The sequence below is a fragment of the Marmota marmota genome, unplaced genomic scaffold (assembly GCF_001458135.2).
Source record: "Marmota marmota marmota unplaced genomic scaffold, marMar, whole genome shotgun sequence".
Lineage (NCBI taxonomy): Eukaryota > Metazoa > Chordata > Mammalia > Rodentia > Sciuridae > Marmota > Marmota marmota.
Window position 1 is genome coordinate 7,767,452 of NW_025999977.1, and position 72,089 is coordinate 7,839,540.

A 72,089-nucleotide genomic window follows, 5' to 3' on the forward strand; every position below is an offset into this window, starting at 1 on the left:
ACCCTTTTTTTTTTTTTTTTGTACTGAGGATTAAACCCAGAGGTGCTGTACCACTGAGCCATATCCCTAGCCCCCTTCAAATCTTTATTTTGAGACAGGGTCTTGCTAAATTGCTTAGGACCTTGCTAAATTGCTGAGGACCTTGTAAATTGCTGAGGCTAGTCTGCAACTTAAGATCCTCCTGCCTCAGCCTCTCAAGTTGCTGATCTTGACACTTTTGAAGAGTGCTAATAAGCACTGGATTTTATAGAATGTCCATCATTTTGTGTTTGTTTTCGCATGATTAGATGGGGTTTATAGATTTTTTTGGAAAATAACACAGGAACCACAGAAGTCTGTTCATATTACATCAGAAGACATGTGATATCAATATGATATAATTGCTGGTCATACTGATGATATTCTCATTACTGGAAAATTATTTCTGGTCTTATTACTGGAACATTACTGGTGATTACCTTCGCCACATACTTTTTTTTAAAAAGAGAGAGAGAATTTTAATATTTATGTTTTAGTTTTCGGCGGACACAACATTTGTTTATATGTGGTGCTGAGGATCGAACCCGGGCCTCACGCATGCCAGGCGAGCACACTACCGCTTGAGCCACATCCCCAGCCCCACCTTCACCACATACTTAAAGCAATGTCAGGTTTCTCCACAGTGAAGTTACTATTTTCTTCTTTTAATATTTTTTAGTTGAGATGAACACAATATCTTCTTCTTTTTTTTTTAAGAGAGAGAATTTTTTAATATTTATTTTTTAGTTTTCGGCGGACACAAGATCTTTGTTTTTGTATGTGGTGCTGAGGATCGAACCTGGGCCGCATGCATGCCATGCTAGCTCGCTACTGCTTGAGCCACATCCCCAGCCCACAATATCTTTATTTTTATTATTATGTGGTGCTGAGGATTGAACCCAGTGCCTCACATGTGCCAGGCAAGCGCTCTAGCTCTACCACTGAGCTATGGCCCCAGCCCCAATTTTCTCCTTTTGATAACACTTTATTAGAAATCAATCAAGTATTGTACAGTTCACTCCTCCTTGTGGGAGGAATAGTCAAATAACTTGTGGGATATGTTAAAGCCACCAGAAATAAACACTTTGGGGGACATTCTTTGCTATGCAAATATCCTGTTTCTCCTTTAAGGTTTATTTTTGTGGTACTGGGGATTGATTGACCCCAGGGCCTTAAGTGTGCTAGGCTAGTGCTGTGCCACTGAGTCACATCCCCAACCCTTTTAAAAATTTTTGAAATAGGGTTTCACTATGTTGCCCAAACTGGTCTTGAATGTGCAGTCCTCCTGCCTCAGCTTCCTGAGTAGCTGGGATTACACACATGCACCACTGTATCTTGCTTCTCCTTCTAAATTTTATCCACTAATTAAAGCGCTTGGCAGTAGATCGCCCACACAGCAGTTAATAATGTGGAGATCTGTTGATCTATTTCTCTTATTTCTTCTACATGTATTATGGGAATTTTCCTATTAGGGAAGATTTGTCTCCTCCCATTTAAAAAAATTTTATTTAAAAAGTATCTTTATTTTTATGTGGTGCTGAGGATTGATCCCAGTGCCTTACACATGCGAGGCAAGTGCTCTACCACTGAGTTACAGCCACAGCCCCCTCTTCTCCCATTTATTTAATTTATACTAGTGTAGATTCAAGGATATTTGTTCTTTGAGTTGCAATCCAGCAATACATGGTTGTTTACTTTGTGGTTCAAATTATCATTGTTGATGTTATTATTTTGGTACCAGGGATTGAACCCATGGGTGCTTAACTACTGAGACACATCCCCAACCCTTTTTATGTTTNTTTTTTTTTTTTTTTTGTGGGGGGTACCGACAGTTGAATTCAGGGGCACTCAACCACTGAGCCACATCCCCAGCCCTTTTTTGTATTTTATTTAGAGATAGGGTCTCACAGAGTTGCTTAGCACCTTGCTTTTGCTTAGGCTGGCTTTGAACTCTCCTGTCTCAGCCTCCATAGCCACCCTTTTTAGTTTTTATTTTGAGACAAGGTCTCACTAAGTACTAAGTTGCTGAGGTTGGCCTTGAACTTGGTGATCCTCATGCCTCAGGCTCCCAGGTCTCTGCTGCTGTTACAGGCATGTGTCACTGGACCTAGCTTACTAGGTTTATATATTTTCTATGACAGTTTTACTGTTGTTTTGTAGATTATAGTTACAGAAATGTCTAAAACTCAAATATCTCGAATAAAATTACTGTTTTTAAAACTTTAATATTAACTGAAAAAAGTGACTTAAAGATTTTTACTCTTTTTCTTTCTTTCCTCCTTCCTTTCGCTTTCCCTTTTTGTATTACTGGGGATCATACCTGGGGCTTCCTGCATACTAGGCAAGCACTCTACCACTGCAGTACATTCCTAGCCCTTTTAAAAAATTTTATTTTGCGATACTGTCTAAGTTGCCCAGGCAGGCCTTGAATTTACAATCCTCTTGCTTTATAGCCTCCTAGGTCGCTGGGGTTGTAGGCATGCACCATTGCTTAAGACTAAAATCTAAGTTTTAGAAGCTTTGTTACTTGTAACAATTAGGAAGTATTCATGTTTTTTCCAGCCTTATGGTTGCTCTGAAAGTAGAGAATTTGATCTTTAAGGTACCATACCTTAGACATCATCTGTGGCCTAATGCAGTCCTTTTATTGCCTTGGGGTTCAGTACAGATGACTCAGGTTGTTTATTCAAATAATCTAAAATTGAAAGGATTTTAATTATTTAGTTCATACTATGATTCATTCTGTTCTTGTTTTAATTTTTGTAGCATTAGGGATTGAATGCAGGGCCCTCATAAGTACTAGGCAAGCACTGTAACATTGAGCTACAATGCTTCTGATTTACTAAGCTTTTTTTTTTTTTCTGATTTACTAAGCTTTTTTTTTTTTAAATTTATTTTTTAGTTTTAGGTGGGCACAATATCTTTATTACTAAGCTTTTAATATCCTTTTGTATGTCTATTTTGCTACTGCTAGAACTTTTTTTTTAATTCTTCAATTATAGTTAGGAACAATAAGTATATCATAATTTGGTAAAACCAAATTGATATTTAAAATAATGCATTATTACTCTAAACCTAGGTAACATTCTGTGAATATTCACAGATAATCAGTTCTAAAAGTTTTACATTTTATGTAAATAATGCTAATATAACCTAATTTAAATTTTGTGACTTTTGTTTTTCACCTTTAAGTAGATACTAGCTTTTAAAACTAAAATGAGAAAATTTGAAAAAAAAATGAGAAAACTAAAATTTTCTCATTTTTGACACAAATGAGAAAATTGAAAACCATATACACTTTGTAAATAAAAAAGAATTTGTAAATTCTTGATCTGTTGTCCTTTTGAATGTTTCTTAAACTTTTTTTTAATTGTTGATGGACCTTTATTTATATGTGGCCTTGAGAATTGACCTCAGTGCTTCACACATGTAGGCAAGTGCTCTACCACTGAGCTAAGACCCCTGCTCTTTTTTAATTTGCTGAGAACATATGGAAGTTGTCTGAGTTGGTAATGATTTATGAAAGATTTCTTGGGAGTCCTAATCTATTGTTGTGTTCAGGTCCCAGGAGGAATTCTTGGGGGCTGGTTTTTGAGTTAGATCTGGCAATAATAGAGGACATAGGCAGAGTCTAGCTTTCAGTGTTTTTGAAGGATAGTTGAATACAAGCTTAGAATGTTGGTAAAGTTCTGAGCTTGAATAAATCACCTTTGGTTTTATCACATTTCTAACATAAAATGTTTATAATATTGTCTTTCAGAAATGATCTGTTTTTTGAGGGATAATTCCAGGTGGGATGCTGGGAAAGGATCATAAAATCCCTTTCATTGGAGGAATGTCATGAAATAATGATTTGGTTTTGGAATTTGAAGGAAACCCTAATACATTCATTGGTTGGAACAATAGACATTTAACTTTCTCTTCTAATTCTGTAGAGGAGTTGGAATTTGTTTGGGCTCTTCAGGAATGTGTATCACATATTTCCTTTCATTCTTTCCTTGGAAGAGGAAGTTCAGGGGTCTCAGTGACATGGGTTTTATTGACTATCTTCCTTTTATGTAATTCTGTCATGTTTAGTAAGAGTTGCTTTTGGTTCTAGTTTTGGCTTCTTTTAAGCCACCCATGGGTTTTTCAGGAGCTATAGTCCTCACAGTGAGCTGTTAATATTATCCATGTGTTGTTGTTTTTAAAATTTTTAAAAACCATGTTCTTGTCATTATGGAAATTACAATGCAATATACTTTTTATTAATGCGATTTTTTTTTTCTTTTTGCAGTGATTATTTATTCAAGTTACTTCTGATTGGCGACTCCGGGGTTGGAAAGTCTTGCCTCCTTCTTAGGTTTGCAGTAAGTTGAATTTAAAATGCTTTATAATAATACAGTTAATGCTGTATTTTCTATGTAGACAAAAAGGTTTTTATTCTGAGTAAATTTATTTCTTCCAGAATTAATATACATTTAAAACTGCAGTTGTACATCCCTAGTGGTATACTGGGATTGTTAAATAAATGTTGCCCTTTAAAGAAATATACCAAAATGTGGTTATAAAATCAGGGTGTCTGATATTTTGGTAGAAGTCACACAGTCGTTCATTCTAATAGGTGTTAAGGGGAAATAGTTGGCTTGTGTTGAAATTGACATGAAAAGAAACCTTCAAGTTAAATTTTAATAGAACAAAGAGAAAAAGTAGGGCCTAGTAGAAACTTTGTTGGACAGTGAATGGCATGGCGTTCTGTATGCAGAAACTCACAGAAATATGACTTTTGGCATAATACAATCCACAGTCTCCTTAATTTTTAATGATTAAAAACTACTTTTAATTTAGCATGTTTCCCTTCTCACTGTATAGATCTTTGGTTCTTAAAATATGGACTAAAGACTGCTAGGGGTTATCAAGATCCTCTCAGGGTCTTTGTAGTAGTATTCTAATGTTAGATTTGTTTTTTATGGTGCTGGGAATCAAACTCAGGGCCTCATGCATGCTAGGCAATCTCTTTTATCACTGAGCTACACCCCTAAATCGTAAGTAAATATTTAATTAGGACTATACCAACAAAAAACATTTACCTTTTTCACTGTGCTGATATTTGCTGTGATGGTGCAAAAGTATTGGTGGCTAAAACTGCTGCTGGCATCTTGGGTACACATTAAGGTAGTGTTAAAAACCAAACTGTACTCACAGTCATGATATTCTTCACCTTTGTGCATTGATATGCACCCCCACCCTGAAAAGCCATTTTCACCTAAGAATGTCCTTAACAAAAATAGTAAAAATAATTAATTTTTTAAAAAAATTTGATTCTTAAAGACCCGTGTGAAGAAATAGGAAGTACACATAAAGCACTTCACTGCATACTAGGGTGTGTTGGTTGTCTCAGAAAAGTATGAGTAGTTGATTTGAGTTGAATTAGATTTTTTTTGTTGTTGTTGGGTTTTTCCCTCTATACATTAAAGAACCAGTTGACAGATAAACTGTAGTTACGCAGAATTGGGTAGCTGGCAGACATTTTTTCAAATGGAGTGAGATTGTCTTTTCTTCATTTGGGAGTATTGGGCATTGAATCCAGGGGTGCTTGACTACTGAGCTATATCCTCAGACCTTTTTTATTTTTTATTTTGAGACAGGGTTTCACTGAGATGCTCAGACTGACCTCAAACTTGAGATATTCCTGCCTGAGCCTCCTGAGTCTCTGGGATTACAGGTGTACACCACTGTACTCAGTTTTAGACGTTTTCTTATATACTCTACTACTGAGCTACATTCCCAACCCTTTTAATTTTTATTTTAAGACAGGGTCTTGCTGGGTTGTCCAAGCTGACCTCAAGCTTACGATCCTCCTTCCTCAGCCTCCTGAGTTGCTGGAATATAAGCATGATGTACCACCTTACCTGGCTTCACAAAATACTTTTTTTTCCTTCCCCCACTTAAAAGTGTTTTCATTCTGAGTAAAATGTTGTGACTTTAGAGAAACAGGTGCAAATTTAAAAGTTTAACATTGGGTTAAAAAATTGACAAATAATGTGTTCACACGAAAACTGGTATACATAAATTCATAGTAGCATTATTCACAATAAGCAGAAAGTGGAAACAACCCAGATATCTAAGAGTGGTTAAACAAAATGTGTTGTATTCATACAATGGAATGTTATTCATCCATAAAAATGAAGTACTGATATATATTACGATATGGACTAAGCTTGAAAACATGCTAAGTAAAAGAAACTAGACACAAAACACCATATATTATGTGATTCCATTTATGTGAAATGTCCATAATGTTCAAGTCTACAGAGACAAAGTAGAAATAGGGAGGAGCTGTGTGTTAATGAGTATAGGGTTCCTTTTGGGGTCATAAAATATTATGAAATTAAATACTGGTGACAATTATGCAAACTTGTTTATATACTAAAGTCCAGTTGTATACTTTAGAAGGGTGAGTCTTTTGCGCCTTACATATCAATTTAAAGAATCATAGTAATTCAGTGGTAGAGAGCTTGCCCAGTACAATGTGTTCAATCTCTAGTGCAGCCAAAAGAAACCCCACCATAACTATGGTGCACACTAGTAATTCAGCTGCTTAGCAGACTAAGGCAGGAGGATCTGAATTTCTTGGCCAACCTGGGCAACTTGGCAAGACCTTGTCTTAAAAAATGAAAAGGTTGAGGATGTGGCTCAGTAGTAGACCACCTCTGGGTACAGTCCCCAGTACTGGGGGAAAAATCATAACTAGCAAATACAGTTGATTTGTTTAAAACAAAAAAATCCAGGAGGGAGTGAAGTGTAATCATACTTTGTGATGAATAAATTGGGTGGGTGGGGAGCAAGAGTTTTGCTGGATAGCAATTAGAGAAGGTATTTATATTGGGCATGCATCTGTGGTCCCAGCATTTGGGAGGCTGAGGTTGGGGGGATCATTTGAGCTCAAGAGACTAGTGTGAGCAATGTTGCAAGATCCTATCTCAGAAATGTAGGTAGGTGGATGGATGGATGGAATAAATAGAAAAATCATTTATAATCACACTTATAAAATATTTTTATTTATGATATGTGTAAGGAATTGGTAAAAAGGTATTTGGGAACAAAATGATTTGCTATTGAAAAAAATCTTAAGGACAAAAGAAACTACTCTTAACTAGTCAACACTTTGTATTCAGAACATGAAGTGAGTACTAGAGCAGGGTAGAGGGTTCTTGTCAACATTTTATAAACTTTATTAACTTCAGAGTTAGGAATGAAGCTCCATGGTAGAGTGCTTGCTTAGCATGTGTGAGGTTTATCTCTAGCACCACAAAAAACAAAAACAGAATAAACTTTGACTATAGGTAAAAGTAAACATTTAAAAATTTACTGAACAATGTTCATTATTAACTTTTTTCCCACTGCAGGATGACACATATACAGAAAGCTACATCAGCACAATTGGTGTGGATTTCAAAATAAGAACTATAGAGTTAGATGGGAAAACAATCAAGCTTCAAATAGTAAGTGGCTTTCAGCTGGAAATTCCTTTGGAAAAATTTTTGGTAAATTTAGAATGTACTATTTTATACATGTATATTTAATATGCTAACAAAATTGAACAGAAAAGTATTGTAAATCATGCATTTATGATAAGTGTGGTACAATAATTGTTTATACTTATAATTTCCTAGGATTAGTTTTCTCATTGACATTTTTCTCTCTCTTCTTATCCTTTCTTCCTCCCTCCTTGTTTGTTCAGACCTTTGTGCTGGGGACTGAACTCGGGGCCTCTCAATACTGACAAAATTGGATTCAAAATATCGTAAGAATCATGCACCTGTGATAGGATGGTAGAATAATTGTTTAGACTAAAAATAATTTCCAAGAATTAGGATTTTTATAAGGCAGAGAATTTCACATTTTAGAGTCAAACTTGGTCTTAGTCTCACTTTCTTTTCATTGGTGGAGAGCTAAGTTACTTTGTCTATGGTGAAAGTGTTACTGAGCATTTTCTGTATGACTTTGTAAGAGTGCTGTGGAACATTAAAAGAAACCTAGGAGAGGCACTTCATAGGTAGTTTAGTTGAAAAGAAGTATTTATTTAGGGGCTGGGGATATGGCTCAAGTAGTAGCGCGCTCGCCTGGCAAGCGGGAGGCACTGGGTTCGATCCTCAGCACCACATAAAAATAAAATAAAGATATATAAATAAATAAATAAAATTATTTTTTAAAAAAAGAAGTATCTATTTAGTTCTGTTGTACTTTTTTAGATAGTATGCACCAATTTTATATAAACATAAAATTTGGTTGGAAGGAAACTGAGACTAAAATGACCGTGAAATTAACATGGTCATTTTATTCTAAGAAAATGGATGCTGAGAGATTTAATGATTGGCTAAAGTTACTGGCAGAACCAAGTGACCTATATCTCTGTCTTCAGTATGTTGTGTTCCCAGGTTATCCTAACCCCCATATCAATCCCCAACCTCCAATTAAATGCAGGCAGTTGTAAGTTTACTTGTATTTCTTTAATATGGATCTTGGTGCTGCCATTGTGGACATATATGTGAACTTAAAAAAATAAATGCCAGTATCTTTTAGAGTTGACTATTAGTATGAGATAAACTAGAAAACCAGTAACTTCTTTTCTTGGAGCTGATGCCACAGTGAACTGGAAGCAGTCTTGAATTTTGAATAAGAGTTTATATTTATTGTCTCGGTTCTGGTAGTTATGTTAGTTGTGGGTTTAACTTATTTCCCTTGATAATTCAGTTTCCTCTCTAAAATGAGTCTGATGAGTTGGGCACTGTGGCACATACTTTTAATCCCGGAGATGACTCCTGAGAGAGAAGGATCACAAATTCAAGATTCAAGACTTTAGTAACTTAGTGAGACCCTGTCTTAAAAAGCCGGGAGGTGGAGGCTGGGAATGTAGCTCATTAGTAGAGCAGCCCTGAGTTCAATATGCAGTACCTCTAAAAAAAAAAAAAAATTAGGTATCATCAGACTTTTTTATCAATTTATAAGATAGCTGTGAGAATCAAATGTAGTAGCTCTGTAGGTGCATATGAGAGATGTGAATGCCTGTTTTGAACTTTTGTGTACTATTTAGATGTTACTGATGCATGTTCAGATAAATGGATGTTTGATAGGTTTTTATTATTTTATTTATTTTTATTATTATTTTTGTATTGAGGAAAGGAAGGTACATGGGAAAAGATCTGTTGATTTTGGTACAAGTGAATACAAAGTGGCACATGTCTGTAGTCCCAGATACTGATATTGATACTCTAAGGATATAGTTATCAGAAATAGCTTTTGAAATGTTTTGAACCAATGAATAGGTTACCTTCCATATTGATTTTTCACATTATAGCTAGAGTATGTGCCATTGTAGAGAATACTGCAAAAAGACCTGCCTAAGCCTATAAGCTAAGGATTATTATGAGTGTGATGATATCATCATAAGATTTGAGTGTATGTTTGTGAAACATTCACATTTTGTTTACTTGACAGTGGCTAGAAAGGATTTTTTTTTTTTTTTTTTTTTTGTGGTGCTGGGGATTGAACCAGGGCCTTGTGTATACGAGGCAAGTACTATACCAACTGAGCTATATATCCCCAGCCTGGAAAGGATCTTATAGGTCACTCATTCTGCCTTTCATTTTCATTAGGAATTTCCTTCCCATATCTGGTACTACGTTTTTTTGTTTTGTTTTTAAATTTTTGGGAAATTCATCATTTTTCAAAGCATCTACTCCTATTTATAACCTAATTTTTAATTCTATTGAGCTAAAGCCAGTTTCCTTTATCTTATTTCTCTGCCTTTTGAAGCTATCTGAATCAGACTGATTCCTGTCTGCTGGTGCAGGCTGCCATGTAGATTGAGCTTATCACACAACCTTTCTGTCTCTAAAGCTGGTCAGCCATTCCTTGTTGGAACATATGTTTTTAAAACCTGTAACTCAAGATTACAGTTTTCTTTCTGGCCTTTAGGGGCTCATGTCCCTCCTCATCATTAATCCCCTGGAGGAGATAAAAAGAAAGTTAGTTTACTTTTGCTGTCCAATAGCCATACTACCCTAGTAATGCAGATCTTAAAATTTTGGTTTGCTTGTTTTTAGTTAAAAAAAAAAAAAAAAAATAGAGCTGGGTGTGGTGGCACATGTCTGTAGTCCCAGCAGCTGGGGAGGCTGAGGCAGGAGATTTCGAGTTCAAAGCCAGCCTCAGCAACAGTGAGGTGCTAAGCAGCTCAGTGGGACCGTATCTCTAACTAAAATACAAAATAGAGTTAGGGATGTCGCTTAGTGGTTGAGTACCCTTAAGTTCAGTCCCCAGTACCAACAAAGAAAAAGGTTTTATCTTATATTTCTGTGACTAGTGCTTTTAAAATCTGCATGCAGAATTTTACTTTTAACTCTGTTACATTTCATCTTGTTTGGCTTCATTTATCTTTCCAGGTATTCTTCTAGGTCTTTCACACTCTTGATTCTGTTGACTTATATTTTAATTATGTTTTCATTTCAGCTTTTCTTATTCAATTGTGACATCTAGGTCTTTAATGAAATTAGTGATTTTTTTTTTTTTTTTTTTTTTTTTTTTTTAGCTGGGCATGGGTAGTACACACCTGTAATCCCAGAGACTCCTAAGGCAGGAAGATAACAAGTTCAAGGACAGTCTCAGTAATTAGGTGAGGCTGTAAACAACTTATTGAGACCCTGACTCAAAATAAAATTAAGGTTTGGGGATGTGGCTTAGTGATATAAAGTGCCTCTGGGTTCAACACCCCCCTCCCCAAACCTCCCTAAAGAAACATTTTACAAAACATTGGGTAGGATAGGATAGGTGTGGAGTCTAGTCATAGAAAGGCCTCATTCTGTAATTTTTCATTCATTCATGGAACATAACATGGAAACGCCTACATTTATACCAGGCATTGGATAGTTGAAGTTACAGAGAAAAACAGCCATAAGATCATGTTTCAGTTGAAGAGAAAAAAACAGTTACCCTGTGATAAGAGAGGGTACTATTAGTGCTGTTGGTATACTGAGTCAGGAAGATCTTCAGGGTAGCAAAGAGTCATCAGAAATAGTACTCTTTAGATGCCATTTCTTATTTTAGTTAGCTATGATTCCTTGTTAACTTTTAGTCAGAAAACTTTCTTTTCTTATACTGTCTTGTGAAAGGAGTCTTTGGGCATGGAAGGGAAAGAAATATTAATATTTTACTGAATAGCTTCTATAGTCAGGCAAACCTTGCCATGCATTTTAAAAACATTAGTTAAACTTCAGCAGTTGCATGAGATGAGTGGCATCTTTGATTTACAGCTGAAGAAACTGGTAAATGATTCTTTGGTGTTAACAGGAACCATGAAATTGGATTTGATTTTTTTGTAGTCAGGTTGGCTTGACTTCAGAGGTCATGCTTCTCCAGTGATATTCTTAAAAACTTTGAGGCTCCTTATTGATAACAATAGCTCAAATTAGTCTTCTGAGCTCTCAGACTTAGTAATTTGGATAGAAAAAGAAATGAAGCCTCATGTTTTTGGTTTTAGATAATGACTGTTAATCTTTTTGATTATTTGCTTCATTATATGCATTTTTTTTTTCTTCTGAGAATTGAGTATATTAAAATAAATTACAAGCCAGGTGTGGTCACCACCTTGTATGCCTGTGATCCCAGTGACTTGGGAGGAGGAGGCAGGAAAATTTCAGGTTCAAGACTGGTCTTAGAGAGGCTGGGGATGTGGCTCACGTGGTAGCGCGCTCGCCTGGCATGCGTGCGGCCCGGGTTCGATCCTCAGCACCACATACAAACAAAGATGTTGTGTCTACCGAAACTAAAAAACAAATATTAAAAAATTCTCTCTCTCAAAAAAAAAAAAAAAAAAAACTGTAAAAGGAACTATAGTGTAGTGGGGATATAGCTATAGCTCAGTGGTAAATCATACCTGGGTTCAATACCCAGCACCAAAGAGAGAGAGAAAGAGAGAGAGAGAGAGAGAGAGAGAGANAAAAAAAAAAAAAAAAAAAAAAGACTGGTCTCAGCAACTTAGTGAGGCCCTATTTTCAAATTAAAAAAAAAAATCATAAAAATGGCTTGGGGTAACCGGGCACGGTGGCATAAAAGTGGCTTGAGATAACTGGGCATGGTGGCACATGCCTGTAATCCCAATGGCTTGGGAGGCTGAGACAGGAGGATTGCACGTTCAAAGCCAGCCTCAGCAAAAGTGAGGCACTAAGCAACTCAGTGAGACCCTTTCTCTAAATAAAATACAAAATAGGGCTGGGGATGTGGCTGAGTAGTTGAGTGCCCCCGAGTTCAATCCCTGGTATTTAAAAAAAAAAAACTCTTGGGATACAGCTTAGTGGTAGGTGCCCCTGGGCTCTATACCCATACCATGCCCTGGCCCCCAAATTTAAAGACATTGTGATTTTTTTCTTTGCTCCAGAATGCAGCTGTCTTTTACTTTATTACTATTTTTTAAAATCACATTTAACAAAGTTAACACTTATGTGTTAATATCCAGCTGGTCTTCAAATTTTACCAGAATTACAGGGGTCTTTTTATGTGCTCAAGATCAAACCCTGGGGGGTTTTGTGGCATGTTAGAATACAGAGGTACTTCCCCAGCCCTATCAGTAACTTATGGTAGAGTAACTATTCTAATTATATACTCTTGGGTACTGGCGATTGAACCCACGGGCACTATACCACTGAGCTACATTGCTAGCCCTTATTTTTTATTTTGAGACAGGGTTTCACTAAAATTGCTGAGGCTGACTTTGAACTTGTGATTCTCCTGCCTTAGTATCCTAAACTGCTGGGATTACAGGCATGGGCCACGGTGCCTGGTTAATTATACACTTTTTAAAGAGGAGGCCATTGTTTAGGAGCAAACAAAATGCCCATCATCCTGTTACAAACAGGGCCTTTTTTTCCCCTCCTTTTTTCTAGACATGCACACATTTTTATTTTGGAAAGCACCAACACATTCAAAGGAGAATGTAGGCTATCTCTAGAAGGAGAAACAGCAACCCCTTGTTCATGGATGTTGATGTTTATAGAGAGACAGTAATGGGGGCTGAATTAGAACCAGGGTATAATTTACACAATTTTGTGCTTGTTTCCCTGAGCTTGCATAAAAACCAAGGCTTTGTAAATTTAAAAATTGAGTTTTCTTCTTGGTATTTTTCAAAATAGTTTTTTTAAATTCACAGTATTAATGTTGTAATGTAAGTGCCTTTGATACATTACTTTTTCTAGGATTAAGATAGTACCTGGCTGCAGTGGTTAAAATGCTATTTTGATGAGTAGTTACCTGAAGTAGATCCTTTTCTTTCTTTCTATGATGATAAAACATGCTAGCCATTAACTCTGCCTCATGAGGGTGTATTTCTGTTCATGGGGCTTTGGGCCCCTTTCCTAACCAAGTCAACCTGTGTGCCTAGCATAGTGTTAAGCGCTATACAGAATATGAATAGCGTAACATGGTTTGTGCTCACGAAGAGCTTATAATTTTGATAGCATTACCACAGGATAAATTGCAGGCATTACTTTCTTTTCTGGACTTCCATGTATTAGGCAGTGCAGTTTAATATGAATATTAAGGACTGTTGTTTCCATATCACATCCTGATAATCTGTACAACTAGATTGTTTTCCCTTCTGAACCTTCCCCAACTCTGTTTTAATGGAACTGTTTGGTTTCTTGATTGTTTTGTAATAGTGGGACACAGCAGGCCAAGAAAGATTTCGAACAATCACCTCCAGTTATTACAGAGGAGCCCATGGCATCATAGTTGTGTATGATGTGACAGATCAGGTAAGTTCCAAGAGAAGATGGTGTTACAGTGACAAAGCATGAAGTTACTATTTGACTAATGTCAGATTCTTTTACTTTAATATAAGACATCAATATTATTTTTATGGCAGAAGATTTTCCTCACTTTGGCACAGTAGTGCATGTTTGTTAATCCCAGTTGCCTAAGCAACTTTGTGAGTCCTGTCTCAAAAAATAAAAGGCTGGAGATGTGGCTCAGTGGCTAAGTACTTCTGGGTTCAGTCCCTGATATTTAAAAAGGCCACAACTCTCTTCAAATAAAACTGTGAATCATGGACTGGGATGTAGCTCTGTGGTAGAGCTCTTGTCTAGCATGCTCAAGGTCCTGGTTTGATTCCTAGTACTGCCCTGTCTCCCCCAATGAATCATTTAGATATTTATTTACCTTTAGTAAATAGACAATTTAGTAATTATTTTTACATTTACTTTCAAGAGACTCTGGCAGTCATTATCAACTATAAATAAATGATCTAAGGTGAGAATTTTAGGGAATTATGGCTTGTATGGTTTCTTGTATTGCAATCTTCATTTTATATATTAACCAGAATACCTGGGGCTGGGGTTGGGACTCAGTGGCAAGTGCTTGCCTCGCACATGTGAGGCACTGGTTTGATCCTCAGCACCACATAAAAATAAATAAAATAAAGGTATCATGTCTGTCTACAACTAAAAGAATATTTAAAAAACAAAGAAACAATAATATACCTGGTGATTAGACTCTTCCTATCAGAATTGCCAAAAGTGAGATGTGTTGGTTATGGTTCAGAATTTGAATGGAATATGCTATAGGAGGATTTTAGTAGAGTGAATGTCTGAAAGAAATCAGGAAGATGTGGGGAGAATGTGGTCCACGGGCCATTAAGTTTTCTTTTGATCAGAAACTTAGCAGATTTCAGGATCACTTTTTTTTTCCCCTATGAGAAAGAATAAAAACCTAATAAAATTGGAGTTCATTTTCCTTTATTTGTGGCAGGCCCTTGTGCATGCTAGGCAAGCATTCCACTACTGAGCTAGTTACATTCCCAGCCCTGGAATTCATTTTTCTTGTAGCAAATGCTAAATCTTAAAATCTCATCTCAGCTATGAATTAAGGAGATATTTTACACTTAGATTCAGATTCAGTGCCATTAGAAGCATAGAGAAAAATGTTATGTGGCACAGCACCCACCTGCAGTCACAGATACTAGGAGGGGTTAAAGTGGGAGGTCAATAATTTGGGGACAGCCTGAGCAACATAGCAAGATTCTATCTCCAGAAAACCTGGGGAAGAGTGCTAAGTTCGAAAGTCTCTTCAAATTACTGAGATGTTCCAAAAAAAAAAAAAAAAAAAGAATATTTTTTGCTGGAGATCAAACCCAGGACCTCATATGTTAGGCAAGCCCTCTATCACTGAACTACAGTCCCAGCCCAAATAATTATTTTGGGGGTACTGGGAATTGAACTCAGGGGCACCACACCACTGAGCTTCATACCCAGCCCTTTTTATTTGGGTATTGAACTCAGGGCCCTCTTTTGTATTTTATTTAGAGACAGGATCTGAGTTGCATAGCCTCTCACAGTTGAGGCTGGCTTTGAACTTGTGATCTTCTTGTCTCAGCCTCCCAAGCTGAGATTATAGGTGTGCGCCACTGCACTGGCCCAAATAGCATCTTTTGATGCATCTGGGAGTAATACTTAACACTTATTCATAAATCAAAACTTTATATTGAATTTCAAAAACTATGCTTTATAGTACATTCGATTTGCACATCTCAAAAACAATTTCGGTTTGCTAGTTTAAATGTTAAGCTGTATTTTCCTCTATTAATATTTTTATATTTAAGCCTGTCCAGAATTGTATGTATGATCATTCTTAAAAATATCTGTCTTTTTAGGAGTCCTTCAATAATGTTAAACAGTGGCTGCAGGAAATAGATCGTTACGCTAGTGAAAATGTCAACAAGTTGTTGGTAGGGAACAAATGTGATCTGACCACAAAGAAAGTAGTAGACTACACAACAGCAAAGGTATGTTTAAAGTTTGATTTTCAAATTGAATTTGAAGTTGTTGAATTTTAATTATGAATGGATATGAAGTCACATGATGGCCATACAGCCAACCACCTTAATGCTTAAAAATGTGTACTAGGATACTGACAACAATTGTACATGTAGTGTCTTTGGATCCAGTGAAATTTTAGACTCTCCTCACTCCCATTTTATATGGCAGAAATGGACTGAGTGAAAAAGGTTTTTCAGTGTTCATTGTGTCTTATTTCTCTTAGGAATTTGCTGATTCCCTTGGAATCCCATTTTTGGAAACCAGTGCTAAGAACGCAACGAATGTAGAACAGTCTTTCATGACGATGGCAGCTGAGATTAAAAAGCGAATGGGCCCTGGAGCAACAGCTGGTGGCGCAGAGAAGTCCAATGTTAAAATTCAGAGCACTCCAGTCAAGCAGTCAGGTGGAGGTTGCTGCTAAAATTTGCCTCCGTCTTTTTCTCACAGCAATGAATTTGCAATCTGAACCCAAGTGAAAAAACAAAATTGCCTGAATTGTACTGTATGTAGCTGCACTACAACAGATTCTTACCGTCTCCACAAAGGTCAGAGATTGTAAATGGTCAATACTGACTTTTTTTTTATTCCCTTGACTCAAGACAGCTAACTTCATTTTCAGAACTGTTTTAAACCTTTGTGTGCTGGTTTATAAAATAATGTGTGTAATCCTTGTTGCTTTCCTGATACCAGACTGTTTCCCGTGGTTGGTTAGAATATATTTTGTTTTGATGTTTATATTGGCATGTTTAGATGTCGGGTTTAGTCTTCTGAAGATGAAGTTCAGCCATTTTGTATCAAACAGCACAACCAGTGTCTGTCACTTTCCATGCATAAAGTTTAGTGAGATGTTCTATGTAAGATCTGATTTGCTAGTTCTTCCTTGTAGAGTTATAAATGGAAAGATTACACTATCTGATTAATAGTTTCTTCATACTCTGCATATAATTTGTGGCTGCAGAATATTGTAATTTGTTGCACACTATGTAACAAAACAACTGAAGATATGTTTAATAAATATTGTACTTATTGGAAGTAATATCAAACTGTATGGTGATAAGTATTGTTTTAATTCTTATGGTTAAAGGGAAATAGAGCCTTGCATTATACTGAAAACAGCCATTTGTGTGTGCAACCAGGGCATTGTAGACCTACCTGTAGCGCAGCATCCAGTTGTTTGCTTTCTAGATTATAGACCTGATAAATGACCTAGGGCAGCTTCTGTGCTGTGTAGGGATTTAATCAATTTAGTGGTTCAAGAAGCTCAAATTGTATGGAAAACAAGTTTAGAATGTATGCTGTCTAGCCCCACCATCTCTGATGCTTCTCTAAATAATCATTTGAAATGGCTCCACTGATCAAGAGTTTGTTAATTTATCTGTGGTAGCAGTGAAGAGCGGCACACCCTTCGTAATTGGCAAATGATCAGATAATGTGTGCTGAAGTTTCTTCCATGCTCTGAGTCAGATGTCAACTATTTTGTCCTTCACAATTGTATAACTCATGTTGGAGAGTTTAAGCATTAAAGGAGAAAGCAGGAAACTTGAGTGCCCTAATTTTAGAAATTATATCCCTAAAAATTAACTGAAAACATAAATGCTGGGTGGGAATTATAAATGAGAAAAATATATTTATTTCAGTGAAATTTTGCATGTGTGAAAATTTTGTTAAATAGGACCTTCAAGATTCTAGGGTTTGTTTTTATTTTTATTGTGGAAACCAAGTCTTTTGCTGACACTACCATTTTAAGGTGACAGAAGTCAAGGACTATTTCTTTAGGTTGAAGCAACAGCCAAAACATTCTTCACATACGGGCTTGGGATGTGGCTGTTGGCAACACATTTTATTGTGGGGTCTTTAATGAGAAAACTTAAGTTAAAAACAAGCCAAAAATTATAGTTTTTTTTTTTTTAATTTTTATTTTTCACTTAAACAGGCAATTGAAATACATGGTACAAAAATAAGTGGTAAGATTATTGTAAAAATGAAATGGACAGAATAAATATTCAATTTAATTTTCCATCTATGAGAATTTCACAATAAAATCATAGTTTACTTTGTATTATAGACGTGCTTGTTGGATCTATTCATCCTTACATAAGGCAACTGACAAAATTCCTGAAGTCACCAATAGTTATTTGGGTGAATATCTTGTTTTTAATGCTTAAAAAAAAAAAAAGTTTCTTTTGCCTTATCAATACAGTATAAAGTTCAGAAAATATTTTCTAAAATAGCTAAATGATACAAAACTGATACTAGACAATGTGATGCCATGCACTTTAGTTTCATACAGCAAAAGATGTTTAAATGGTCAGCTTATTCTTGGTGAGTTAGCAGAAAAACATTACATGAATTTACTTTAATATGTAAGCATATCTACAGACTTAGTTTGGGAGAACTGTAGTGTTCTTCCCCCCATGGCAGTCAAAAATTGGGACTACAACATATTTCAGCATGCTGCACTCTTTGCTTTTATGTATATACCAATAATTATGGTTTTGAGGAAAACAAATTCCCATTTCTAACCCTATTTCAAGTACAAACATTTCAAGGTTACTATGGGCCTGTTCACAAATAAGGGGAATTATCACTTGCTATGTTTTAAATATAACTGGCTGCCATAAATTAGCTTAGGTAATGAAGAGTGTTCCGAGCTGTGGCACACTCTGGGAAGTCATTACAGAGTAATAGTGATTATGGTCTGAGCAGTTAACTCGCTGTCTGCCCTTTGAATAGGAAGAAATCTTCTTCAGCATGTACATTACCTTTGCACTGTATCTCACATAAACCCTTCATGCTCATGTTTAAGTTTTAGAACAGCCCTGTATTGTAACAGTCTCTCATTTATTAGCACTTCACCCTGGGTGCACAACAAAAACCCATTCCACCCTTTAGTTTTGCAACTCGACTGTGGATTCAAATTCCATTCATCATTAAGGGATGGCTACTTGAATCTAATCTATCACTTAAAACTAAGGCACCATTTTCTTGGGAAGTAGGAATTTTCAGATTCTGTTATTTTGGAATATCCTGTCAGCTGAAGCTGATGTTATTACACTGAGAATGCCACAATATGAATTCAATTGATATACTGGCCAGTTTGTTTTTATAAGGTTATCCCAACTTTTTAATGCTAATACAGACTGATTTAAGTGGGTGGGTTTAATTCATTAACAGCAACATACTCAGTGAAAGGCATGTTCCACTTTATAGCTACATTAACTAAAAGGTAAAATATGTCAGTGTATTTAAAAGTGGAGTCCACTGGGCATACCTACCTTTTTAAGAACTTATTTTTTGTGAAGCTACTATTGATTAGTTAGTGTTTTTAAAAATAGTTTTTTAGTTGTAGATGGACACAGTACCTTTGTTTAATTTTATGTGGTGCTGAGGATTGAACCCAGTGCTTCACAGGTGCAAGGTGAGTGCTCTACCACTGAGCCACAACCCCAGCCCTGAATAGTTAGTTAATTTTGAATGGTTCACTTTTCATTATTAGAACTTACAGCTATTTTCCAGTGACTGTAAAGTCTGAGAAATGTAGAAGCAGAAGCAGAAAAGTCACATTGAATAGGATCCTATTAATGTTGTTTCTTTGATATTCATTCAATGTCAAAATAGAAACTTTTTAAGTGCCTTTTTTTTTTTTTTAAAGAATCTGCAGTCACTAGCAAAACACTGCTTTGCTTCAAAAAGCTAAAGATAATGCTTCAAATATATTTATATCCATGCATATTTTTCCCTTTTCTGACAAGGTACTTAACAGGCCAACTCCCAAGCAACAAAGAATTCCCTTTTTTCCTTTATTGACAGTTTTAGTTTCTGTAGTGAAACAGGCTGTGTGATCCTATCCATTCACTTCCCTGACCTTGCACTAGTCTTCCAAGGGAGTAGGAGTGGAGGGACAGGATCCTCCTCCCAGAGATACCCTAAGTTTGATCCTTAGCTCCTTAGCCATGCTGAAGCATAATGGCAGTTCTCTAATTCCCAGACACATTTTCTTTTACGATACTAGGCCAGGAAGGTGGAGACCCAAGCCCTGAAGATGGCAAAAGATGTCACAATTGCCCGAAGTAATCTGTAGAAGTTCTATTCATTTACCCCTTTTCTTCTGCAGACTGAGGGCTAAAATTTTCAAAAAGGAACTTACTAAGCCTCACTAGATCCCTTTTTGTGTCTGAGAATACCAAGTATTTGGAACCTTCTTTCTCAAAGCAGCCTTCTGTGAATAATCTCAGCAGGAAGAAGAGTTTAGGAGCTTTGTCTTTTTTTTTTTTTTTTAAACTGGACATAGGGGAGGCAAGGCCTGTAACTGTAAATCTTATTTTAACAAAAGTTACAAAGCCACATGTTTTCTGTGGAAAAGCACCGAAAAGAATATAGTTTGGAAGGATTCTTTGTAAATAAAACCAGTAATTTAATAGCCCTTACTTCAGAGAAGAGAGGCATTTAAAGCTAAAAATATATTAACATTTTTCCCTTGACTTAACTGTTAAATGGCTCTTGCAAGTACTTCTTGACAGTTTCCTTCCCAAGAGTCAACTTTTGGCTGACAATTTCATCTCTGCCTGAGAAGATGCCTGAAAGAGAAAGCAGCATTTGTTACAGGCATAATGTTGCAGGAAGAAATAACAGCAATCACATGTATCCATTTCAGAACTAAGATAATTACTAAAATTGCTTTGATGTAAAAATGCAGGGACTCCCTGCTCTTGACATAGCTACAGTGAATTCACATCTAGAAAATCATTTTGTAGGAGAGGAAATTTCAGAAAAAAAGTTGTGAAATTACGATGTTCTGGGCAGTGCAAACCCACGGTTGGTACCAGTTAGCCCCTCTTTTGTTTTATCTCCTTTCCTCTTTCCCTATTTGAGTTTTCAAGGGATAAAAAGAAAGTTGTACTATGTAAGTCTCCAAGATGTGTTTTATTCTGTCCCCCAGCCCTTTTTGGAAGGAGTAGTGTGGGAAATTTGCAGAAACCCTTTGAGGCAAGGGGGTTGGGGCATTGGGAGAGGTAGCAGTAACTCTAGGTTTCCATGGGCACTTAGTGCTGTCAGCGATGCTTAAAGATGCAGCATCAAATAAGATGGTGAGAAGAACCTGAGGGCAGAGGCAACCTGACCACAGCCTCATAACAGAGAGGCGTTCATGTGCAGAAACAAAGTTAAGTATGGACAATTTTGCTGCTGGGGGCTAGGACTGGGGAAGGTAATGTAATAAAGATGGGTGCACAGAGCACTTTTGTTCTCAGCCAGCAGCAGGAGTGAAACCAGGTAAGGAGGACACCAAAATGGGCTTTCGTTGCTACAGGAAAACTCACACCCTCCTTCCGGGCTGTGTTAGTGACCCCTATATTTCAGCACCACAGGCAGCCTTCCTCCAGTACTATTTCAGCAGCTCTCATCCCTAATCAGCACCGGGGCTGCAGGGCAGACTTTCTCCTTGGGCTCCTCTACTTACCGGGTTAAACTCCTTCACATGGACGCTCCTTTGCTGTCACTGGCTTACTGTCGGGGATAAGGGTGCAGCCAGCCAGCATGTCCACAGAGGCCAAGATAGAGTCATAAAGGCGATCTGCATGGCTCTCCAGCTCCCCAGATTGCTTCGCGATCCTCCCAAGGACATCCTTTAAAACTAACAATGAAGTTATACAAAGATACAGCATTCTGCTTGAAATAGGGCTGTAGCAGCAGTTTCAGAATGCCCACCCATTTTATTTTTTAAAACAGTGATGTTCCAAGGACTTCTGCGGCACTGTTAATTTTTAATGAGGGTCTGTTAATGTTTGTTGTGTTGTTTTGTCGTTGCAGTATTGGATAATTAACTACCTCTGAGTACTTCCTCAACCCTTTTTATTATTTTGAGATAGGGTCTTGCTAAGTTGCCTAGACTGACCTGGAATTTGGAATCCTCCTGCCTCAGCCTACCATGTAGCTAAGATTACAAGTGTGTACCACAACACCTGGCTATATTATTAACTTTCAGTTAAAGCTAGTAGTTTACCAGCTGTACTTTGGAATTACATAATTGACAATAGGGCACACAGATATGGCTTTCTGTTAGATAGTATAATTTAACTTTAGAGATGAGATCAGGCACATAAAGCTTAAATATAAAAACATGCCAAGATAAAAATGCTGATGCTACCAGCTCCTATCAACTTCTGTTGGCTTGAAGACTGACATTTCATATATGAGTGATTTGGTAATGTATTAGGGGATGCTTATGAGCCCTTCTGTGGGTCCTAAGTGAACAGACTTAAAAAGAAAATGATCTGAGAGTAGGCTAGGACAAAATCATTAGGCTGGGCTTCACTCCTACAGCGGTGCTGTGGATGGGCTTTATATATAGCCAGAGTATTTAATGCACAGCAGAATTTTTCCTTCAAAAGATAAAAAAAAAATTTAAGCACAAAGGCTGCCTTAGCTTCCGGTGCCTTTATCAGCTGTGTTAACATGCTTTCTGGTTTCCTGCCACAGCTACAACATCTGCCAACAGAGGAAGGGAAAGGGGAAGCTGCATGCCTTCAGACATTGCTGACTGGATGGGCAGAAGGAGGAATATAGATTGGCTGTGTTGAGATCTTTCCCTGGGGAAGCCGCAGAGTGCCATGTCATCAGGGCAATGAGCTGTTCTGACAACTCTAGAGAGCTGGCGTGGCGGAGATGTGCAGTAAAGCTTGGTCATAAAGGTGGCTGAGCTGGGTGTTTCCCCTCCACCTTCAGACTTTGCTCAGCCTTCCTGCGTGCTGTCAGTGGAATTCAGGGGAACTTTTTGATTATTATTTAATCTTTGACTATAGGGGCCAAGGAAAAGAGAAGCTAGAAAGGGAAATGAAGTACAGAATAATTTCCCAGTAGGATGTTTTTTTTTTTTTTTTCAGTATTGGGGATAGAATCCCGGGGTATTCTACTATTGAGCTGCATCCCCACCCTTTTATTTTGTATTTTGAGATAGAGTCATGCTGGTCTTGAACTTGTGATCCTCCTTCCTCAGCCTCCTGGGACATTGGGATCACAAGGCATGTGCCAACACACTCACCTCTAACTTTTGTGTTTTAACTGAATACAAACAGGGGCCTTGTACAGCTTAACATTAACAGGTTCCAGTCATTTGACCAGTTATAAGGGTTGAGATGCAAGACAGAACTGTCAATCTGTACAAGTAACTGGGTAAAAATGTGGAGGCCTTTGGCAGGAGGCTTAGATGGGCAACTCTTTAAGGGAAAATCTCTTGGGTTATACTTGGAGTCAAGTAAGAAAGTGGGCTGTGAAGCTGGGTGGGAGTGGGCATGTGCTGGCCTCTGCTCACTCTGATAAGGTGCTCCTGGAGGAAGAAAAGTGTGAAGTGTCAAGAGGAACTTGTGATTTTCACAAAACAGCCAAGTGTTCTGATTATTCCAGGCAGAGGACAGGGAGGGGCATTGTACCAATCTGAAAGAGCCTGGATACATATCCAAGAACCATAGATTCTAACTGAAAGCCTCCTCTTCTGGCCAATACTACCCCAGGATCCCTTCTGAGAGCAGGGTCAAGTTCTTATTAGAGGGGTGTTCTTATTAGAGGCTAGCTACTGAAAACTACTGGAAAACTCTTTAAAGCGAAGGTCATTCACTTTACAGAGGCCTACTTTCACATGTGGCCTCTGAAAAGAGGCTCCTGCATTTGAGCTCTCCCTGCTTAGGCCTCACACCTCCAGACACTGACAGCAGTATAGAGTCAGCACATCGGGGCTGCCTGAGGCAAATTCACAATTCTGTAAGGTAATAATAGCATCTATCTCACAGAGCTGTGATTAAATGAGGGGAAAAAAAAGATATGACAACTGTTTCAGCCCATGCTAAGTGTTCAGTAAAATGCTGGTGTAGTTACAGCAGCAAAGGAGCTTGGCATGCTTTTGTGCTCCAATATAAAACCTAAAGATCCTAGTTTAAGGGAACCAGGGAAGAGCCAAAGGCCTTAAAGGGGCAGAGAATTGCAAAGGGTTCACATAACTCACAAGAGATAATCATTTTCCTATGTAAACCCTTTAGGGGTCACGGTCCATCAGAACCCCTCTGCTGATTCACAGGTACTTCCCAGGGTACCACTGAATATCTGCAAGTGCTGCCAGTTGTCACACTGTGGGAGTAGAAGGGCTTACTGGTATTTAGTGGGGTCAGGGATGCTGCGAAACATCCTGCAATTGCATAGGGAAAACCCTCTATAACATACAGCAACTGTGCTGGGGTTGAGAACCTAGGTCTACACTACCTCCCTAGTCTACACCCACTACTCTGTTAAAAGTGCCTTAAAAAAAAAGTGCCTTCTCAAGCTCCTGGGGTCTTGCTCAGCTTTGCGTACTCTTGGATTCCAGTATAAATCTCATCTCACTCCAAAGCTCAAGCAAAAAATAGATGAGATCTTAAAGCAATTGTTTGTACATAGTTTTACAGGAAATTAGGGACTACTTTGTGGAGTTCCCTCAGTTCAAGGTTTTAACCTCCATATCACACCTCTTCCCCTATAAGGACAAAGATGTGTGTAAAACTGTAGGCACCTGGTACACTCAGACCTTCTCTTCTTTTTTGGCACTGGGGATTGAACCCAGGAGTGCTTTACCACTGAACTACATCCTCATCCCTTTTTGAGACAGGGTCTTGCTAAGTTGCTGAGGCTGGCTCTGGACTTGTGATCCTCCTGAATCGAAGGAGTGCACCATCATGCCCAGCTAGGAGTCCTCTTAGTCTCTGATTCTCACAACACCAGTTGGGAACTCATCCTGCAAAATGGGTTTGAGCTTGGTTTGCATGCCACTGCCACCCCATTCCCTTTCATCAGTTTAATTCTTCATTCAGTCTAATCCATGAGAATAGATTATTCTCAAGTCCTTTTGGTCAAGGATTTCTGGAACAATTCCTTCCCTAAAGTAGAAAATAAGGCAGAAAAACCAGAATTCAACCTGAGCTGAGTAAAGTGGGGAACCCCTGAGTGTTACCCACTGAATACTCCAGCCACAAATTAAGGATTGTTAGAATACAACCACGATTCCCATCCAGAACACTACCAAGAAACTATATAAGCAAATGAGCGCCATTCTTGCAAACTTAAGCTGGTTTTCTGACAGATTTACTTTTAATGACAACTGCCTCAACCTGGGTTTGCATGGCAATGATGACATAAAGAGCTGGCAGAAGTCCCCATGTGACTCTTAAGGCAGGCAGGTGGGGGTGGTTCCTGCAACATTGTATTCTCACCAGGCTGCTGCTGAGAGGGATTAAGCTCTAGCTAAATTAAAAGCTCAAGCACATAAACTGGGCACAGATGCACATGCCTACAATCCCAGCTATTCTGGATGCTGAGGCAGGTGGATTTCAAATTTGAAGCCAGCCTGGCCAACTTTGAGCCCTGCCAAATTAAAATGAAAGGACCGAGGATATAGATCAGTGGTAGAATGTTTGCCTAGCATGTGTGAGACCCTGGGTTTAATCCTTAAGACTGTAAACAAAATAGAAAAAAAAAAATTATTAAAAAAAAAAAAAAACCTCAAGCACAAAAACATACTCATAGACCCAATGGAACAGAATTGGGAACTCAGAAATCTACACATAGATCTACAGTCAATTTTTGACAAAGGCAGCAAGAATACTGGTGAAAGTCTCCTCAATTGGTACTGGGAAAACTGCAGATCCACATGCAGAATACTAAAACACAACCCTTGTTACAAAAATCAACCCCAGATAGATCAAAGACTTAAACATAGACCTAACACTATGAAACTACTAGAATAAAACATGAGAAAAGGCTTCAGGACATTGGTCTGGGCAAACAATTTTTGGATATGACCCTAAAAGCCTAGGCAATAAAAGCAAAAACTGACAAACAGGATTACATTGACTGAAAAGTTTCTGCACAGTGAAGGAAAAAACAGAATGAAGAGACCTACAGAATGGAGAAGGTATTTGTAAACTAGTCATCTGACAAGGGATTAACTCACAAGTATAAAAGGAATTCAAATAATGACAACAAAAAACCCAGATAATCTGATTTAAAAATGGGTAAATGACTGAGTGTTGACATTTTTAAAAAAGATACACAAATGGCAAGAAATATACAAAAAAATGCTCAATATCACTTATCATGAGGGAGATACAAATCATAACCACCATACAATAAAATTTCACTGTAGTTAAATGACCATTATCAAAAAGACAAAAAAATTAAAGGTGAATATTTGGAAAAGGGGGAATACTCAGATAATGCTGGGTAGGAAATGTAAATCAGCAGAGCCACTATGGAAAATAGTATGGAAGTTCTCAAAAAACTAGAAACAGAACTGCCATGTGATTCAGCAACCCTACTACTGTGTATACACATCCAAAGGAAAGGAAATCAGCAGGTCAGAGACACCTGCACTCACATGTTCACGTTCATCACATTCATAATACCCAAGATATGGAATCAACCTAGGTGTCCACTGGTGGATGAATGGGTAAGGAAAGTACATTTATAGAGTGGAATATTGAAAGCATAAAAAAGAACAAAAGTCTGTCATTTTATATTCATGGATAGAATATTAAGTGAAATAAGTCAGATGCAGACAAATTCTGGGGGCTGGGGTTGTGGCTCAGTTTTTAGGGGGCTTTCCCAGAGTTTATGACACCCTGGATTGGATCCCCAGCTCCACAAACACAAAGAAAACAAAAACAACCAAACAACAAAAACCTGATTCTGCATGTTCTCATTATGTAGAAGTTAAAAGGCAGATCTTACAGAAAGAGAGGTATCTCTAATCATAGAATGATTAATAGTTCTGGAGTGCGGCTGGATAGGAGAAATAATTTCTCGGGTTTTGCAGTGCCAAGAATTAAACCTAGAGCTTTGCTGTGCCACTAGGCTATATATCCCCAGCCCCACTTCAGAAGTGTTCTATAGCACAGAAAGATAACAATGGTTGACAATAATTAACTGTTTATTTCCAAATAGCTTGTACAGAGGATTTTAAATGTTCCTAACACTAAGAAATGATAAATGAGATAACCAATATACCAATCCTGATCTGGTCATTCCACATTGTACACATGTACTGAAATGTCACACTGTATCTGATAAACAGGTACAACTGTATGTCAATCAAAAATAAAAAAAAATAGGTTAAACAATAATCTCTCAAGCATCTCACCTGGTGTGTTCTCCAATAGGCACTGAAGAAGAATCTCCCCCTTCTGTAAGACACTGTCTGTCAGGAACTGATGTTCATCTATATCATTCTTAAATTGCTTAAGACATATAGGAAAAGAAAAGGGAAAACAAAACTTCACTACTAATGTTTTATAAAACTTAAATGAACACCATGCAAAGTGGCTTGAGTCCTCTAACATGGAAGATATCACTTGGTCTGCAGAATTCCTCAAGTAAAGAGTGTACTAGTTTAAGTTCATCTTCCTTGAGCCTAATTTTTTTTTTTATTCTGTTTAGTTTGACAAGAGTTTTCCCTGACTGAGGCTGGCTCATGAACAGATTTATTGTTGTGCCCTATTTTATGGGGTTCTCATCAACTCACAATAGTATGGGTTTCCCAAAATAAACTCTTCTCTACTGGACCTGATAAGTAAGAATAAGCAATGTGGCTAGTGACCTCTGGCAGCTTCGGCGTCCACCTCAGGGTAACTGCCTCGACCAGGGAAGTGGCAAGTTTCCCAAGCAGCTCATCTGTTTTGCCCTCACAGCTACCAAACTTTGTAGTCAATTGTAATCTTTTTTTAGTTTTTTTAGTTTTTAGTTGCTAAGAAATGTTAGGTCAAAACTATGACCACCTTTAATCCATGGGGCATAATTCGGTGCTTAGTTTTGTTTTTCTTTTTTTCCCCTTAGGTACTACAGATTAAGTCCAGGGGCTCTTAACCACTGAGCCACAACCCCAGCCCTTTTTATTTTTTAAGACAGAATCTCACTAGATTGTTGGGGCTGGTCCTGAACTTGTGATTCTCTTGCCTCAGCCTCCGAAATTGCTGGGATTATAAGCATAAGCCTCCATGCTCAGCTTGGTGCTTAACTTTTTTTTTTTTTTAATGTTTTTTAGTTATAGTTGGACACAATATCTTTATTTATTTTTATGTGGTGCTGAGGATCGAACCCAGGGCCTCACACGTGCTAGGCAAGCACTCTACAGTTGAGCCACAATCCCAGCCCCTGGTGCTTAACTTTTCGAGCCATAATTTCACTCTTGGATTTACTTTTTTCCTGGTTTCAGTCTTCTTCTACCCTGATATCTACACTTATTTTATTCCTTGGTACTCTTATGTAGTTGAGATGCTGCCTTAACCCCACTGAGTTAAGATAGGCAGAGTATGGGAAAGGCCTAAGTTAAAATATGGGAACACAGAACTGGGTGTGGTGGCTCCTGTCTGCAATTCCAGTGATTTAGGAGGTTGAGGCAGGAGGATTACAAGTTTGAGGTCAGCCTGGGCAACTTGGCAAGACCCTGTCTCAAAATAAAAAAAATAAAAGGGCTGGGCCACTTCATACAAACCTAAATGTCAACAAAAATTGTTTCTGTGACATACTGAAGAAACGTGACCTGCAAGCACATACAGGGTCTGGGATCCCAGACTCTTTTAATGAACTTGGCAAATGTTCAGATTTATTCTCTCAACATGGAGAATCTGTGAAGTACTAGGGGAAATATTCTTGGCTTTACTCAAGAACACACTAATGACTGTATATTCCAATGTCCTCTTTCTGCCTCAAGAACTCAATGGGCTTATTTGTCACATCACACAAAATTCTATGGTAATTGTAATTGTAAAAATAAAATAAAAGGGATGGGGACATAGCTCAGTGAGAAAGCATCACTGAATTCAATCCCCAACAGGGCTCTCCCCCTCAAAAAGCCATACCCACAGCTGCCACCTTAAAAATAAGTAAATCAAATATGTGAACATGCACACTTGCTTATAATAGTTGGAATTTTTTTTTTAATACTGGGATTTAACCAGGGGTGTTTTATCACCTAACTACATCCCCAGCACTTTTTATTTTTTGTTTTGAGGCAGAGTCTTGCTAAGTTACCCAGGCTGGCCTCAAACTTATGGTCCTCCTGCCTTAGCATTACATCTGGATTACAGGCATGTGCCACCATGTTGGTTTGGCCTCCAACTTTTCAAGGCCTCAGCCTCAGAGTAGCTAAAATTATAGGTGAGCACCACCTTGCCCCTTTTATACTAAGTCTTGATTTAAGCAGGAGCCAAGGTTAACTCATACATATATGTGAGCCACACAGTATTCTGTGTGGGGAAGGGGTTCAGTGCAATCTCACTTTGTGACAGTTGTGTGACACAGGCTTAGGCCTCACTGACTTGCAGGAGTAACTCCTAGCTCAGATCTCAACTGTACTCACAAAGCAAGATAGTTGCTGGAAGTGAGGTGCAGAGAATGGCATGAGGGATAAAATGAAGGGAATGGGGTTAGCCTAAATGCACCTGTTAATGACAGGCTAGGAAAGACCATTGAGGTAAGTCTAACAGGGCATTTCCTCTTCTCTACAGATATATGCAACGTGGGGTCATGGAGTCGGCTTACAGAGGACCCTGAGACTCAGCCTTCTTCAAGCTCTTTCTGGAACTCAGGCTACCTCTCTCCACAGTGCAGTAAATAACATTCCTGAGGGTGGAGCAGCTGGCCTGCTTGCCAGATTTTGGTTGGCTCAGAGATAGAAAACAAAGGTCCTCCCTTCAGCCTGGGTGTGGTCCCAGCCAGGCTCTGAGTCAGGGTGGTGCAGCCTGAGGAACTTGTAAATCACGCCCTCTTCTGTCGAAGTTAATGTCAGGTTTTAAGGTTGTACAGATTTATAGAAGACCCCTTCTAGATTGCCATCAGACTCAGAACACAAATGCTGTCTCTGCCCCTCAGGAAGAAGTTACGAAGGCTTGGCCAACCAGAGATTAAATGTATTAGCTGCTTAACAGAACATTCTGGGAGGCTTGCTTATTTATTTATTTATTTTAACCAAAGTATTTCCACAAAATTTTTTTGTTTTGTTCTTGGAGTACTTCTTACTCTCTACCGTATCTGAATCTATTTCTTTAGAAATAGATTTGTGACAGTTTTGTAACCTCTCTTTGTAACCTCTCTTTCTAAAGAAAGCCCTCTATGATCCCTCTCCCTCCCTCAGTTAAAAAGGTAATAGGTTTGTCTAAAAAGATGGAGATGCTGGCCCCAGGAGGTAGAGGTTCCCTTTGATGTAACAGTGACTCAGATAAGAAAGGCCAGGTTGTTTAGAAGAGGGGGAAATCCCGAAATCTCTGACCTTTGTCCTACTGTATCCCTTTCCCCTCTCATAAAAGCTTTCCATTCTCCAAAGATGGTCTTTTTTTTTGAATATTTATTTTTTAGTTTTAGGTGGACACAATATCTTTATTTTACATTTATGTGCTGGTGAGGATGGAACCCAGTGCCTCATGCATGCTGGGTGAGCACAATACCACTGAGCCACAACCCCAGCCCCCCAAAGATGGTCTTTGAGACAGAAAGGTCTTCTCTACCCTCATCTCCTTTATCCTACTCAAAACTGGTTTAGAATAAAACCTGCTTTTCCCTCACCAACCTTCCCCCTGAGTTTTAGTGGAGCCTGATTAGCAATAAAGTCTTTTCTCCCTGGCTTCAGGATAAAAATTACATAATTTCAATATGCTTAATCCCATTCAATATGCTTACCCTAGGATCAAGTTAACTGGATCTCACAAAGAGGTATTTTTAAAAGAATGGAATCTTAATGAAAAGGAGGTAACCTCCCCCCCAAAAAAGCCAAACCCAAGCCCAAAGACACACAGAAGCAAACTGATATCAGATTTTTGTTTAAATCTGCTTTATCTGAATGCCCTGTTAACATTCTGAAGTCAGGAAAATTTCAACTCAGATACTTAAAAATAATAAAGCCCATCAGAACTTCTGAGATGGAATGTTCTGTATCTGTACTGTTTGGAGTGGTAGCCACCAGCACTGGGAATGCAGCTAATGCAAGTGAAAAATCTTAATTTCAACAGTCATCCGTGACTGGTGGCTCTGTAACAGTGCAGGCCAATAATTATAAACCCTGAGATATTTGGAAAATTATAATGCAGAACACCCTGAAGTATTTACAGTGTATATTTTCTTAATTCTATTTGGCCTGGGAATCAATTCATTTATTTTAAAAAGTTTTTTTTTTTTTTTTTTGTACTGGGGATTGATCTCAGGGACATTTGACCACTGAGCCACATCCCCAGCCCTTTTTTGAATTTTATTTAGAGAATGTGAATTGCTTAGTCCCTCGCTGCTGCTAAAGCAGCAGATCCTCCTGCCTCAGCCTCCGGAGCTGCTGGGATTACAGTCCAGCTCATTTTACAAAGTTTTACACTTAGAATTTGAAAAGCCCCTCTGATTAGTTTCAGCTATAATTGAGCTACAACATATTAGGCATCAGTTATTTGAGACTTTATTTTGTGATTAAGTGCTTTTGCAATCACTCTTAGAAAGTAAAAAGGCCAGAAGCCAGGACCACATATTACCCGGTAAAGCTGCAGAGAAGACTTGAGACCTGTAAGACTAGACCTGGGTGGAGACCCAAGGTTAATGACATCTGAGACATCATATAGCCAGCGGATCAGCTCTTCCAGCTGACAGCAAAATGCCTGCAGAGACAAATAAATGAACACACGGTATTAGTGACTGAACTCCTATTTGTAATCAAAAGGCTAAAAATATCAGGATGGCTCTGGGAATGGTGTGCACCTCTCAGAGCTTTCCTTCAGGCTCCTCTCTCCCCGTCCCCTGCCTGTTCCCATCCCATGATGCCAGACCTTCCTCTGCCAGAGCAATGAGAAGCCCCTCTTGATTCTGTCTCCCTTTAGTCAGATGTGACACCAAATGAGAGACTAAGAAAACCCAGCCCCTGCAATGGGAGTGAACTGTAAAGGCAATGGATTGGACAGCCGAGAGGAGCAGGTCTGTCCTGGAAACCAATTCTTGGGATAGCACCATTACTATCAAACCGTTTCTAAGGGAACAAATCCTGACCAATGTGAACCCATTGCTGAAAACAACTTTTACCTCATGCTATCTCCATCTTTTACCACAAAAGATAACATGTCCAATAACCTTGGTCCTACCTGCTACCCAGGACAAAGAAAATAACACATGTGACTTCAGGCAGGTTAAAACCCTCCACGAGTGCTAGGACATGTGGGTAGCATGGGCTCACAGGCCGAGGGCCACGCTGCAGGCAAGCATCCTTCTGCCACCTGGTGGGGAAGAAGGGCAGAGGGATGCCCAGGGAGTGGGGAAAGGAACATTCCTGAACCTTTCCCGGGTGTCGGTAACTGCACAAAGTCCTGATGTGAATTATTTAATTTAATCCACACAATATCCCAAAGAGGCAGGGCTCCACATTTCACAAAAAAGCAAACTCAAGGAACTGAGCCAAAATCCCAGAGGCAGCAATGCCATGATTTACAGTCCAGATCTGCCTGACCATTAGCAATCTATTCCATCCGGTATTGATCACATCTTCAGTTTTTTTTTGTGTGTGTGTGTGGTACTGGGGATTGAACCCAGGGCCTTGAGCATGCAAGGCAAGTACTCTACCAACTCAGCTCCATCTCCAGCCCCACATCTTCAGATTCTAACAGGCAGCCAATGAAAGGTTCAGTGGCCGAGAAGTCTAGGACATGGGACATCTAACACCCCTTACTTTGTGGAGTACACCACTGTGGCAGAGGAAGCGCTGAGAAGTCCTGCAGTTGAGAGAGCTGCTACCTTTGTAAAGCCCAGTGTTTCCTAAGGGCACCTGCACAGGAACCCTTTGTGCAGGATACCTGAGAGGAAAAGCAGCCAGGGCTAGTGGTTTGGAGTCAGGATCTGCAGGGTCCACCTGGGTCTGATTCCTGGCATTAGTCCTACACACTCTGCCTTCTTCTCCAAACAGCAAAAAGATAACAGTACTTATGGGGTAAGAGTTTTTTAAAAAATATTTTTTATGTATATTTTTTAGTTGTAGATGAACACACAGTATCTTTATTTATTTTTACGTGGTTCTGAGGATAGAACTCAGTGCCTCCCACATGCGAGGCAAGCGCTCTACCACTGAGCTACAGCCTCAGCCCAAGAATTTTTTCGAAACACACACACAAAAATTTTTTTTTTTTTTTAGTTGTGGTTAGACACAATACCTTTATTTTATTTATTTATTTTTATGTGGTGCTGAGGATTGAACCCAGTGGCTCGCATGTGCTAGGCGAGCACTCTACCGCTGAGCCACAACCCCAGCCCCAGGAATTGTAAGAACTAAATAAGGTGCAGCACAGTGCCGGGAACGTGAAAAGTACCAGTCACTGTCAGCAAGTTTTATTGTGAAGTCTGTGGACTGGGGAAGAAGACAAGAAACCCTCCGTCCCCGCCCTGCCCCAGGTCCTTACCTGCACACACTGCACCAGGGAAGCTTTCCTCTGCTCTTTTCTGGGATCCTGCCTTTCAGCATCTGGGTCTGAGAATGGCCACCTGTCCAACACAGCTGGCAAGGAGGGGTGTGTTTTCAGCAGTCTAGAGGAGACCCCAAGCATCCGGCTGCTCACCAGATTGCCTTCCCCTGCCGAGTCTCGGGCCTGGACAAAGTTGTGCAGGCAGCAGTGGTTCTGTCCCTTGGGGCATCCAGGTCCTTGGACAGTAGTCCCAGAAGGAAGCTGGCTCTGGCTGGAGTCCGATGGAAGGGAAGCTGGCCCATCAGTGTCTGAAACTTCCAGGGAACTCTGTCCCTCAGTGACTCCAGAGGGCAGGCTCACCAAGGTGGGAATGGCATCTAGATAGGAAACCAAACTAGAAACCTGTGTCAGCCGAGTGGGCAGGGCAAGAAACTCGTCATCATTCTCCACCTCTTCTTCTGATTTCCATCTAGACTCCATGTAGGCAGGGCGCCGGACACTGTGGCAGGCCCTCTTCTCTCTCTCTGGCCTGGGTGAAGGATACCTTCTGTCCCTTGTCCTCAGCTGGGGAGAACCGCCCACCTCGAGGTGTTCACCCACAGGAAGCCGATTCTTCACGCCCCTCAGGGCTGTCTCTCTGCTCTCCCAAGAGGCATCTCTACTTCCTGGGACTTTAGGGGTGGATGCAAGTTGGCTCCAAGATGCCAGGCTCATGCTGCACTGCTTCTGGGACACTTCAGAGGGCCACTGCTTAAGGCTTGGCTCTCTGGGCCCAGAAAATGGCAAGGTAGGGGCCTGTGCTGGTGGGCAGTTGGGGGAGACATTAGTGGGTGATTTTAGAGTACTTGCTGGAGAGACAGAGAAGCTATCCAGGTCTATACCTGAGTCCTGCAGAACAGGGTCAGCTGGCACATGGCTATCAAGTTGCTTTGGGAGCTGAGGCCCAGGCCTCAGGGGGTAAGTATAGTCCAGCAGGTCTTCGTACTCTCTATTTGGGTTCCAGAGCGGGGAGTGGCGATCAGGGGAAGGAGGCAAGGAATCTGGAAGCACACAGGCCCAGTACTCAGCCTGGAAGGAGAGGTGCCTCCGGCCCAAGCCAGCAGCATCACACCCAGAAGCTGCAGACTGTGATGACCACTGGAGCTGAGGCCCTGACCCCACCAGAGAAGGGGGATTCTGAGGGACAGCCAGCTCCAGGGAGGAGGGGATCTTGGTAAGGGAGCCATTCTGGGTTTCCACCTTCTCTTGCTGATTCTGGAGACTGCTGCCTGAGGAGGAGGCAGAGACACTGCAGCTGGATAGTTGAGGAGCAGCAGCCCCTGGGCTTACGACAGACTTCCACGTTGATGGGAAAGGGAAACGTGAGATTTGAGGCTGTTGGCTGAGCACCCAGGGGGAACCAACTGGGGAAGGGTCATCTTCAGTATCAGCCTCATGTCCTGAGCAAAGAGCTGTAGTTCTGGGCATGTCAACACTCTGAGGTAGCTCCTGGGAGGTAGAAGGCTTGGTCTCCTCCATCTGCAATAGTAAAGGACAAAGAAGCACTCGGGTGAAAATAATCAAACCCAATTTCTTTTCCCACGACAACGCAGGGAGGGAAAATATCAAAATGTAAAAAAGTCTGTGGCCTAAGGCAAGAAGCAGAGTGATTCAGGCTGCCCCAGCAGTCCCCCACAGCAGAGATCCCTGTCCCCAGTCCTTTCAGAAGTTCTTCCTCCATGGATGGCCAGTTTGTGAGCAAGCAAAACCCAGCTCTGTCATGCTGCAGCTAGAGAGCACTGCCCATTCTTTGAGAAGCAAGTCCTAGGTGGGCTACCTTTGATCATTATGTGGCTGACAGGAGATCCAAACCCAGCAGGCCCCACCAGGCTGCATCCTGCTCAGCTTGCTCCCCAGTGGTAGGTGAACTCTAGCAACATAGTCCCTCACCTCAGCCTCTTCACTTTGAATTTTTTTTTTGATTGTCATTATTATTATTATTTTTTTTTTTTGGAATTTTTAATCAGCTCAGTGAAAAACTCAGCCCCCACAGAGGCAGGACAGCACAACTGTTAAGGGATGGGCTTTGGAACCCAGACCTGAACCAGTCAACTCCTAAGCTCTGCCACCTTCCAGAGCTAAGATTGAGCCTCACTTTGCTGGTGTGTAGAGTGGGGAGGGTAACAGCACTGCCCCTTCAAGAGGAAAGGGTCACTGAACTCTTGGAGCAAAGCACTTGGGAAGAGCCCAGGTACTACCTCGATAAGCAAACTCACTCAGTGAAGTGCCCAATTCTGTGCTGGCTGACTTACCACCAGCCCCACCACATCAGCTCAGGTGCCTGTGTGTCCCAGCCCCTTGCTCCTAGTCACACTCAAGAGTCTCCCCACAGGATGGGGCCCATGGGGAAGCAAGCAGCAGCCAAGGTCACAATGACACCAAGAACATCAAAGCGGGTTGGGGATATAGCTCAGTTGGGCGAGTCTTGCCTCCCAAGTATAAGGCCCTGGGTTCAATTCCCAGTACCACAATAAAAAAAAAAAAAAAACAAAAAACCAAACAAACCCAAAGCCATTCCCAGGAAAGGTTTGGCAAGCAGAATATAGAATGTCTGAACTGGAAGGGACAGATCATTAGGGTCACCCTCCAATTATAAAAAGGCCTTGAAAGATGCAGTGACGTGGCCACATTCTCAGAACCTAGTAGGATTCCCTCACTGGGTCCCTTGCAGTCAGATGCTCAAGAAATTCTCCTTAGCCATAGACAGTGCTGTCCTCCACAGGGGCTTTGACAGGTCTCCTGGTCCCAAGGGTATGGAGAGCCATTCTCACACATGACTGGGCAACTCCTGGTTTGGGTCTGAGGCGCTCTGGCTAATCTGTGTCGGAGCTTTCCCGGCCCTCTCCTGATGAGAGAGCCTGTCCGTGTGGGGGTGTGACTGACCACTGACCCCGGGGGCCAATCACTGACCCTGACTTTGGTGTGCGGCCCCCCTCAACCTTCATTGGATGGAATTCTCCCCTGAATTTCTTGTTCCCCAATAAAAGGCTACTCCCTGGCGTGCTCCCTCTCTTTCTCTCCTGCTAGCCCTGAGTAATCCTTGCTGCCCTACCGGGTGGTTCGAGGTGGGAACCAGAGAGGGGAGCCGTCTCGGACCTGGTCATAGAAAAAGGTAGCTGAGTCTGTATGTTTTATTTCGATCTCGCTAGCTAACTTTTATGCCAAGAACCTCATTAATGAAACCAGTGCACTGGTCGCATGGTGGACAAGGGAATTCAAGTCTCAGGGCCCTCAGAAGCCCAAAATGTCCCCAGGATCCTCTTGAATCTTTCAAATCACCAACTCAGAAGAAACACAATAGGGCTCCAGTTGTCAAAGGTTCCCTGGTCTAGCCCCCTGGGCAGCAGGCTCTTGGCCATACCAGTCCTCAAAGTCAACAGTTATGCTTTTGAGGAACAGGAGATATCATGGACAGAGTGCCCTCCTGGCCTGGAGGCCTACCTCTCCAAGTGAGTTTGAGTCAGAAATCCTCATTCCCAGGCTCCTCCAACCCTCCAACCTGCACCATGGCAGGGAAAGGATGTCAGCCAGTGAGGAAATGTCCACACCCCCAAAGGATAGCACTGTGTCAACCCACAGTCCTGCTTGCCTTCCTACCTACCTGGCTTTCCACAGAGTGCAAGAGGTCTCCAGTTCCCATGCTGGCAGGAGGAAGCAGGTCACCGGGGGCAGGCCTAGACCTAACAGCTGCTCTGCTGGCAGCGTTGGCCTGTGGCAGATAAGCTCTGCAGGTGCCTGCAGGGGTAGGTAGCCCCTCCGCCCCCCACACAGGAGAGGCCGGCCCTCCTTCAGCCTCTAGGCATTGGGGCTGCTCCTGGTTCATGGACCCGGGCACATCCACCTTTTGCTCCCCACGGCTCCATCTCCCACAGGACTGGGCCTTTGCATCTGCAGATACTTCCAGCTCTGCCTTTTCTTCACCCAGGGCCATCAAGCTGTCCCTAGGTCAGGGCTCCCCTGAAGCCTTCCACTCCCTACAGAACAGGAGAAAAAAAACAAGATTTTTTTCTGTTTTTTTTTTTTTTTTTTTAATTTGTGTTCAAGAAACCTTGTTTTTTGTTGTTCGTTTGTTTTTTAAAAATATTTTTTAGTTGTAAATGGATCTTTTGTTTTATTTATATGCAGTGCTGAGGATCAAACCCAGGGCCTCACACATGCCAGGCAAGTGCCGAACCACTGAGACACAACTCAACCCCAATTTCTTTTTCTTTAATTTAAAATTTAGAAATTTTTAAAATTTTAAGTTTTAGTTGTAGTTGAACACAATACCTTTATTTATTTATTTTTATGTGGTGATGAGGATCGAATCCAGGGCCTCGCACATGCTAGGTGAGTATTCTACTGCTGAGCTACAACCCCAGCCCTGGAAACCTTGGTTTTTAATGTTTAAGACAAACATTTTGGCCAAAAGGAAAAAGAAACAGCGACCATGTCCACAGGGAGTGCTAAGGTCCAGGTTTTCCCCGGCTTCAGAACTTTCAGAGGGGACACAGTAGCACATTTTGTCCTCTGTTTTTATGGTAGCTGATTCTGTCCCCAGCAGGGTCAGTACAGGTGTTAAGGTGCAAAAGGCTTGTTGGGCCTGCAGTACAAAGCACAGGCCTAGTGGAGGAGCAGGGCGGTGGCAGAGAAGGAACTCTATGGTGGTGAGCTAGCTAGGACCCTTCTGTCCTAAAGTGTCACACTCCTGTGAGGCTGAGTTAGGGGCAACTTATATAGGAGATGGAGGATGGTAGGCCTTCTGACAGGTGGAGGTTTGTGGCCAAAAGACACAATCCTGATCCTAATCACTAGGTGTTTCTTCAGTTCTGCAACTTGAAGAACAAAGATCAAAGGTTTTTATTTCCTTAGGCTGTTTTTGTCACTGCTTGGTTTGCCCCCATGCAGTTCCTGACATCTTACACAATGGAAAGGATAGAGGGGGCAGCTGCCCCAGGCCCTCTTGCTGAGCACCAAACTCACAGCAATGAAAGAAAACACACTTCACCTAATGACTGTGGAAGAAGAGGGTCAGATAAGGTTCAATAGGGAGTCTGGGGGAGATAGTGCCTCAGCGCTCAGCTTCTCAAGTCCCAGTCAGAGTCAAGGTTAGGGTCCTGCCTATGTCACCTTTTCATACAGTCCCTCTGACCCAACCCCACTGAACCAGAGGCCCAGCTGGGCCCTCTTTGGGCACAGCCTACAGTGGTTCTGTGTCACAACAGCCTGTCTGCCCGTTGGCAGGTGATTGGGCCTATCTCTATCCCTTCTACCCTGGCGAATAGCAAGTCAGGGCATGCCCTGCCTCCCACTGGGCCCAAGAAAGGATACTTCTTATGGGACTTGGCTTTGCCTGGCAGAGGAGGCAGGGCCCTCTCAGCACATAGAACCATATGCCAAGGCTGTGGATGAGGCTGGGCCTTTCATTCTAAGGATGGTCGTCAGAGACCTAAAGGAGAGATCAGTAACCTTTTCAGGCTAACCTGGCTTTTAAAAAATTATTTTTATTTTTTTAATTGTCAATGGATCTAACCTGGCCTTTTTTTTTTTTTTTTTTGGGTCATTGTTACTAGGGATTAAATCCAGCACTTTACCACTGAGCTATATCTTCAGACCTTTTTATTTTTAGATCAGGACTGGCTAAGATACTAAAGGTCTTGCTAAGTTGCTGAGACTGGCCTCAAACTTGTTGTCCTCCTGCCTCAGCCTCCCAAATCACTGGGATTACAGGTGTGTACTCACTGTGCCTGGCGCTAGCCTGAGCTTATGCTGATGTTGATGGCTGAGGGAAGCTGTGGAAACCACGTGGGTAATGGTGGGACCGGAGTTAGTCCATGTGAGAGGGAGAGCCAGGTAGGCAGAAGAACACAAGGTGGGCACTCAGAGAAGAGGAAAAGAATTTGAGATGGACCTGCAAATGGGAAGAGATCTAGGACAAGCCTGGGCCTGAGCTGGTCAGCCAGGGCTGCTGCTAGGGCAGGATGGTGCTGGGCTAAAGAGCTGACAGAAGAGCAGCTCTGGGAGGGCTTGGGAGGAGGTAAGGCAACTATGAATGCCCAGGATGTCGGCAGCCACCTGCAGTGACTCAGGCCAACCCCAAAGCTCAAATGTGGACAGAAATAGCCTTGTTTCCTCAGAGACTGGAGGCAAAGCATGAAAGAGCAGGCGCTGCTGGCAGCAGGGGAGGCTGCCAAGGGGGAGGAGGCCGCAGCTGCATGCTCCTCACACTTGGCACACATGTCAGGAAACACAACCAGGGAGAGAACCACATACACCTGAGACCACTCTATCCCAGAATACTAGAGTCCTCACTGTGTCCTTCCTAGGCACATGAGGCTCCACCCTGCTTTAGGAGTGACCCTTCAGAAGAGCATGCACTTTACCAGCATGCTCATTTAATTCTCGCAAGCACCAGATAGGGCAGGAGTTAGTCAGAAAAACAAGTTTTGGACAGGTAATATATAGCTCAAATACAAAATGCACGACAGATGTGAAAGTCTCCCTCTGTCCATGTCCCCTGTTCCTCCAATAAATGAGCCAGTGCATGCAGAACATTTCAAACAGTGGCTGGCACAGCACATGCACTAAGCATCAACTATTAATAATAGTGTCATGGGGGCACTGACAGAATCAGTGTTAACAGGTCACCTTACAAGGAAGGAACAAAGGAGTCACACAGGAGAAACAGCAGTCAACCTTTCATATAAATCAAAATGTTTACCACCAGATACTCCCACAAACACAGGTAAGCAGCCTTAGTAGTTTTTATGGATGACTCCTGCATCCCAATGTGTACACAAACATGATTATCTATTTTAGCTGCTATTTTAAAACAAAATACCTTGGAAACTGTTCCTTACCAATGCACAGATTTCCTTTTTCTTTTTCATCACCAGTCGCTTATATTAATGGATATTTGGGTTATTTCCAATCTTTGCTTCTACAAATAATACTCTGATGAACAGCAGCACATCATCTGCACGCATGCCAGCATCCTGAGGTGCAGAGGACCTGCACACGTTGCCAGGAGCCTCTGGGTGCTGACAATCCAGACTCCCACGGGCATGTGCCAGTGTGGCATCCCACTGCTCACTTCAGATGGGGAAACCACAGCTCGGGAGTCAAGTCCAAGGGTTGTCTGACTCTAGAACCCAAGCTCTTTATGGATCAAGCAGGGAACCAGCAACAGAAGAAAAGCACAGAGTAGAAGGAGAAGACTGGTGGAGAAGACGGATGGAAGGACAGAGTGACCAAGTCCTGCTGAGAGGGATTTTCATGAAGCCACATCCTCACCTTGTGGCTCTTTAAGAAACTGCATATGAAGACATTTGCGGGTAAGTTGTGATTTCACAACTGTGGGAACAAGCTGAGCCCACGAGCTGGAGAAATTAGGGTGAAGGCCGAATCTAACCCACAACCCCTGATTGCTCCTTCTTGCTCCAGTCCTAAAAACTCTCTCAATGGCCAGAGTTCCCTATGCCCCTCACTAAGGAGTGTGAGTCAGTGCTGGAGTGAGATGAAGCCAGGGAAGACAAGTGAAAACATTTTGCTTTGAGGATGCGTTGTCTTATCTGGACTTCATTATTCTTATCCTGGGGAAGGGAGTGTGGAGAACTACAGTAACTATTCTATGCTGTTCAGGAGACACCCTTAAGTAATTCACAAGGGCACACACAAACCTAATCTAGGTTTACCAGCGTGACCAGAGGCCCTTCATTAAACGAGTAAGGAGGTCTGAAAACCAATAATTTTCATGGAAACAATACTTACAAAAAGACAGAATACAGGGGGCTGGGGTTGTGGCTCAGTGGTAGAGCACTTGCCTAGCACATGCGAAGTGCTGGGTTTGACCCTCAGCACCACATAAATAAACAAATAAATAAATAAATAGAATAAAGGTATTGTGTCCAACTACAGCTAAAAATATATATATTTTAAAAAAAAACAGAATACAGGTGGTTAAGCAGTCCCTTCACAATCTTATTTTATTGATCTGCCTAATAAATCATGCCCTTCCCCTACACTGCATAATTTCTGAGAATTAGACAAATGTGAAAGAAAAGAATAAAAGCAATTATGCCTTCCAAATCTTACATGAAATGATACTAAATACAAAGAAAGGGAGAAATTGACAGGGATAGAGATAACGAGGGAAAAATCCCTGATGTAGTAACTGTTGCTTGAGGGTGGGGTGCCTGCTTGGACCTTCCTTCTTGAGACAGTGTGTCCCTCTCAGAGCAGCCAAAAGGACTGTTCACACTGAGGAGCATCACTTGCTATGCTGGCTCATCAGCTTTAGCTGCTGCACTACAGCGGCCTATGATGGCCTCCTTAGCTGGCCTCCTTCCTTGTAGGGAAGCATCAGAAGATGGCACTGAGTGAAAGGAGGCATCAGAACATAGACAATGAGAGGCTGGGGTTGTGGCTCAGTGGTAGAGTGCTCACCTAGCATGCACGAGGCACTGATAAATGTAAATCCTCAGCACCACATAAATGTAAAATAAAGATATTGTATACCTAAAACTAAAAAATATTTAAAAAAAAAAAAAGAATATAAACAATGAGCAATGAAATACATCACTGCCTGAGAATGTCTGAACCCACTAACTACAACTGCTCGGTCCCTGTCCAAACCAAGAGACAGGCCACATAAGCTTTGCATATTCTAGGGACCACCTGGACTATGCTATTAAAATCCTCCATAGTTTCCAGGACCCACAAAGGCTGTATGATCTACAAGATATAATTAGGAGTGAGGTAGGCTTGGCTTACTCTTGTCCTACAGTAAAAATATGCTTAGCACCACGTATGTGGTAACGTTAACTCTACAAGCCTGGCCACCTGACCCTCCTGCTATCTGCTTATCACTCAAAGGCAGTCCTGTCATAGCTGCCAGGCTTGCTCCCACTCATTCCTGTCCAGGACAGAGAAAAGAGGAATGGGAAAGGGGGATGGAGGCTGTCCACTCTTGACTAAATCATTCAAATAGAAAAATGATCCAGTAGGGAGCATACAGATTCTTTCATCATGAATTCTCTTTATAACAATCCCATTTATCCCAACTGTGTCCAGGAAGTTCCGTTCTGGCAGGGGCCTGGTCCCTGCATCCGAGTCTACAGATGCCACCTTTGCTGGCACAGGGGCCAGGTGCTGCTTCACAGAGTAAGCCTTACCAGTTCTAGGCCCTATGGGTGAAATCTGTTTTCACAGGAGTCATAGGCATAGAGATAAATGCACACAGAGATGAATACACAGTGGCAGAATGTGGCCAATGAGCCATATGAAGCGGCTCTGCCTGCTTCTCCTCCTCCACAAGTATGAACCAAGGCAAGGGGAAAGGTGGGAGGGTAGGACCCACAGGGCAGGTGACTGTGTTCAAGACTCCTGGGGGAACTGGATTTATAGGAGAAAAGAATGTCAAGGCAAAGGCCAATCCAGGCAAGGTGGCTGCATGAAAGTGGGAAAAGATACATATTGGGGTGGCCCACAAAGGGGACATCGAGAGGTGACTTTGAGGCCCACCTCAGAGCAGGGTTGGTGCAGGGAAAAACTGTGACTGCAGGCCAATGGCCCAGAGCAACTGCTGTTCACCTGCTGTTTCCCTGGCTGCAGAAGGCTGCCTGGAGTCCCTCAGTCCTCAGGACCACCAGCCAATCCTTCCCTGCAGGTGAAATCAAAGCACAGTGAAAATGAAGACAAGGCTCAAAGCTACAGAAGGGTAGAGTAAGGCCTTTCCTGAACCCTTAGGCATTGATATCCTTCTTCTCTTCCTCCCTTGGGCTGCTTCTTAAAGTTCTGCTTTGGTTCCACAGAACAGGAGGAGTCCCCACAGCTATGGGAGGAGACAGTGGGTTCCTGTAGATCATTATGCTGGGGAGTGCATGAGCCAGGCTAACAGTCCCCTCGCTTTCTCACCCACTCACCTCTTGGCTGACTGACTAGTACGAGAACCACCAGCCAACCTCACAGCAAAGCCAAGGTCTGTAAATGGCTTTAGAGACATGCAACTGCCACATCTACAAGGAACATGGCTGAGTCCAGTCACCCCTCCCATCATCCCAAGCTCTTGGGCCTCCTCCCCAGTCAGTAGAGTTTTCGCATCAAAGTTCAAAGAACAAGGATGTTGAGGACTAAATACGAAATAAATGTGTTCAAATTAATTTTTCCCACCAAAGAGCCAAGCAGAAAAATAGTTTTCCTGGAACACAAGTTGCTCCTACTGTCAGAGGAAGCTGTATTGGCTCCACATGGCTGCATTTCACAGGCCACTGGGTTTACTATACTGACAGTTTTCTGGGAGGCCATCAGGCTACACACATAAAGACTGATAAGAATCTTACCAATTTTCTCAAAAGATACTATGAAGAATGCCACTTAGTACACTACAATGTCCTCTTTGGAGAACCCATGAAAGAAGAATTCTATGGTCTCACTAACAGAAAGAGCTGCTTCTACTGAGCAACCCGTTTTTACTTTATAGGTATTAGCAAAACTTATAAAACTTCCCTCTGTGCTTTGGCTGCTAAGAAGGCCAGAGCTAGAAAAGCAGTCCCATATAACTAAAATGTACAGGGTAGAGGCATACCACTTTTGTGCTAATCTCACCCTTGATTTCTTCTTTTCTTTCAACCTACCTGCCTCAATTGCTTTTATTAAAAATCTTGTTACAATACAAGCACCTCAGATTCCTCAAATCACTTAACAAGATAATGGACTTGCTAAGAACAGAATAAAGAGAAAAAATTCCTAAATATAAGATTTTATTCCAATACCATAAGAAAATAAAATATGATGGGTTGCGGGTGTAGCTTGATGGCAGGGTGCATGCTTCACAGGGTGCATGCACCAGGCCCTGGGTTTGATCCTCAGTACCAAATCACCACCATCACCACCGGCACTAACACCACATCAACAGAACCTTCTAAAAGGTAAGCACAGAAGAAACACTTATTTTATTTTATGGAAGGAAATGTTGCCCAATTCTAGAATTACAAAAATCAAATCAATCTTTAAACACACGAAAAAGGCAAAAAGATACTTAGGTTAGTACTTCACTATTCAAAAATGTGATCCAGGACCAGCAGCATCCATATCCCCTAAGAGCTTTTTGGAAATACAGACACTCAGGTCTCTCCTATAGCCTTGGAAGCAGAACCTGCATTTTAGCAGAATCTCCTAATGACTTGCTAGGCACACTAATGTTTCAGAAAACACCAGGCTGGTAAGTAGGATGGTCTTGTCCCATGGCTTTATGATCACTGAGCAAGCAAGCGCACACATGCCAGGCACACATAAGAAATTTATGGTCCTCGTCCAGAAAGCTTCTGCAATAAGATACTTGAAAAAGCTCACATCTTGTGGCAATTTTTTAATGGCTAATTATGAAATGTCACAGCTATAAGGATGTTCCCAGAAAGAATAGTACTGTGGCTATACTAAAAACATAATCACATATTTGAATTTCTCCTGTGAATTACAAGTAAGAAAGGGAACGAAGATACTTGTTTTGGAGACATGAAATAATTTAAAGAGAAGCTGACATGCCAAGGGGGGGTTACAGTTGGAAGGAAATATACATTTCAGTCTGTTTCCTGCAACCAGATGAGGTACAGGAAAACCTGGAAGAGAGGTAGTAACCCCCATGGGTTGCATGTGGCACCCCTAGGTCAGCAAACAGTCCAAAGACAACAGGAAGACTTCTTCTACTTTTCACATGTCTAGAAACAAATTTAAAGACAGGAAGCAGTTTCTTCATGAGAATAGATTTAGTTCTAAGGAGAAAAGCCACTCAAAGTTCACCTATACAAACTCTGTCTTTTGCCAAAGACTTTTTCTTGCTGGAGGTGGTGGCACATTCTTATAATCCCAGCAGCTAAGGTGGCTGAGGCAGAAAAATGGCAAGTTCAATGCCAGCCTCAGCAATTTATCAAGGACCTACAGAATTTAGTGAGATCCTGTCTCAAAAATAAAAAAAAAAGACCTTTTCTGTCTCTCATTCTAAATATTTTTTGGCAGTCACATCAGGCACCATCTATTTCATGCCTCTGCCACATGACCAATCTGAGTAACACATCACATTAAAAGTCTACAGTGGCTAGACATGGTGGTGCACCTGCAATCCCAGCAACTCTGGAGGCAGAAGAGACCAGGAGACCAGGCTCAACTCTGGAGACCAGGCTCAGCAACTTAGTAAGAACTTGTCTCAAAATAGTTCAGTGGTCAAGCCCTGTTGGGTTCAATCCCCCATACCTAAAAAATAACAATAATCATAAAAATAAAATTCTTTTAGAGCTGGGGTTGTGGCTCAGAGGTACAGCGCTTGCCTAGCAAGCAATGAGTTCGATCCTCAGCACCACATAAAAAATAAAATAGAGAAATTGTGTCCATCTACAATTAAAAAATAAATGCTAAAAAAAATAAAATAAATAAAATTCTACTGTGATACTTGGTCAAACTGTTATTTGGCACCCAATCCCTAATAGGTGGTAAGACTGTAGAAACATAAACAGATAATCTATGGAATATTTTTCACCATGGGAAGAGAATCAGGAAAGGTTTAAGGGATTTTCTTTTCTTTTTTAAAATTAAGGATCATATAAAGACTAAAAAGCAGAGTCTGAAGGGTCAAGTACTCTACAGAAAGTTAGTATTGGTGAGTCTGTTCAAGTATCTGTTTATTTTTATCCTAACAACTGCTGACAGCTACTAAATATTTTCTTTGTGCCAGGAACTATCTTAGGCATTTTATTATCAGTATTTTATTCAATCCTCAAAACCGACGGAATAGGTACTATTACTAACTCTACTTTACAAATGAGGAAACTGTGGCTCAGAGAAGTTAATTTACAGAGTTGTTAACTCAGCAGAGTTTTAGTCTGATTTGACTTAGCCTAAGCTCAGCTGTGAGAATTAATTGGCCCAACAAGTTAAAAGTATAAAAGCTCCTGTTTTTTCAACTTTTGGCCCCACTACTGCTTTTTGTTTTCTTCCGGCTTCCTTCCATCACTGAGTGCCTTCATCAGGCTAGGGGCTGGGGAAAACACAACACAGGGCGGTGTGTAAAAACAGTGGTTATTGAAAGCAGCCCAAAAGAGGGCAGTGATCATCAGTTTTAGAATGGGGAAGAACTTTAAAAAAAGCTTCCTAGAAGAGGTGAAACCGAGTCCCTTGCTCTTTTCTGTACTGAGTGGAACAGAATTTACCCAGATGTTGAAGAAAGGGCCTGGAGGGAACAAGGTGAGAAACAGTGACTTGCATTTCTTTTAATCAATCCCAAAGCAAACTGATACAAAACCCTTTGTCGTGCCCTTTAACAAGATCCCTTACACCCCAGATCTGAGAGCTGATGGGGTATATGCCAAAGCTAGCTCCCTTGTGCCCTCGCCACCTCGGACACAGTGAAGTCCAGTCTGCCCTGGCTCTGGCAGGTTTCCGCTCATTTTATTACAAACAATACACTGAACACAACCTAGTAATTATAAAGGGTCTGGAATAGGTTTTGGACAAGCGCCCCTCGGCTGCTAGGAACCATTCTAGTGATGACAGCTGGAAAGGATAGCTCTTCTGGGTTAAAAAATGAGTCATTTTGCTTTTCTTCCTCTGCTACGGTCACAGCGATAGGACAGCGTTCTTCCTAGCCCCGGCATCAATATCCAGAAAGCGAGCGAGAGAATCGTTCGTCTCGATCTTTCCAGTGGGAATGACCCTGGGCTGCGTTCGCCCGGATCGAGAAGCAGGGTTCCCCCGCGTGGAGGCAGACGCGCGGCGCAGCTGCGGGGCCGCCAGATGTGTGGACACGCGCTCCCTCCGCAGGCCCTTGCCGCTCCCAGCCGTTCTTCAGTCCTTCTCCCGCCCCTCACCTCGGCCCGGTTCGGTATGCAAGATGGAGGCGAAGGCACGAGGCGCCCCCACCCCCAGGAAGCCTTTGTGCCCTCCAGCCCGCACGGCCCCGGGCCTCGCAGGCCGCCCAGGAGAGATCGCGGAGCGGAGGGAGCCGCACCGCAAGCGCGGGGCTGCCCAGGACGCTATTCCCAACACCCGGCACCCCGACAAGTACGTCAGACACTGCCTACTCACCGCACCTCGAACCTTCGCACGTCCTGGGCAGCCCCGCAGTCCCATGCGGCAGCCCGAGCCCGGGATCCCAGGCAACAACCGTGGCCCTCCCGCTGGCGCCCGGAACGCTGGGGCGGGACCGAGCACCGGCCACGCCCCTCGGCCCTCCCTCTCTCCGTCCGCGCCGGGAGGCCGGAGCAGCCAATCTGAGCCCTCAGTGTGGAGACTCCACCAATACACAGCCCGCTTCGACGAAAAGACCCCGTCCCTTACGTCGCCTTGGCCTATGGGAGACCGGATCTGCTTTGGCGGACCGCATCCTCGCCTTAGGCAGTCGCGGTTCGGGTTCACTTTTTCGCGGGTAGCGGGGTCGTGGGAGGGCGCGTGGTCCAGGGGCTGGCACGGGAGAACTGCCCGGAGCTTCGAGGCAGGAGGCGCGTTCTCCTAGTTGTCGGCGGGGCGGCGAGTCAGGCGTTCATTCATTTGTTTTGCTCTGGGCGCGCGGACGTGCTCTGGACACGCCGCTGCCGGGGAGGCGGGCTCTGTCTTGCTTTGAGCGTCTGTTTACTTTGGCGTCTAAACCTGGTGGCCTGACGCAGGCGGCAACAGGTGCTAGCTAGGGTTTGTCAGAAGCAGGAGCCGCTGGACGATCGCTCAGCCCGGCGACTGGTGTCAGCATTAAGGAAGAGGTGGGACGCAGGCTGGTTCGGGAGGGAGAGAAGGGATAAATGAACCAGGAGCTGCTTAGTGGCACTCTGAGCAGCCTGGTCAAATGGGGAGTTGGTGATAGAGTCCGAGAGGAAGTGGGAGCCAAGAGGCCTAGGAGCCTAATTACCGCCGAGTAGAATACTGAAGCATAGAGGGTTTGTTTTTGTATTTTTTTGGGGGGGGGGTACTAGGGATTGAACCCAGGGGCTCAGGCATGCTAGGCAAAAAAGTTTTACCACTGAGCCCCTGAATCATTGAGGAACTATTACCTGGCAGTCATGGGGAAGGGAGTCACTTTGTAACCTATCTCAGACCCTCCCTTATGATTTTCTCTCAACAACATTTTTCTGATTTCCACAAAATGTCCCCCCAGTTCATTAAAAACAGTCTGTAAATGAGAACCGTGAGCAGGATTTGAATTCCTTTGCATCTCCTTGACCCCCATTGCAGTTAGGAGATAAGGTTTTCCTGAACCTGTCAGGACAGCCGCAGTTAGTCCTCAGATGGTTTTGTTTGCTTTTTTGGTTTTTAGTACTATAGATTGAACCCTGTGATGCTTAACCACTGAACCACATCTCAACCCTTTTTATTTTTTATTTTGAGACAGAGTCTAAGTTGCTTAGAGACTCACTAAGTTGCTGAAGCTGGATTTGAACTTGCAAACCTTTTTTTTTTTTTTTTGGTACCAGGGATTGAACTCAGAGTCACTCAACCACTGAGCCACATCTCCAGCCCTATTTTGTATTTTATTTAGAGATAGGGTCTCACTGAGTTGCTTAGTGCTTCGCTTTTGCTGAGGCTGGCTTTGAACTTGCAATCCTCCTGCCTCAGCCTCCTGAGCTGCTGGGATTACAGGCCTGTGCCACCATGCCCAGCTGATTTTGTTTTTAAATAAGAATTTATTAGCCTATGGGAGGCTCTGGGTTCATTTCCCAACACCAAATAAATGAATCCACAAGTACCACTTGTATGTTAAGTAGTAGCCAGAGATTTCACGTATTATTGTTACTTACCTGACATCTGAAGGCATTTGTGTTTGTGGCCCTTGATTGTTTCAGTACTCATAGGAGACCTCCAGATGAGTCACTTAATCCCACAAACTTGAGATTTGGGACTTTTCCAACATAGCTGAACACAGAACTGGAACAAGTCCAAACAGGCAGCCAGGTCTGGCCAGCAGAGAGTTGGGGCACTAGATCAAGTGAAGGGAACTTGAAAGAGAATCAAAGCCAAGTGAGTAAGTACTCAGAAAAGCTAAGGAAGTTATGGGTGTTGGAACTTGAGATAAACAGACCAGAAAGGAAGTTAGTAATTCTACAGTAAGCATAAGACAAGCATGTTATACTCTATGTATGTCAGGACCCAGGTCAAATCTCCCCACCTTCATCAGCCCTCCTTGAGATCCTCAGCCAAAGGTGTTTTCTCCTTTGGCCCCCCCCCGGGTAGTCATCTGTTTTTTCTATGACCTTTGTCATTTTGTACCCTGTATGATTTTCTCACCTCTGAGAGGGGAATAGAATAGATGAGTTCCATCTTCCTTTTTGCTCTGAAATTCTGAAATATTGTGAGCATCTTTTGTTTTTGCCTGACAGTAATCTTTCCTTTGAGGAATGGTCTGCATTCAGTTAATCAGATGGTTCTTTTGTACCACAATTCTTTGAGATGGTGTGGAGAAACGGCAGCATGGAGCCCAGGCTTAGCCAACTATAATCCCTCTCCTCTTGTTCTCAAAGGTTTCCCAAGGGATGGGCATATGAGCCTACCTGACGTGGTCTGACCCCTTGTCAGGGATATCAGAGAATGAGGAAGGGAGAGAGAGGCTCGCTCTTTCCTCTGGTACTTGTAAGTGCAGGTAAAGTAAGCCTGGAGGCTGTGCATGGTTATACTCTTTGCACCAGAAAAGCTAGAGAACCAGACCTAGAAATAAAAACCCAGGGAGATCCAGTAGCAAGTTACTTAGCCAAACCATTTGCTCCAACCTTGATTAGGGTGCATGCCTGCACCTTGGTGTGGCCGTGAATTATATTTTACCTTTTCTGTGAAATTATGCCTTCACTCAGGATTCGTGTTTTGGAAAGGACCATTTGCTGGGTCTAGTCTAGTTATATGCTTGTGTTCTAACTGCCAATAGGGAAGGGGCGTTCTGGTTTCTACTGTGGCTTCTATTCAACCTGTTGGCTTTTAGTGTGGGGAGGAGGGGCCCAACTTAATTAAGACTCACCCTCCAACTAGAAGAATAGTTAGATCCTAGGTAGCCAAAAATAACCCCACTATAGTTTAGCCCTTAGGCTGCCCAATAGTCACAGACAAGCTTCACCCTATGCTTTCAATTTTAAATAAAAATACTCCCTTACAACATAATCAACCATCTCTCCTACAACAGCAAAATGTACTTATCACTTTCCTGAGTAGGATCTCTCAAAGTCTTATCATTTATTGTATTTGACCTAAGTGCAACATCTGTAGGTGGTGGTGTATTCTTCCTCTAAGTTTCAACATCATCCCATCTTAATGTTGTAATGTGTAGACTAAATTTTAAAGTTAATCATCATGATACACTTTATTTTGGTACTGGGGATTGAACTCAGGGCATACACTCTATCACTGAGATACACACCTGGAACATTGTTCTGTTTAGCTATGGTGTTTGGAGATTTATTTTTTTCAGCAATAGATAATTAATCACTAATAGCTATGTACATACTAAGGCTATCTACATTGCACTCTTTCAACTTTTCTATAGGATTGCAGCTTTTCTCATGACAAGAATAGTCTGGCTGGCCACTGCAGCCATCCAGGCCGCTACCCCTGTGTTGGGCCGGGTGCCTGAAGTTTCGGAGATGTTCCACTAGGTCAAGTACTGTGAGGTGGGTGATATTGAACCACAGGTTCAGCTTCTTCAGGCTGGAAAAGCCAAGGAGGACTCTTACAATGCCCTAGCCTCACACATAATTTCAGAGGATGGGATAATCCCCTGGTTGGAGAAGCTTAAGAAGTCTTTGACTTCCCTGTCCTAAAGGCTTCGTGGGTAATTTTGTTTGTATAGTGTGGAGCTCTTCTGCCAGTAAAATTTTTCTCCAGAGTCATGTCTGATTTTTTTTTTTAATCACTGCCTGCCTTTCTCAGGTGTCATCTGAAGACAAAAGTACCCTGGGGTCTTTGCTTACATTCCATGTTGGTGGTTGCCAGCTGAACCTCAATAAGAATGCACACCCTTGATCATCTCAGAGCCAAAGGGATACTGGGATTGAACCCAAAGCCTAGTGCATGTTAGGCAAACACTCTACCACTGAGCTACTCCCCAGCCCTGGATGTGATATATATTTTAAAGTACTTATTGACTTTAACTTTTTTAAGTATAACTATAAGTGAAATGAAAAAAAATTTATTTGGAGGAAATCCATATCTAAGATTTTATGTGTATTTCTAGTGTGGGATTTTATTCATCTCAGCAAAGAGGCACTTTACACAGATCTTTTTATTTGACTAAAGTGTGCATGTGAATGAAACAATAAATGTGCTACTATAATTATTTTTAGAGAAAGCAAATACTCTGTATTTTAAAGGATTGGTAATACTTAAAATATTATATGTATACATGCACTATACATGTATCCAGGGATTGTCTTTATTAAAGTCTGTAATAGAATTATTAAAAAAAACAAACAGTATGGCTAGCATACTGTTGTTAGCTCCATGGCCACTACACACCAAATACTGCCACTGTTTACATTTGATGCTGCTGCAGTAAAGTTCTTCTCAATGGACTTTGAGTCTCTGATTCGGTAGCACAATCATCAAGTGCTGAAGCTCCAACTTCCAGGATGTGGGGCTGGAAAGTACCTGACCCTGTCAGCTTCTGTTTGTGGGATTTATGGCCTTCCCTTCTGCCAAGACTCACGGGCAGTAGGAAGGGAGGAAGGAAGGAAGTATAGAGAAAAACATCTATACTTCCTTCTATTCCCCAACCACTGGAACGCTCACCTGCTATAGGAGTGAATGAGAACAACAGAGTTCCTGATGACCTGATTGACTTTATCTATGAGACCCATTATAGTACCTAAACTACCATCTCTTTCTACCTCTGCTTTTACCCTCCTGCAATACCAACACCTATGTGTCTTTAAAGCCCCTGAGAAATGATCAGATTGTTCAGCTGGTCACTATTTAATGGAAGGTGGACTTGCTGGTCGGAACTTTCACTCCAAGCTACTTCAGAAGGTCTGGTTGGCCAATAGCATGGCCATGCTTGGGACTGGGGCTCATTCCAATCCATTCATCTAAATGGTAGTAGCAAGTGGCAACTTCTGTAGAGGAAGTTTTTCTGTATAGGACACTTCCACCAGGGGATGTTGAAGAGGAATGAATTTGCTTAGACCTTCCCTCCTGTTTCACTGACAAAAAGTGAAATGTGTGCACAGGAGGCTGACCTGAGTGAAGACTGTGTGGACTTGGGGTGTGAAGTGAAAGTGAGATGTGCAGAATGAAGTTGGGAAGCCAGGGCCACAGAGGGAGAAGGGTTGGTTTGAGGTGGAAAGTTAAGGATATGGAGAGAACACTTGAGTCTCTACAGGAAAAATATCCCTGTTCAAATCCAGAACAAACAACTCCTAAACAACTTGTGAGCCAGACAAAGAAGCCGAAGGGACAGAAAAGGATCAAAATGTAAGAATGCACTGAACATTTTGTAACTCTCTAGTTCCCTATAAGTTTTCTGGAATGGAGCGAAACAGGAACAAGACCTCATTAGAAAGATACCATTAGCCTCTTGGCTAATATTAGTTGGACCATGACCCTCTGACCCAATCACCCTAATGACCACCGAGCCACCACAGACATTGATGTTAGCTGAAATCTATGTATCAGGCCCCCTAATGGGGAAAGGTGATCTTAATATTTCCCAATTCTGAGGAAAGTCCAGCCCCTTTGGATCATACATAGTCCACCTAATGATGTACTCCAGTAGCCATAAGCCTTGGTGGAACATCTCACCCTCCCCCCTTTTTTTACATACTGAGGATTGAAGCCAAGGGTGCTCATCCACTGAGAGTTACCTCACTAGTCCTTTTTATTTTGTATTTTCACACAAGGTCTCGCTAAGTTGCTGAGGCTGGCTTTGAACTTGCAAATCCTCCTGCCTCAGCCTCCCGAGTTGCCAGGATTACAGGTGTGCACCACCACAGCGGGCCAGCACCATGCTCTTGAGCTTGCCCACATTCCGTTCTGAAAGCATGCACCTTTGCTTTTCATTTCTAGTAAAGCTCTTCCTCACTTTACTAAAACCTGAGTCACCCTTAAATTCTTTCCTACAATGGAGTCAAGGACCTGGAAAGTTCAAATACAGATCTCCTCCAGACCTTCTCAGACTCCCCTCACAGCGACAGATCGATCCTGTCGATGTAATAGATTAAATAACAGGAAAGAGATTTCCTAGGTGTGGAAGGGAGTGTAAAGCTGGAAAGCCCGGGGCAGTCGCTGTAATAATATCTATTCATTCAGTCATTTTCACCAAAACTTTGGAAATGCACAACTAAAATAAACAATTTTGCTCATTGATAGTGCCAGACTGTGTCAGCATCCATGTGTGACCCACAGACTTCATGTCTCAACTCATGTTTTATGAAATTGTATCATCCTGGGGCTTCTTTAAGTATGGTAATTTTTTGAGCTATGAACGTGGGATTCCCCCACTGTGTTTTCCCATTCCTTTCCCTTCCTCAAGCAGGTAGCAGGCTTTGTTTGGCTTTCCTCGGGGGTGCTTTGTGGCAGGCTGAAAGCAAAAGCTGCCAGCAAAACACCTCCCTTCCTGGCTTTGTTTTCAGAAGTCTAACCCCCTGAGTGCGTGGAGAGCGAGAGGGGAAAGGGCTCCAGGAGAAGCCGGACAGGCTGCTGTGGTAGATTCTGCCCAGGCTAAAACACTGCTTCAAGGGGAGGTAGTGGTTCCAGTGTTCTGCAAAGCTGAGGCCCATGTCCGGCTTTCTGACAATACCCCAGGGGGTGGCCAGACCTCAGAGAGAAACAGCTGTCTCCACAGCTGTTTCCTGACTCACCAATAGCCATGTTTCTCAAGGGTGGCACTAAAACTAATGGGCTATTAGAACTGAGGGAACCAGGTAAATTGGGACACGGATGACCTTGTCAGTGACAGATGAATGACCCATAATTGCAGGGCCTTCTGAGGACTTCCCAAGCATAGCCTGAGGTGGAAAATCCTGTTGTTTTGGAGTTGAAATTGTTGATTTAAATAATTTATTCTATGTAGAATATTTAGAAAGTTATAAAGGATGGATGTATTGTGTCAGTAATACTCCTTGACCATCTTTGTGCATATAGCACAAACAGTCTGTTTAATTGCTGACTGAAAGGGTGTAACCATTCTTTTTAAAAAATATTTTTGTCAATGGATCTTTATTTTATTTATTTATGTGTGGTTCTGAGAATAGAACCCAATGTCTCACACAGGCCAGGCAAGTGAGCTACCACCACTAGCCACAACCCCAGCTTGCAGAGTGTATCCATTTTTAAAGCTCTTGATACTCCTGGCCTAAATGTCCTCTGAATGGACGGTGCCTTCGGGTTTGGATATTTGTTTACTTATTTCTTGTAGCTCTAGGGATTGAATCTAGGACCTCATGTATTCTAGGTAGGCACCCCACCACTGAACTATAACCCCCGCCCTTGTTATAATTTTTTATTTTGAGACAGGGTCTTGCTAAGTTGCAGTGTCTGGTCTCAAACTTGCAGTCCTCCTGCTTCATCTATCTGAGTTGCTGGGACTGCAGGTGTGCCCCACTGAGCTTGACTCCTCTCTTCAATGGAGCAGGATTGGGGAGCCATAGAAACCTGTGGGGAGGCTATTGTAGTATTTCATATGCAATGTAATAGCTGAAGTAAGATTAAGGCTTTAGGGAAAGGGAGGAAAGCACAGATTCCAGTATCATTCAGGAGGTGATATCAAGAAACCGTTTCTGCATATGGGTAGAGAAGCAATGATCAAGATACCTTTACTGTTAGGAAAACTACACTATTCACAATAGACTTGAAAAAACAATATTTGGGAATCAATCTAACAAAAGAGTTGAAAGACCTCTACAATGAAAACTACAGAAAACTAAAGAAAGAAATTGAAGAAGACCTTAGAAGATGGAAAGATCTCCCATGTTTTTGGATAGGCAGAGTAAATATTGTCAAAATGGCCATACTACCAAAAGCACTATATAGATTTAATGCAATTCTCATTAAAATTTCAATGACTTCTTCATAGAAATAGAAAAGGCAGTCATGGAAAAGTAAGAGGCCTAGAATAGCCAAAGCAATCCTCAGTAAGAGAAATGAAGCAGAAGGCATTACAATACTAGATCTTAAATTATACTACAGAGCTACAGTAACAAAAATGGCATAGTATGGCACCAAAACAGACTCGTAGACCACTGGTATGGAATAAAAGATACAGAGGACACAGAGACAAACCCACATAAATACAGTTATTTCATTCTAGACAAAGGCTCCATAAACATACATTGGAGAAAAGACAGCTTCTTCAACAAATGGTGCTGGGAAAACTGAAAATCCATATGTGGCGAATTGAAATTGAACCCCTCTCACCCTGCACAAAGATCAACACAAAGTAGATCAAGGACCAGGCATTAGACCAGAGACTCTGTGCCTAAATCTCCATCCTGTTGGCTTAGGAACTGAATTCCTCAACAAGACTTCTAAAGCCCAATAAGTAAAATCAAGAAACAATAAATGGGATGATACCAAACTAAAAACCTTCTTCACAGCAGAGGAAACAATCGAGAATGCAAAGAGATAGCCTACAGAATGGGAAAAAATATTTGCCACCTTCACCTCAGATAGAGCATTAATCTCTAGGATAAAGAACTCAAAAAACTTAATACTGAAAAGCCTAATAATCCAATCAATAAATGGGCAAAGGAACTGAACAGATTCTTCATAGAAGAAGAAATATGATTGCTCAACAGATATATGAAAAAATGTTCAACATCACCAGCAATTACAGAAATGCAAATTAAAACTACACTGAGATTTCATCTAACTTCAATCAGAATGACAATTATCAAGAATACAAGTATGGGCTGGGGGTTGTGGCTCAGAGGTAGACTGCTTGCCTAGCATGCATGAGGCACTGGATTGGATTCTCAGCACTACATAAGAATAAAATAAAGGTACTGAGTTCACCTACAACTAAAAAATAAATGTTAAAAAAAAAGAAAAGAATACAAGTACCAAGGCTGGTAGTGGTGATGTACACCTGTAATCCCAGCAGCTGAGGAGGCTGAGGCAAGAGGATCAAAGCCAACCTCAGCAAAAGTAAGGTGCTAAGCAACTCAGTGAGACCCTGTCTCTAAATAAAATACAAAATAGGGGTGAGGATAAGGGTCACGTGCCCTTGAGTTCAATCCTGATATTTTCCCACCAAAAGAGAATACAAGCAACAATAAATGTTGGCAAGGATGTGGGTAAAAAGGTACATTCATACATTGCTGGTGGAACCACAAATTGGTGCAACTACTCTGAAAAGCAGTATGGAGAGTCCTCAGAAAACTTGGAATGGAACCACCATTTGATCCAGTTATCCCTCTCCTTGGCATATACCCAGAGCACTTAAAATCAGCATACAGCTGATTTTATAGAAGCTCAATTCACAATAGCTAAGCTCTGGAATCAACCTATGTGTCCTTTAACAGATGAATTAATAAAGAAAATGTGTTATATATACACAATGATATATTACTCAGCCACTAAATGGATGGAACTGAACGGGAGACCACCATGCTAAGTGAAATAAGCCAATACCAAAACAAAACAAAACAAACAAACAAAAAAAACAACAAAGGCTGAATGTTCTCTCTGATATCTGGATGCTAACATACAATGGTGGTGGCGGGGAGCAGAGAATAGAAGTTCACTAGATTAGGCAAAGGGGAATGAAGGGAAGGGAGGAGAGATGGGAATAGGAAAGAGAGTAGAATGAATTGGACATAACGTTCCTGTGTTTATATATAAATACTCAACCAGTGTACCCACATCATGTACAACCACAAGGAAAGCTATACTTCATATATGTACAATATGTCAAAATACATTCTACTGTCATGTATAATAAAATAACAAATTTAAAAAATCCAACTTTAGCCAGACATGGTGGCGCACACCTTTAATCCTAGCAGCTTGGGAGCCTGAGGCAAGAGGATCGAGAGTTCAAAGCCAGCCTCAGCAATGGCAAGGCCCTAAGCAACTCAGTGAGACCCTGTCTCTAATAAAATACAAAAGAGGGTTAGGATGTGACTCAAATTTCGACTTCTCCCAAAATTAAGATGTGTGACCCTGGGTAAGTTCTTGAAACTCACTGACCCTGCAGGCCTAAATTTCCTCATTTGTGAAATGAGGTTAGTAACATTTGTGTCTCCCAGATACTATAAGGATTTAGTGTGAAAATGTGTTTACCTACCTGACCCATGTGGCTTTGAAGACATCAGTGAAAACATAATATTGATCGAAGAGGATGTACAAGAAATATATATATTTGTTTTTAGGTCAATTATGTTTAAGATGAATGAGGTCCCATTAAATAGACTTTATCTTGGTATATTTTTATTTTTTTAATGAGACCTAAAGAGGGACCAGGAAAGAGTGGGTGGTGACCATGGGTAGGACCACGGACAACAGTGGTGCAGTTCCCCAGTATGACCACAAGGTGGAGTCTATTGTGCCCTAAAGAGTTGCAGACTGGAGACCTCCTCCTGCATGTTAGGCCCGTTCTTTACCAAGCTACATCCCAGGGCCTTTTTATTCCAAGACTCTGCTCTCACTAAATTGCCCAGGCTGGCCTTGAACTTGCAATCTCTTGCCTCCTGAGTAACTGGGATTACAGGTTTATATCACCAAACCCTGTTTACGGGCACATTTAACAAGGACAAAGCTGACAGAAGGCACAAATTTTTGCAGAGTGTTGGGGGACAGTAACAATCTAGAGAGAAAAATAAGATGCTTTATTAACAGAAATTACACAACTATCAGCATTATTAATCCAAGTGCATGTTGAACAAGCAGGATTTATGAGTTATAATCCTAACTTTAGTTTAAATCCTCTCACCTTTGGGGGAGGGGCAATAATTCTTCCTCTTGGCCTGCATTAAACTCAGCAAGCCCCATTATTTTTTTGGTTACTTTTAAGAAGTCATCACTTAAAGTCATCAACACAGTCTCAATTCAGCCCTTTTGTCAGTTCTAAGTAATCAGAATCCCTAACTTAATTTCAAGCCTTCTCCCCTCTCCCTACAGGGGCCTGCTATGAGATGTGGGGATGAGGGGAAAGGTGAAATTATTTTCTGTCCCCAGCTCAAGTCTACCCACCTCGGGGTGCTCTCCCACTAAGCTACATCCCCAGCCTTTTTTGTATTTTATTTTGCAACAGGGTCTCTCTAGGCTGGCCTCAAACTTGCAATCCTCCTGCCTCAGCCTCCCAAGTCACCTGGTTTCTATCCCAATTTTCTAATCCTTCAGGATTGTACCCTGAGGAGGTAAAAATGGGATGGGGCCCAGGAACTTTTTTACCTGAGTAATACTGTTGTAAGATGGCATTGTATTCCCCAAGTTTGGAGGTGTTAAAAAATTCGATTTTCTCTTGGGGTTTTCTTTTGAGAAGCTAAACACTGCTGGTCCCACCTGAATTCCCTTGACTCGCACTCCAGCCATTTCTTTGCTCCCTCCACAGTACCTAGGAATCAACTCCAGCCTCCTTTTGACAGAGAGTGCATGGCTCCTCTATCTGGCCCTGGTTGGCTTAGATAACCCACTGGCTCCATCTCTGTCACCTGTTGTCCTCGAATGTGGCTTGAATTGGGTCTGTGAGCTACTCTCACTTCTTGTGACCTTAGAATCTGGGAGTGCAGGTCCATCCCAATGTGCCAACAGTTCTTCCCGCTCCTCCCTGAGCAGCTCATCAGCTCACCTCTGACCTCTGAAGTTCCCCAGTGGGGACAAGACACTCGTCTGCTCTGTCCCAATAACTGTAGGGGATACATATCAAGTTCATTAAGGGCTCTAGTGAATTACTGAGTTAAATGGAACTTCCTGAGACCAGTTAAACTTCATAGAGTTTATTTGAACAAAACCAAAACCAAAGACAACTCACAAATTAGGCAGTTCCCAGAACTGGAGCAGGGTTTGAAAATCCCCACCAACCATGTGTTCAGACAGCATTTATAGAAAAATAGGAAGTGAAGCATAGAAAATTCCTTAGTTTGCAATAGCCTGGTCAGTAAACCAGTCCACTGGTTAAACTTTAACTATTTGTTCATAGTCAACTGCAACAAGCCAAAGCTGTGACTAAGATAAAACTACAGTGGTTTGGTCTGTTGGGCCCAGGGCACGGCAGGTGCCCAGTCCAAATCCAGGGTCTCCAATAAATCTTTCTTTCCTTTTGAGACCATCTCATTATTGTTGCCCCTGGCTGGCCTTGAACTCCTGGGCTTGATTTATCCTTCTGCCTCAGCCTCCCGAGTAGCTGAGACTGTAGGCGTGGACCACCATGTCCGGCTTCTTACAAAATCTTGACACTCCTCTCAGTTAGGCTGGGTGAAGGTGGGCACTACCCATTCTAACATTCAGAAGCCATAGGAAACAGAAATCACATAAATTATTTTAACTGAGAATTTAACATAAAAAGTCATTAACTAGGCATTGAAGAACTAAAAGGGGAAAAAAAAAATCCCACTAAGTTGCCATTGACATAGCACCTGCAGGGAGCAAGGGCATCCCCTAGGGCTGCAATGACAAACACAGAAGCTTGTGGTCTGGTCTGCAGAGCTGACACCCAGACCTGGGGGGATGGGAGTGCCAGCTATGGGTCCTGGCTGCCCTGCAGATGTGATTAGGTTGGATCAGTGAGAGGTGGGAAAACTGTAAATTGGAATCAACTGCTGCTACCATAACCAATGGCTCCTGCCAAAGAGGAGCAGGAGAGGAGCATGTTTGCTAGGGTGATGGTGGCCCTGTGGTGAAGCAGACAGTCCTGTCATATCCCTCTATTGTCCCCAGTTGGCAAAGAAAAAATGTGGCTGGTGGAGTCCCCATAGAGACGAGTATAGAGGGTGGATTTGAAGCTGAGCGTTCAATGACAAGCACGCCCCTTGTTTATTTCTCCAAAGAAATGCTCCAGTGATTCCCCCTTTTTTGTTTCAGGCAGCCAGTGCTCTCAGATTCTTAATCTAGGTAATTTGCTAACAGAACTCATCCCTCTGCTATGAAAAGCCTACAGTAGGATTCACAGCTCACAGTAGTATCCACAGTCTATTGCACCCAGGTGCTTCAGTTAAAACTTCAAATACTCATTACAGTAGCAATAGATAACATTTAACAGACACTTAATATGTACCAGGCAGAATGAGCAATTTACATGTTAATAAGTCTCAGTTAATCTCACCAATGATTTTATTATTATCATAAAACAATATTGACATTCATGTGCTTTTATTATCCCCACTTCACAGACAAAGAAACTGAGCACACAGAGGTTAAGTGACTTGCCTAAGGCCACTAAAGTGATGGAACTAAGTGATATATATATTCCCTCCGACCCCCCAGTGCTAGGGATTGAACCCAGGGCCCATTCATGCACGCTAGGCAAACAGTCTACCACTGAGATACTTCCCCAGCCCTACAAACTGCATCCTGAACTACATTACACTGAAAGTACATCTTTCATATATATATATATATATATATATATATATATCCCTAACTCCCAATGTGGCTATATTTAGAGTAATGAAATTAAGCAAAATTAAATGAGGTCATTAGGGTGAGATCATGAGCTGACAGGATTATTGTCCTTTTAAGAAGACACCAAAGAGTTCTCTCCCCGCAACCCCTCCTCACACACTGAGGACAGGCCATGAAAGTACAGACAGAAGATAGCCATCTGCCACCCTCAAGGGGAAGATCCTTCCCAGACATCAGCCCTGCTGACACCTTGATCTTGAACTTCCTAACTTCCAGAACAGTGAGGAAATAAACTTCTGGTGTTTCCAAAATACATTTCTTGTATTTGGTTATTTTAGCCTGGGAAGGCTAACAAAGACTGATGTTTTTATTATATAATTGACTTGTTTGGTTTCTAAGGGGTTGGTTGTTCTGGAAATAGTGCATCAATGGTAGTAGCTTCCAACTAATTTTCTCTTATATTTTGAGAGTCAGAATATTTCCTCTCAATCCTGGAAGTAGGTAGTAAGTTGCTATTGGGAGAGGGAGTATAAGACAGGGTTAGATGGGAACTTCGTGACTATTCACTTTCTCAGCAGTAGGGGCAGCCTTGGTGTGTTATGGTTACATTTGCCTTTACCCTCAGGGGGCAACTTTTTTTTTTTTCCTTGTGGAAGGACATGTTAAATGGGAATGGCTTACCCTGGGCAGAAGAGAGGCTTATCAGGGTTCAGTATCAGATTCCCAAGGCAGCCTCAGAGCCCTTGGTCTAGATCTGCAGGTGAGTCTGTCTAACCTTGTTCTCTTGCCTTGTGACTTACTTTTCATCTTATCAATTACTATTACATATACCAGCTTGCCTACCCGCTAGGAGTCTGAAAGAGCCATAAAGAAGATAACAATTATAACACATTGAAGTTTTCATGACTCCCTGTTGCCAATACAGGAGCTCCCTACCCTAGGACCTGGCAGTGCTAGGCCGACACTCCACAGACCCAACCAAGCCTTCCGGTGTCTTCTCTCAGTGCTTTTGTGCTTGGGCTGTGTGTCCTAGTGGGCTGATTACTCATCAATCTCTGGACATATCTCTCTTTTTCCTACCTTTGCCTTTGCTTGATCTGTGCTCCCTTTTTCTGGAAAGTTCTTTTCCCACTTCTGCTTGTTAAAATCTCAGTCACACTCTAAGATTCATTACATGCATGAATGTCCTTTACGTTTCAAGGGACACTTGATAAAGGGACTCTATTAACTGAAAAATATCTAGCTTCAGGTGATGGCCGAGCTAGCAGTTCAGGCAGCACAGTGACATGGTTTTGCTCCACCTTTCTGTCCTTGTGATCAAGCTTGTCTTCACACAGGCTCCTGTTGGCTCCCTCGCCCTCTCCTGGCAGTGGTAGGTGTGTTCCACGTCTTCTCTTTGCCTCTTTATGTTTTTCCATTCTTCCACCCTGCGCAGTGTCTTTGGAGGCTGACCTGTCTTGCCCATGACCCACGTAGGCGATGGAAATGGGGTTCCCCTGGGTGAAATGGGCTGGTTGTGAAATAAAGGCTAAGAAAGATAAAACGATGAAAAAAACCATAGAACACAGGAAATATTTTTAGAAAGCAGGAGCAGGACGGGCTAGCCAATCTTAGGGATGGAGCTTCCACACTGGAAAAAGCAAAATGGAGCCCTTATATTGGGGACATCAAAGGCAGGGATAAGGTTTCAAGGGCAGAGTCTTGCTTCAAGGTGTCTTGGAGTCAGCAGGTTGATTGACATTTTGGCAGGACACACCCATCTCAGGTGCTGCGTGGCATCTCTGGCAGAGCTTGAGGGGGAAATTCACCTGCATCAGGAGATCAATCCCTGTGGGGAGTGCCACAGGAGGCCCCCAATGCCACACTTATCCCTTCATTAGGTTACTAAGCACCTTATAATCCACACACAGAGCCCTCGGACGGCTTGTGACAGACCTGGATGATATTCATGGGCTCCCTTGCCCTCTGCCTTCCACTGGGGTTTGGCCAGTGAGGAGAATGAGCTCAGCAGAGGCTGGGGTACTTATTAACCCCTCTGTCTTCCACGAGGCACAACATAGCCGCCCTCGTGGATGGCTCTCCTGGGAGGCGACCATATCAATAAGGCTCTGTCTCTGGATTCCAGAAACTGCCCCCTGTAAGCCAAGGGCAGTAATAGCCCTAAGATACTTAACTATTCCTTGAGTTTTCCCTACTCCTGGATCCCATCTTTGTAAAGACTCCATTTATTAATTGCTTCTTTAATTGCCCAATTTGACTGTGTCTTCTATTTCCTTCTGGGACCTTGACTGATGTAGCTGTTCTAGAGCATACACCTTCACACCACAGAGCTTAGGGGAAGGAGAGGTGCTCTTGCTATGACCTGTGCAGCCATTAATTCAGGAAACCAGTGAGGGGTGATGGGGGATTAGAAAAGATAAACAGACAGACAAAGAGAGAAAAAGCTGAGACCAGGTGGATCATTTGTACTCTGATGGAGAGTAGAGCTAGCTTGGCATGTTTATTATATAGGTTTTAACATCAAAGTTGTTGTGTTTTTTATTTTATTTTATTTTATTTGGGGGGGGGGTTTCTTCAAAGCATGCAGGATGAAGGAAGAAGTTCTGGGCAGCCCCAGTTGTAATTATCAACTTGCACTCATAATTCTTTACCCCTGGCAGGTGGTATCTGAATTCAGGGTCAAGACTGATAGTGTTGTGCCATGCACAGAACCTCCAGTGTCACCAGAGCAACTGAGAAGTCTCAACTTATGCCTTTGTACAAGGAGTTCCTAGCGCAGGCATACTCCTGTCGCATGACAGAGACTGTGATCACCACTCCCAACTCTCCCCCACTTTGATGATGAGCTATGATAAGGAGTTGTCGGATTTCTTCTCGGAAGATGAGGCATCCTAATGTTATAACACAAAAGAGTATCAGTAGCAAACACATAATTCCAAAATGTACCATATTGGATATTTTAACATATTCCAAGGATTAAAATCCTTTAAATCATTAAGTATTTGTTCAGCAAGTCATGCGGGATCCACAAGATCATTCCTGCTCTCCTGAATATCATGGATGTGATGTAACTCCATAAGGTCTAGACTGTCATTATTTTTTTGCCAAATGCCCACTAAATGATTTTTAACTTTCTCCCAGTCCCATTGAGAAATGTTGTATCTTGCCGCTGTAATACAAACAGATTGGTAGCCAATATGGCAACAAAGCCACTATCTGAATTTAAGAGCAGCAAGTTCATTTCCCGTATTTATCACTGTAGCTTCCAGGGCATTTAATTTAGTTTTTATCATCAATCATCATTTACTTTTTTCATCAATATTTACCTGATTTTGTAGGGACTTACAAGTATTTTGATCCAAATCATAGAAAATGTGCATTTTGAATGCTTTTGGATAAGGATAGGGTGGATGTCATGGCAGAGACCAAAACAGATATCAAAATGACTACTCCAAATGCAATAATACCAAGAGCACACTGGTGTCTATTCAGCTAGATGGGAATCTGCTGTAGGATTGCACTCCAGCATGAGAGTACTAGGGCTTTGAAATGTTGGCTGGGATTAAAACAAAGGAGGGTTGGAGTAACACAAGCACTCCTTGTCCTCTATTATACCTAGTAATGCAATCAGTCAGATTGCAACTTGGACAAGTTACATAGTACTTTTCTCCAGTTCTATTTACTTTTATATTCCCAGAAATTAAAACGTAAGGAGATTGTACGCAGGCCCACAGGCAGTAACAGGGAACCACTTTACAGCTCTTGTCCACAAGATCAGTTAGGGAGCTGCCAGGATAATAGATGAAATCTAAGGCAGCTATCAAATGCCACAGATCTCTTTGTATGCCATCACCACTGAGGTCAGAACATTAATAACAAATCCTCTAGGAGTCAAAATTCCTGATGTGGGTGCATCTTATCAAATCTATGAGACCAGTCCAAAATATATCCACTAGTGCCGGAGACATTATGTCACAGTGGCAAAATATTGGCACGCCCCACGCATTTAGAAAAGACTCCCGATTCTGTTGTAGTGTGATTAGGGCAATAAGGTATTGGGGGATGTTCTGTGGGGAACATGGTTTTGATATTGGGGAGTCTCATTTTTCTAACTGGAAATACACTTTAAAATCCCAGGGACCAATGACAATGGCTACCTTGGCTTCCCCATATTCTGACTTCTCTGGGGTCACATTTAAATAGTAATATCATTGTAGGACTAACATATAGGTAGACTCCCACTATATCCAGTATAATTAAATCCAATTGTATGAACAAGGACCATATGTTTATCTGAAAAACCTCCCGTTCTGTTTGTATCATTAGTAAATCCTAGAATGGATTCTCCAGTCCACACTGCTGGGTGCACTAAACGTGGATCTGGGAAATAAGTCCAATAAGCTGCCCCATGAACCCTACTTATCTGACAGCTCAACAAAGACAGCATAGCCACAATCATGGTGGCTAAAGATTTAGTACCTCCCTGCTATTTGATGATTTACTCAGCTTGATGTGTCAGGTTCTTCAGTTTTCTGAATGGTGGCTTGAGATCCTCCATGGTGTTGACAAACAACACACTCAGGTAGCCAGATAGGATTAGCTGTACCTTCTGGAAAGACACAGCATGGCCTCTACCTCACATCATTACCAGATCTGGGCCATTCCATTGTTCTGTTTGTAAGTCTGTCCATCAGATTAGGCCTGAGGGCCTCCTGCAGTGGGAGGTAATTGTGTCACTCTGAGCAGTGAGACCCTTAGCATCACAATTAAAAAAATCTTAAAACAAAGATAGCATGATTCAAACAATTTTGTGGGGTTCTTTTTTAGAAGTAGTTGGACACAATACCTTTATTTTGATTATTTTTATGTGGTGCTGAGGATTGAACCCAGGGCCTCGCACATGCTAGACGAGAGCTCTACCACTGAGCCACAACCCCAGCCCCCAATTTTGTGGGGTTCTATCTTTCCCTTTTTGTTTTTGTAATTGTGACTTAAGGGACAAGTGAGCCTGTTCTACAATGGCCTGGCCTTGCGGATTATAAGGGATACCAGTTTGGTGATCAATATGATACTGATCACAAAACGGTTGAAAAGAAGAATTGCTATCAGTGAGAGTATTATCAGTTTTAGTTGATGGCCCAGCACTGGAGAAGTAGCCAAACACTGAGAAATGACTTGATGTGTATTTTCTACTTGGCCAGGAAAATTAGCAAAAGTCACCTGTCAAGCAGGTGAGGAATTGTCAAAGCCAATGTTGTTGTTGAACTGAAGAGGGTATCACAATGAAAGAAGGCTCAGCTTTCACAATTGTACAACTCAACTTATGCCTTTTATAATAAGATGAGCAACAAAATTTTGAAATGGGGTCATTAAGTACTGGAAGTCAGCCTCACACCTTGTTTGTCCTATAGGTGACGGCCTAATTATCTCAAATTCACTTAGGTTGTTATACTAGAAGTTATACTTCTGAAAGGCACTAAGAAAACAATAGTTATAGAGTTTACAAGGAAAATATGAGATTAACAAGAGCAAAAACATATTTGGTTTGTATCATAGCTAGGAACCAAGAAATATAATTTTTGTAATTTCAAATCTTTACTTAGTTATATATTTCCTGTTCAAGATTACAGTAATCCTTATAACTAAATCTATCTTTTGAACTTAATTTTAAATGAACTTGAATGATTATCTTAACATAGAATAAAGTGAGAGACAGAGTCTTAATTCGGGTGAGATGGCCTCTTGACAAAGCTTAGGTAAGGTGTTTTATTTCTGAAACTGGTCTTTGTCTCTCTCTCAAATATTATTTTATAAAGTTTTTACATATCATTTTCTGAGTCATTATGAATCAGTTAACATAATTCAACATTAACATAATTCAACATCTGAAACATGAATCAAACAAGTTAAAAGAGCTTTTAACCCCCTTCTGTGAGAAAGTGGCAAGATGTCTTTCTATCCCAAATTGTCAACCTTTAAATAAGCCAGGCTATCCTATCACCTTTCAAAAATGTATTCAAAGTCCCATCATGGTGTAAAGATTAACACAAAATTTTATAACTTATGACAAATTATTTTATCTAATTACAAGATATTAAATGGCATAAATAAATTCCCAACTAAATTTGTTATTTTTATATAAGTCTGTAAGAGTCCACTGTTATGAAGAACTTTAGTTTTGAGAACACAAGCTCGGTTAAATGTTCTTTTAAATCTTATACTTTAGGGCCTGGGGTTGTGGCTCAGTGGTAGAGCGCTCGCCGAGAGCACATGTGAGGCCCTAGGTTCCATCCTCAGCACCCCATATATATAAATAAATTAAAGGTAAAAAAAAAAATCTTATACTTTAAAGGCTTGTACATTTGGAAAATACAAATACATCCAGTATACAAAGAAGCTAGTAATAACATCACAATTACACTGATGTTATTATACTAACGAAATTTTGCTTTTGAAGAAAAACTTAAGACTCTGGAATGTAGTGGAATATTCTAAAATAATAGTTGTTGTTTAACCAGAGTTAGACAAACAATAATTCCTTTAAGATTAGTTTTTCTAAATTACAAAACTTAACAGACATAAGAAATTAACTTGAGAAGTAAGAACAGATTAAAGTTTTAAGAAATCCTTATTACTTTAATACATAGAGAGTCAAACTTTGGTTTGTATCAGTATATTTGACTTGTGTCTGGAGAAAGGGTCAGTTCCCCTCCAGTCTCTCAGCCCTTTTTCAGGAAGCCTATTAACCCATGGGTCCCTACATATTGGATTGTAAATAACTGTCCTAGGAGTCTGACCACTCCCTCCTGAAATGTATCAGATGTCTTTGAAAAGAGCCCTTTCTTTTCATCTGTTTCTGTAAGCATGCTCCATGTCAGAGACACCCTTCCCCCTTCATAAACCTTTAGCCTTGTAGATTAGAAATTTTCTTTTAAGAGGAAAAAGTCTGGGGGGGGTATAGTTCAGTTGGTAAAGTGCTTGCCTCACATGTATAAAGCCTTGAGTTAAATCTCTGACACTATAAAAAAAGAAAAAAAAAGCCTTATGTAACTTTAGCTAATTGTGTTAATTATATATAACCAATTTAGTTACACACAAACTTTTTGAAATTTACCCTCCATAAACATTCTATAACTTATTTAGACATTTTACAACCTTTTCCTTTACCAGGCAAAAGACTTTTTCATCCAAAAAAATGTCTTTTACTTTCTATATTAAAATATATATTTCATACCTAAAACCGTTTCATCTCTTTTTTAGCTGTTGACCTCCTTTTAAATTCACATTCTAAAACAATCCTTATGAAATTTCTGAATTTGGACAAGTTTCTCTACTTTAGTAAGATGAATTTCTTTTGTTTTTATAGTTCAAAGCCCCAGTTCAAAGCCAGTCTCAGCAACTCAGTGAGGCCCTAAGCAACTCATCAAGACCCTGTCTCTAAATGAAATATTAAAAAGGACTGGGGATGTGGCTCAGTGGTTAAGCACCCCTGGGTTCAATTGCCAGCACATAAATAAATAAATAAATAGGAGAAACCAGGCATATAAGCAATTATAATACAAAGCATTATAATAAGGCCTGGAATAGATGCTATTTGGCTTCGCATCCTAGCCCTCTAGCCTTTCCTTCTCTCTAGAACGTTTCTATCTCGCCTGAGTGGAAAGCTGATGACTGAAAGAGATCCTGCTATATATAAAAAGACACAACAAAAAAAGAACAACAAAATAAGGAAAGAGATGGAGCATGTCAGTAGACATGTCCCTGTGTCTGTGCCCCAAGAATTTACACCCTGTCGATGATTTCTGTGACATTGTGCTTACTTTAATTTTTCATTTATTCCAAGTCATCTCATCCTTTGTATAGTTAATCGAGGCTGCTTTTATTCACATACTAGAATAGCTTTTAAAAGCGGTTTTCAAACTACCTTCTGTGTCTATTTAAATGTTCTGTTTGCTCTGTAAGCCATCTGAATCCATGGAAACTTCTTCAGGAATCTTTGTGATCAGGCATAGCTTCTGAGTATTCTGGGACACTGATGTCTACTAATTGTATGCTAGTGTAAATTTCCTTTAACTAAAGATAAGGAAATATATGAAAAATGAAGATGTAAAATTTATCCAATTTTTTCCTTTTTTTTTTTTTTGTTGGCACCAGGGATTGAACCTAGGGGCACTTAACCACTGAGCCACATCCCCAGCCCTTTTCATGTTTTATTTTGAGACAAGGTCTTGCTAAGTTGCTCTTGCTGAGGCTGGCTTTGACCTTGTGATCCTCCTGCCTCAGCCTCCCGAGTTGCTAGGATTACAGATGTGTGCCACCCTGCCTGTCCCATTTTTTTCTCCTTCTATCTTAAAGATGATTCATTGCTTTTCAGTTGGGCCCCTTTGGACATTATTACTCAACCTTCAATTTCCTATTTGAAAAATGGCAATTATAATAGTTTCAATCTCACTAGGTTGTTAGGAAAATTAAGTGGGATAATTTGTATAAACCATTTGAAACAATGCTGGCACAGGGTACAACAAACACTCAATCACAGTTGGCAGCTGTCTACATAAAAATACATGAAGAATATCTCTAAATATCACCATGGACTGATCTCTAAGGTATATTGTAAAGTAAAAAAAGCAAGATAGAGAAAAATGTAGAGAATATGCAATTGTGTTTTAAAAATACACACATACAGCTGGATGTGTTGGCAGATGTCTATAATCCCAGTGACTCAGGAGTGAGGCAGGAGGATTGCAAATCAGAGACCAGCCTCAGCAATTTACTGAGGCCCTAAGTCACTTAGTGAGACCCTGTCTCAAAGAATAAAAAGTTCTGGAGATGTAGCTCAGTGGAAAAGTGCCCTGGGTTAAATCCCCAGGACAGAAAAACAAAACAAAACACATTTTTAAAAACCAAATGATCAGGAGAGAAGATGGCTGACCGGGCTCTTGAGGCAGGTGATGCTTCCTTACATCTGTGGTCAGACCATTTACCAAGCTTGAGAGACCTCCTGTTCAGATATACGGCTTTGAAGGCCACTATGCTACTGCTTTTTGTTCTACTGCATCTAAACAGAATAAAAGGAATAAGTAGAAAAGGAGTTGTTGAGAGTAGCACGACTCATGAAGGAACCCAATGTGGCGGCTTCTATTCTGAATCCCTATATTAAGTGTTCCATCAAAATGAAAAACTTAGGCTGGGCGTGGTTGGCACATGCCTGTAATCCCAGCAATTCTGGAGGCTGAGGCAGGAGGATCCAGAGTTCAAAGCCAACCTCGGCAATTTAGCAAGGCGCTAAGCAACTCAGTGAGATCCTGTCTCTAAATAAAATACAAAATAGGGCTGGGATGTGGCTCAGTGGTCAAGTGCCTTTGAGTTCAATCCCCGGCACACCCCCCCCCCAAAATACCCCCCACAAAAACGTATATGACATGACAACAAAAGGGAGGTTTTCCCCATCAGGTCTAACCTGATGGACTTGCTTGCTAAAAACAATTGCCTAGGCAATGCCCGTGGCTTCAATTCTGCCTTTTCTACCATTGTGAGCGTGTACCTCGGAGAAGTACCTTGCACAGTGACCACTGCATCTCCTTTACCTGAAGCTGTTTTCTCTGAATTAAGGACAGTCCTGAAGAGCTTTCTAAGTCAAGGCCAAGTATTGAAATTGGAGGTTAAGACTGATTGTGGCAATCATGGGTTAAATGATTGTTCATATTGGAGAGAAATATGTTGATAGGTCTGCAAAGAACAAGATTCAGAAGCTGAGCTGGGCTATGCAGGAGAGCATCTAAAAGTGTTGATTTTGTATCATCAGTGACAATTCTTAAACATGGAGCAACAAAAAAATGTTTCCTGAAAAGACAAAAACAAACAAATAAACAAACAAAAAACAAACCAAAAAAAAAAACCCCACAAAAACCAAATGATCATATTTTTGTTTTCAGAAATGTTGTTATGTGATTATGAAATTTTATTGCTGTGTGATAAATTGTTCAACCCCCCCCCCAAGGCTGTAAACATCCCAAGCATACGGAGTGGTTTTGGATATTTCATTATTGCCGGGGCCAGGCCACAATGGAGGGCCCCGCAGTGTCTACAAGCCGGGAGAACATATAGAACAGGTCTCATGCCCACTACGCAGGGGGCTTTCTTCAGATGTTTTGAGTACATTGCTTTACTTCACAACCAAGGTCACTTTGTTCAGATCCTCTCCTAAGGATTAAAGGGGAATGCCAGCTTCCCTTCTCCATTTCCCTCATTATCACATTCTTTTATTTATTTATTTATTGAGCTGAGGGGTGCTGTATCTCTGAGCCACATCCCCAGCCCTTTTTATTTTTATTTTTTTTTTTAAGACAGGGTTTTGCTAAGTTGTTTAGGACCTCACTAAGTTGCTGAGGCTAGCTTTGAATTTGTGATCCTCCTATCTCAGGCCTCCAGAGTAGCTGGGATTAGGTGTACACCACCATGCCTGGCTTACCACATTCTTTTAAAGACTTTAAAATTCTCACTGCAAGCTTTCCTAGGTACTGATTAATGTTTAGCCCAATGGTAACACATTATTGTGACCTTATAATTCTGTTGTTCTAAGAGACAATGAAAACTAGAAGTTTCAGAGTAGGAGAAAGAAGATATGGATGTAAGATAGAGGGGTCAAGTCAAAACCCTATAGTGGTGCTTCTAAATGGGGACCATCAGTGTGAGTTCAGAATGTATCTCCTGGCCCTGTCTGCAAAAGACCTAGAAGCAATGACCCAGCCTATAGCACTGAGCACCCCTAACTTCCAGATTATGGGATCAAATGATTATTTCCCACCAAAAGAAACCAGGATGCCTGGGAGAAATCTTTGGGTCCATGTCTTTAGCAGGAAATTATGAAATGAGACTGGAAGATCTTTTCATACTGGAGAGTATGGAAACATTCAAAGATGACTTGGGTCATGCCAAAAGAATTCAGAAGCCAACTGAAAGCCTCCACTGGCTAAAGGCAGGATGAATTCAACATCAGTGAGGATAAAAATTTCAAGGAATTGAAACACATCAAATAGAGTTGAAGCTACGGTTAATGATATTCCTAAGAAGAAATAAATTGTTCCCTGTTGAAGACGATAGAAAGCCAACCCATTTATTTTGAAAACTGGTTGATAAAGAAAAAGATTCAGGAATGAGATGGACATCATTACCTTAAGTACATGTGTGAAGACCTGAATGGTGTGACTCTACTTTGTGTACAACCAGAGATATGAAAAATTGTACTCTATATGTGTAATAT

General features: G+C 41.5%; 2 protein-coding genes and 1 pseudogene across 3 annotated transcripts; 2 read left to right on the plus strand and 1 right to left on the minus strand.

Moving 5' to 3' along the window:
* Positions 1–4,225: 4,225 nt before the first annotated feature.
* On the plus strand, positions 4,226–16,899 carry Rab1a (RAB1A, member RAS oncogene family). Its single transcript, XM_015479373.2, is given in 6 exon segments — positions 4,226–4,367; positions 7,407–7,502; positions 13,710–13,805; positions 15,698–15,829; positions 16,087–16,270; positions 16,273–16,899. Coding segments are annotated over 6 exon segments (651 nt in total). The 5' UTR covers positions 4,226–4,268; the 3' UTR covers positions 16,317–16,899.
* Positions 16,900–20,087: 3,188 nt separating this feature from the next.
* Positions 20,088–47,534, minus strand: Cep68 (centrosomal protein 68). Of its 2 annotated transcripts, none has more exons than XM_015479601.2 (7): positions 47,395–47,534; positions 36,936–37,308; positions 33,293–34,813; positions 31,388–31,510; positions 27,022–27,118; positions 21,322–21,495; positions 20,088–20,440 (listed from the first exon to the last, which is right to left on the minus strand). In XM_015479601.2, the coding sequence occupies exons 2-6, from the start codon at positions 37,263–37,265 to the stop codon at positions 21,326–21,328; spliced, it is 2,241 nt and encodes a 746-aa protein (XP_015335087.1). In that variant the 5' UTR covers positions 37,266–37,308; positions 47,395–47,534; the 3' UTR covers positions 20,088–20,440; positions 21,322–21,325. The 2 variants fall into 2 exon arrangements, with proteins under 2 accessions (XP_015335087.1, XP_015335085.1); XM_015479599.2 differs by having other exon boundaries at positions 47,390–47,529.
* A 22,253-nt stretch (positions 47,535–69,787) lies between these two features.
* LOC107136984 lies at positions 69,788–70,608 on the plus strand (annotated as a pseudogene).
* Positions 70,609–72,089: the final 1,481 nt, after the last annotated feature.

Excerpts from the sequence above, each read along its gene's own strand:
- Cep68 (XM_015479601.2), bottom strand. The coding sequence starts at position 37,265 with ATGGCCCTGGGTGAAGAAAAGGCAGAGCTGGAAGTATCTGCAGATGCA. Across the intron at positions 34,814-36,935 it reads TGCACTCTGTGGAAAGCCAG|ATGGAGGAGACCAAGCCTTC; the intron begins GTAGGTAGGAAG and ends TTACTATTGCAG. Across the intron at positions 27,119-31,387 it reads CTTCTCTGCAGCTTTACCGG|CAATTTAAGAATGATATAGA; the intron begins GTAATATGTGGT and ends ATATGTCTTAAG.